Below are 58,488 nucleotides of genomic sequence, written 5' to 3'. Positions count from 1 at the left end.
GTGCATGTGCAGAGTTCTGGAACTGTCAGACACAGGCTTGAATCAGCCCCCCCCCCCCCCCCCCCCCCGAGCTTTTAATGATATTCACGACTTTGACCTCTGCAGTGCACTGAGTGTGGGAGGTTTGAGTCTGAAGTTGCACTAAAAAAATCATCATGGTTTATACCATTTATTCAGCACTTAGAATTTTTTTTAGGGAGAATCATCCCCTTATTTGCTGGACTTTCTGGAGGCTCAAAATTCAGTAAAATAGATCTATCACAAATGTACTTAGAAATGAATGTTGCTGCAAGATCTCAACTGTTACTCATATTGTGATACATAAAGGTCTGTTTCAATATCAGAGACTGCCGTTTGGGATAATATCTGCATTTTCTCTATTCCAGAGATCCCTGGATCAAACTCTACATAGCCTGTATGGGCTAAATGGTCATGATGTGGAGATGCCAGCGTTGGACTGGGGTAAACACGGTGAGAAGTCTGACAAATGGTCTACAGTGTTATCTACATGATATCCTCATCACAGGTTCAAATAAACAAGAGCACTTGCAGAAGTTGGAAGCTGCAATGGAACATCTACAGAAACATAATCTCTGGGGCAAAAAGAGAGTGTAACTTTTTCAATATGTCTGTAAACTACTTGGGTCACATCATTGGTAAAGATGGTTTAGGGTGAGGGGGGAGAGGTATAACACAGATATTAGAGGGAGGTTTTTCACACAGAGGGTAGTGGGGGTATGGAATGCTCTGCCAAGTAAGGTGGTGGAGGCAGGCATGCTGGAGTTGTTTAAGAGTTACTTAGACAGGCACATGAGTGGGATGGAGATGGAAGGATGTAGGAGATTGTTTTAAATAAGGTTCATTAGCACTGGGACATCCCTGGTAATGTATAAGGATGTGGAATGATACTAATGTTTTTCTCTTTTAATTCACAGGTTTTAAGTCGGTCTGCCTTGTTGTCCAACAAGGGGCATACACGAGATGGGTCGTACAAGGGCTGCTCTTGGATGTTCGAGAATAGCCTAGTACTTCACGTCATTAGTTTACACTTAAACTGGACCAGACGCTGGGCAACACAACAGCTCAGTGACTATCACTGTTAGCTATGCAGACACATGGATTTGGGCCGGTGTCTGTGGGAGTTTGCGTATTCTCCCTGCGCTTGCGTGGGTTTTCTCCGGGTGCTCCGGTTTCCTCCCACACCCCAAAGATATGCTATTAGACTGATTGGAGGTAATAAATTGTCCCTAAATTAGTTTTCCCTCAATGTGGAATGCCATAAACAACAGATAAGGGTCATGGGTGGAGGGGGGAGTGGTAATGTTAAAATGGCGGCGTGGGCTCATTGGGCCGAAGGGTCTGTTTCCCGGGCTGTTTTTGTTCTTTGTTCTGTTCTTTGTTCTAAAGATGGCTTGCAAAAGGAACTGAAAAAGGTGACAGCAATTTTAGAAGCACCATGTCCTCAAAATATGATGCAACAGATCATTTCTAGCATTGTTCAAGAATTGCAATAAATTTTTTCCAAGTTTAACAATGCTATTAAAGCCACTGCACATTTCATTCTGTGTCAAACAGCCCTGGCACTGGACTGAAGAATGTGAAAGAGCTTACACAGAGGTAAAAGAAGCCTCAAGGAAGTCAGAGGTATTAGTCCATTTCAATCTCAAACTGAAGTTACAACGTGCTTGCAACACATCACATAAGAACATAAGAACATAAGAAATAGGAGCAGGAGTAGGCCATCTAGCCCTTCGAGCCTGCCCCGCCATTCAATAAGATCATGATTGATCTGAAGTGGCTCAGTTCCACTTTCCCGCTTTCTCCCCATAACCCTTAATCCCCTTGCCTATCAAAAGCCTATCTACCCGTGACTTAAATATATTTAGCGAGGCAGCCTCCACCACTTCAACGGGCAGAGAATTCCAGAGATTCACCACCCTTTGAGTGAAGAAGTTCCTCCTCAACTCCGTTCTAAACTGTCCCTCCCTTATCTTGAGTCTGTGCCCTCTAGTCCTGCTGTCCTTTCTAAGCAGGAAGAATCTCTCTACCTCTACCCTATCTATTCCCTTCATTATCTTATGCATCTCTATAAGATGCCCCCCTCATCCTTCTAAACTCCAACGAGTACAGATCCAGTTTATTTAGTCTCTCTTCATAGGCTAACCCCCTCATCTCCAGTACCAGCCTAGTAAACCTTCTCTGCACTCCCTCCAAGGCCAATATATCCTTCTGTAAGTGCAGCCACCAAAACTGCACACAATACTCCAGCTGCGGCCTCACCAGTACCCTGTACAGTTGCAGCAAGACCTCCCTACTTTTATATTCTATCCCCCTCGCTATAAAGGCCAACATTCCATTCACCTTCTTGATCACCTGCTGCACCTGCAGGCTGGGTTTTTGCGATTCGTGCACAAGGACCCCCAGGTCCCTCTGCACCGTAGCATGCTGCAGCTTTTCGCCTTTTAAATAATAATCCCTCCTGCTATTATTTCTGCCAAAGTGGATAACCTCACACTTGCTAACATTATACTCCATCTGCCAGGTCCTCGCCCACTCGCTCAGCCTATCCAGATCTCTCTGCAGACTTTCCACATCCTCCACGCAATTCGCTTTTCCACTCATCTTCGTGTTATCAGCAAATTTCATCATCCTACACTCAGCCCCCTCCTCCAGATCATCTATGTAAATGGTAAACAGTTGAAGCCCCAGCACCGATCCCTGCGGCACTCCACTGGTAACCAACTGCCAACCAGAATAGCACCCATTGATTCCAATTCTCTGCTTCCTATTAGACAGCCAATCCTCTATCCACGCTAACACCTTACCCCCAACTCCGTGCACCCTAACCTTCTGCAGCAACCTTTTGTGAGGCACCTTATCAAATGCCTTTCAGAAATCTAAAAACACCACATCCACTGGTTAGGTGGATCCTATCCTATCACCCTATAGGGTAGGTGTAGGGTATCACATCACCCTATAGGGTAGGTGTAGGGTATCACATCACCCTATAGGGTAGGTGTAGGGTATCACATCACCCTATAGGGTAGGTGTAGGGTATCACATCACCCTATAGGGTAGGTGTAGACGTCTCACACATAATGCCCTCGGCAGAAGAGCTTCACAAACTCTTAACAGCACAGAAACAAATACTGCTCAGCTGGGAAAAGAAGCTTTGAATATTAGACTAGTGTAAGAAAATGTCATCACTCCCATTACTGGCATCATTTTACACTTTCCACAGACCATAGATACTTGGCAACAATCTTTGGGCTGTATAAAGGTATCCCTTTCTTTGCAGCTAGTAGATTATAGAGATCATCTTTGATATTATTGACTCACTCCAACAATATTAAATATCATCAATCAGAACAACATGCAAATGTTGATTCTTTGTTAAAATTGCCATCACAGATCAAGCAAGAGCCTGAAGAAAATTTTGGCAACATCCTGTATTTCTCACAAGTGGATAATTCACCTGTGACTTCATATCAAGTTCAGAAATATACAAGAACTGATCCAGTGATAGGGAAGGTTATGGATATGGTCCCAAAAGGAATGATGACAAAAATACATCATAAAAACCCAGATCTCAAGCCTTACATCACAAGAAGACTTGCACTGACAGTACAGAGTGGAGTTTTACGATGAGGAATCAGAGTGATTTATTCCCCCGTGTTTGTGTGGAAGAATCCTTGAACAGCTGCACAAGAGCCATCCAGTTGTGCTGAGAATGAAGGAATGGCACATAATTATTTTCGTGGCTAGGATTACATGCACAAATCAAAGAGAAAGTGAAGCAATGTCATTCCTGTGCAAAGCCAATAAACAATCCACCATTATAACTCTTACATCAGTGGGAATGGCTGAAACAGCCAGGTTAAAGTCCAACAGGTTTATTTGGTAGCAAATGTCACAGCTTTTGGAGCGCTGCTCCTTCATCAGGTGAATGGGAGTTCTGTTCATAAACACGGCATAGAAAGACACAAACTCAATTTACAGAATAATGACTGGAATGCGAGTCTTTACAGTTTATCAAGTTTTAAAGGTACAGACAATGTGAGTGGAGAGAGCATTAAGCACAGGTTAAAGAGATGTGTATTGTCTCCAGACAGGAGAGTTAGTGAGATTTTGCAAGTCCAGGCAAGTCATGGGGGTTACAGATAGTGTGACATGAACCCAAGATCCCTGTTGAGGCCGTCCTCTAGACAACGTTGGCCAAGTTGCACGAGTACGTACTGTGTACCTGGTGGATGGTGTTCTCATGTGAGATGATGGCATCTGAGTCGATGATCCGGCATGTCTTGCAGAGGTTGTTGTGGCAGGGTGGTGTGATGTCGTGGTCACTGTTCCCCCGAAGGCTGTGGACAACGGTCTGTTTGAGTTGGTGCGGTTGTTTGAAGGCAAGAAGTGGGGGTGTGGGGATGGCCTTGGTGAGATATTTGTCTTCATCAATGACATGTTGAAGGCTCTGGAGGAGATGTTGTAGCTTCTCCACTCTGGGAAAGTACTGGATGACGAAGGGTACTCTGCTCAGATGAGGAGGATCGCAACAGACACTCCAGATGTTGAAGATGCCCTCATAAGAACAGGATATGGCGCTCGACTCATCGATCGACAGTTCTGATGTGGCACGGTGAAAAACCACACCGAGCTCCTCAGAAGACAAACATGGGACACGGTGGACAGAGTGCCCTTCATCGTCCAGCACTTCCCTGGAGTGGAAAAGCTACGACATCTCCTCCAGTCTTCAACATGTCATTGATGAAGATGAACATCTCACCAGGGCCATCCCCACACCCCCACTTCTTGCCTTCAAACAACCGCACAACCTCAAACAGACCATTGTCCGCAGCAAACTACCCAGCCTTCAGGAGAACAGTGACCACAACACCACACAACCCTGCCACAGCAACCTCTGCAAGACATGCCAGATCATCGACACGGAGGCCATCATCTCACATGAGAACACCATCTACCAGGTACACGGTACATACTCTTGCAACTCGGCCAATGTTGTCTACCTGATACGCTGCAGGAAAGGATGTCCCGAAGCATGGTACATTGGGGAGACCATGCAGAGGCTATGACAATGGATGAATGAACACTGCTTGACGATCACTAGGCAAGACTGTTCTCTTCCTGTTGGTGAACACTTCAGCGGTCACGGGCATTCGGCCTCTGATCTTCGGGTAAGCGTTCTCCAAGGCGGCCTTCACGACACATGACAGCACAGAGTTGCTGAGCAGAGACTGATAGCCAAGTTCCACACACATGAGGACGGCCTCAACTGGGATCTTGGGTTCATGTCACACTATTTGTAACCCCCATGACTTGACTGGACTTGCAAAATCTCACTAACTGTCCTGTCTGGGCATAGATCAGCTAAATAGTCAAAATCTTTTCCCAAAGATAGGGGAGTCTAAAACTACAGGGCATAGGTTTAAGGTGAGAGGGGAGAGATACAACAGTGTCCAGAGGGGCACTTTTTTCACACAGAGGATGGTGAGTGTCTGGAACAAGCTGCCAGAAATAGTAATAGAGGCGCGTTCAAGTTTATCTTTCAAAAAGCGTTTAGATGGTCACATGGGTACGATGGGTAGAGGGTGATATGGGCCAAATGTGGGCAATTGGGATTAGCTTAGGGGTTTAAAAAAAAGAGCGGCATAGACAAGTTGGGCCGAAGGACCTGTTTCCATGTTGTAAACCTCTATGACTCCTCATGTGCCCGATGATTGTAACATTGCCCATGTGCCCAATGATGTTTAATCACTTGCCTACATTTTCCTGCACGTATGGGTTGGGTGTGCATTCAAACTCTGGCTCACGTTTTGGGGGTTATAAATGTGCACAGATTGAGGATTATTTAGCAGAAGGAAACATTGAGGTAATTATAAAGTGCTGCAATGATCAGTGGTTGGTCCTCAGATATTTACAATATATATTAAAGACTTTGCTAAGGGATTGAGTGTAATGCACCCTTGTTTGCTGAACAATGCATAGCTGTGTGGTGGACACAAAGTGACTGCAGAGGGTTATAGACAGGTGAAGTGATTGGACCAAACATTGATAGAGAGAGCACAAAGTGTGAAATTAGAAACTTTGACACGAGGTATAGAAAAGCAGAATATGCCTTGAAATTAGGAGACTAATAAATATTGATAATCAGAAAGATTTGGTTATCCTCGTGTATGAATGACAGAAAGATAACAGTAATTAGGAGGGCAAATGTTTGTCAGTCATTATCCACATTGTCAGAATCAATAAGTCTTATACAATTCTATTGGGCTTTGGTAACATTGACGGAGAAGATCGTTGAGAGACCCCGAGATTGAGTGTGGAGTTGGGTATTTGCTTCAGGTTTTTCTAGTAAATTTTTCTTCAGTTTAAATTTAGATTAAGAATTTGGTTCTTACTTCCAAACATTGCCAGTTGAATAGCCTGGTTAAAGAGTGAGCTGCCTGAAGTGACAGTTATCTGTCATTCAGCTGGAAGTAGTTGCTTCGAATAGGCCATAATTACTGTGGCAGGAAGCTGAGCTAATGGTGAGTCACCAGAGGCTCCATATATAAACAAAGAGGGCAGCATAGGTTCACTAGATTAATCCTTCAGATGGGTTGGTTATCTTCTGAGTAGAGCTTGTGTAGAGTAGGCCAATGCTGCCTGGACTGAGAGGTGACCTCACTGAAACACACAAGATTCTTCAGGGTCTCCATCTGGTTGATGTTGAAAGGCTGATTCTCCCTGGCTGGAAAGTTTAAACTAGGGGTCAGAATAAGGGTTAACCAATTTAAAAAGCATTTGGATGAGCACCTGAAATGCCAAAGCATGCAAGGCTGTGGACCAAGGGCCAGAAAATGGGATTAGAGTAGATAGTACTTGATGGCTGGTACAGACACGATGGGCTGAAAGGCTTCTTTCTGTGCTGTAAAACTCTGTTTGTGACAAAGGATCAGCCAGAAGAAGATTGCAAAAGTCAAATGCAGAGATAACAAAAGCACAGGTGAGTTTTAGTGGCAGTGAGACTGAGACAGTGACTGCCAGTACACCCAAGGTTAAAGTAGTTCCTTATAGCAGTGGATTGGAATTAAGTCAGGAGGTTATCTCAGGATATAAATAATAATTAATAACTATTAATTATTCCAACCACTATTTGCATTATAATTATATTAATAATAATTAGTGGACTCGCCAACTTTAAGGGCGTTCAAATGGTCAGTGGATAGGCATATGAATAACATTGGAATAGTTTAGGTTAGAGGGTCTTTAGATTGGTTCCACTGGGAGGTGCAACATCGAGGGCCGAAGGGCCTGTACTGCGCTGGAATGTTCTATGTTCTGTAAAGGTCACCAAGGTTCAGCCTCACACAATGGCCTTGCAGAGAGATGAAGTTAGCCACTACAGAACAGACTTGTGGTGGGGACTGAAGGTCATGGCTTTGCTCTTCCCAAAAGTTAAACACAGAAAATTTTTATTTGTCTGATACCAAATGTCAGAATTCGGGTTGGTCATTTTTAGACAGTGGGAGGATTGGAGATAGGTGATGGTGAGGGGAGACTGGGTGTTGTTAGTGACATTTTGGATAATGTCTCTGAGAGGCCTTGAATGAATGAGAAATAGAAGGTCATCAAGGATAGAACCTTGGGGACACCAGAAGTAACAGTGTGTGACTGGGAAGAGGAATGGTTCCCTGGCAACAATTAGAGAAGAATGGAACCCAATCCTATCCAGCCGGTTTACAGCAGACAGGTGTTGGAGGGGGATACTTTGTCAAAGTGCCAAAGGCTGCAGGCAGATCAGGAGGTCAAGGAGCAAAGTTCAGCTTGACCACACACATAGGATGTGAGTAAAGGAATGACCAGGACCATTTCAGTACTGTGGTAGGAATGCAAACCTAACTGGAGAGATTCACCTTAATCATGGAAAATGGCTCACCTTCAAGGGTGAAGAACATTCCGGAAGAATTTGTGTTCTTTAAAAGACACTGTCCATTAAAGGGTTAATACAAGAGATGGGATTTTCCAGCCAAGCTCGCCCCAAAGCTGGAAAATCCTGAACAATGTGTCCTGCCTGCTACAAAAATTAGCGGGGGCAGGGGGTGGGGGGGGGGCAGGGGTGCAGAGTCCTGGATGATAGGATCTTGGAGAGGGTGGGGAGAAACTGGAGTGTGATTGTGGCTTGAGCAGGGGGAACCAGAGTGAAGATTTGTCTTGGTGAGGGGGGAATCCAAAGCTATTAACACTGTTCAGTCTCATCCAATATTCCTGAATCAATTAAAACATAATCCCTATCCCTGGAATATTCTTTTACTTCAAATATTCATCCAACTTTCCTATATTAAGAAGCCTCACATCTGTGGTGGGTAAGTTGTTGGAAGGTATTTTGAGACAGAATCTGCAGGCATTTAGAGATACAAGGGCTGATTAGGGACAGTCAGAATGACTTTGTGGGTGGAAAATCATGTCTCTCAAATTTGATTGAATTTTTTGAAGGGGTAACCAAGAAGTTAGATGAGGGCAGTGCAGTTGATGTTGTCGACATGGACTTTAGCAAGGCCTTTGACAAGGTACAGCATGGCAGGTTGTTGCACAAGTTTAAATCTCACAGGATCCAGGGTGAGATATCTAAACGGATACAAAATTAGCTTCTTGACAGAAGCCAGAGGGTGGTTGTAGATAGTTGTTTTTCAAACCGGAGGCCTGTGATCTGCTGTATGCCTCAGGGATCAGTGCTGGGCCCACTGTTATTTGTCATTTATGTTAATGGTTTGGCTGTAGGAGGCATGGTTAGTAAGTTTGCAGATGACAATAAGATTGGTGGCATGGTGGACAGTGAAGGAAGTTATCTCCAATTGCAACAGGATCTTGATCAATTGGGCCAGTGGGCTGATGAATGGCAGATGGAGTTTAATTTAGACAAATGCGAGGTAATACATTTTGGTCGATTGAACCAGGGCAAGACTTACTCAGTTAATGGTAGGGCGTTGGGGAGAATTACAGAACAAAGAGGTCTGGGGTACATGTTCATAGCTTCTTGAAAGTGGAGTCACAGGTGGACAGAGTGGTGAAGAAGGCATTCGGCGTACTTGGTTTCATCGGTCAGAACATTGAATAAGGAGTTGGAATGTCTTGTTGAAGTTGTACAAGACTTTGGTAAGGCCACACTTGGAATACTGTGTACAGTTCTGGTCACCCTATTATAGAAAGGATGTTATTAAACTAGAAAGAGTGCAGAAAAGATTTACTAGGATGCTACCAGGACTTGATGGGTTGAGTTATAAGGAGAGGCTGGATAGACTGCGACTTTTTTCTCTGGAGCGTAGGAGGTTGAGGGGTGACCTTATAGAGGTCTACAAAATAACGAGGGGCACAGGTCAGCTAGATAGTCAATATCTTTTCCCAAAGGTAGGGGAGCCTAAAACTAGAGGGCATAGGTTTAAGGTGAGAGAGGAGAGATACAAAAGTGTCCAGATGGGCAATTTTTTCACACAGAGGGTGGTGTCTGGAACAAGCTGCCAGAGGTAGTAGTAGAGGTGAGTACAATTTTGTCTTTTAAAGAGCATTTAGATAGTTATATGGGTAAGATGGGTATAGAGGGATATGGGCCAAATGCGGGCAATTGGGATTAGCTTAGGAGTTATAAAAAGAAGAGTGGCATGGACAAGTTGGGCCGAAGGGCCTGTTTCAATGCTGTAAACATCTATGACTCTAAGCATAGTCCTGGGAGAAATTCCACTGGATTTTAGAGTGAGATAACTTTGGTTGAGGATGTTCCTGACATTCCTGAAACCCCAGTTCATGTTATAAAATTTCTCCAATAACATAAGGCCTTGCATTGGGGACAAAAGAGTGTGTGATGCATGGGTTTCTCTGTGTGCTGTCTTTTTCTCTTCCTCTGTCTCTGTATTTGCTTATCTCTGACAGCACAGGGACAGATCAAACTCTTTGCTTCCACCATTCATGGATTGGGACATGGTTGATCTGTGACCTAATGCCATTTGTCCCAATCCATTAATACATTTGGATATACTGATATACTAAAAGTCTAATGTTTAGAATTTTGCCTGTTAGCCTAGTCCCCAGCCAAAGGAAATACATTCTCTCCAGGGGCTGCATTCTACCTTTTATGTTCCCTTCAATATCTGAAAACTTCCGACAAATCATCCCCAATCATCTAATTTCTGGGAATCGAAAATAGGAGTTATTCAGCCCTCAGCCTGCTCTGCCATTCATTATGCTCATCTAACTGAATAGCCTGATACTGCCTCCCCCATGTGCTTTGACCCCTTCACCTTAAGTGCTGTATCGAACTTATTTGTGAAAACATAGAATGTTTTGCCCTCAATTGCTTTCTGTGATAATGAATTCCACAGGCTGACCACTCGTTGGGTGAAGAAATTTCTTCTCATCTTTGTCCTAATCAGTCTATCCTGAATCGTCAGACTGTGACCCCTGGTTCTGGGCTCCCCCACCATCTGGAACATCCTTCCTGCATCTACCTTGTCTAGTCCTGTTAGAGTTTTATAGGTTTCTATCAGATCCCCCTGCCCACCACCCCACTCCCCCCGATCATCTAAACTCCAGTGAACATAATCCTAACTTCAATCAAATCATCCCCAATCATCTAATTTCTGGGAATAGAAAATAGGAGGCTGTTCAGCCCTTTCAGCCTGCTCGGCCATTCCAGCACTGAGTCCGTCCCTGTGGCTCAGAAGGGAAGGGGGGGGCGAGCAGGAGAGTAATAGTTACTGGGGACTCGACAGAGGGACAGATAGGAAGTTCTGTGGCAGTGAAAGAGACTCACGGATGCTATGTTGCCTCCCGGGTGCCAGGGTCTATGACATCTCGGACCATGTTTTCAGGATCCTTAAGGGGGAGGGGAAACAGTCACAAGTCGTAGTACACATCGGTACCAACAACATAGGTAAGAGAAGGGACAGGGATTTAAAACAGGAATTTAGGGAGCTAGTGTGGAAGCTGAGAACCAGGACAAAACATGTTGTCATCTCTGGTTTATTGCCGATGCCACGTGGTAGAGAGTTGAGGAACAGAGAGAGAGAGTGCAGATTAACATGTGGCTGTAGGGATGGTGTAGAAGGGAGGGTTTCAGTTACATGGATAATTGGAGCACGTACTGGGGAAGGTGGGACCTGTACAAACAGGATAGTTTGCACCTAAACCAGGGGGGCACTAATATACTGGGAAGGAAATTTGTTAGGCTCTTCGGGGGGCTTTAAACTAATTTGTTGGGGGATGGGAAAAAGACCTGTAGTCCAGAAGCCAGTATTGAGTGTAGTGAGGTACTGAGGAGGGTATCAAGGTCGCAGGAGTGTACCAGCACACAGAAAGGTGGGTTGAAGTATGTCTACTTCAATGCAAGGAGCATCCGGAATAAGGTAGGTGAACTTGGAGCGTGGATTGGTACTTGGGACTATGATGTTGTGGCCATTACGGAGACATGGTTAGAACAGGGACAGGAATGGTTGTTGGCAGTTCCGGGGTATAGATGTTTCAGTAAGAGTAGGGAAGGCGGTAAAAGAGATGGAGGAGTAGCATTGTTAATCAAGGATAGTTTAACGACTGCTGAAAGGCAGTTCAAGGGGGATCTGCCTACTGAGGTAATATGGGGTGAAGTTAGAAATAGGAAAGGAGTGGTCACGTTGTTAGTAGTTTTCTATAGGCCCCCAAATAGTAATAGAGATGTGGAGGAGGAAATGGCAAAGCAGATTATGGATAGGTGTGGAGGTCACAGGGTAGTTATCATGGGTGACTTTCACTTTCCAAATATTGATTGGAACCTTTATAGGTCGAATAGTTTGCATGGGGCAGTTTTTGTACAGTGTGTGCAGGGGGGTTTCCTGACACAATATGTGGATAGGCCGACAAGAGGTGGGGCCACTCTTGGTACTGGATAATGAACTGGGCCAAGTGTTAGATTTGTTTGTGGGAGAGCACTTTGGAGATAGTGACCACAATTTGGTATCTTTCAATATTGCAATGGAGAGGGATAGGGCCATACAGCAGGGCAAGGTTTATAATTGGGGCAGGGGTAATTATGATGTGATTCGGCAAGAATTGGGGAGCATAAGATAGGAACAGAAACTGGCAGGTATGGGCACAAATGAAAAGTGGAGCCTGTTCAAGGAACAGATACTGTGTGTCCTTGGTAAGTATGTCCCTATCAGGCAGGGAGGAAATGGCCAAGTGAGGGAACCATGGTTCACAAAAGAGGTTGAAAAAGAGGGAAAAAGAAGCAAATGTAAGGATGAGAAAACAAAGTTCAGTTGGGTCGCTTGAGGGTTACAAGGTAGCAAGGAATGAGCTAAAAAAAGGGCTTACGAGTGTTAGAAGAGGACATGTGGTGTCCTTGGCGGGTTGGATCAAAGAAAACCCCAAGGCTTTTTACTCTTACATGAGAAATAAAAGAATGACCAGGGTGAGGTTAGGGCCAGTCAAGGATAGTAGTGGGAACTTGTGCATGGAGTCAGAAGAGATAGGACAGGCGATGAATGAATACTTTTCTTTAGTGTTCACCAAGGAGAGGGGCCATGTTTTTGAGGATGAGAGTGTGATACAGGCTGATAGGCTGGAGGAGGTAGATGTTCTGAGGGAAGATGTATTAGCAGTTTTGAAAAACCTGAGGGTCGATAAGTCCCCTGGGCCAAATAGGCTATATCCTAGGATTCTTTAGGAGGCAAGGGATGAGATTGTAGAGCCTTTGACTTTGATCTTTGGATCCTCAATGTGGATAGTGCCAGAGGACTGGAGAGTGGTGAACGTTGTTCCTCTGTTCAAGAAAGTAAATAGGAATGACCCTGGTAATTACAGGCCAGTTAGTCTTACTTCGGTGGTCGGTAAGTTAATGGAAAAGGTCCTGAGGGATGGGATTTATGACCATTTGGAAAGATGCAGCTTAATCCAGGATAGTCAGCATGGATTCGTGAACGTTAAATCTTGCCTCACATTTGATTGAATTTTTTGAGGAGGTAACTAAGTGTGTAGATGAAGGTAGAGCAGTTGATGGTGTATACACGGATTTTAGTAAGGCATTTGATAAGGTTCCCCATGGTAGGCTCATGAAAAAAGTAAGGAGGTGTGGGATAGAGAGAAATTTGGTTGATTGGATAAGTAACTGGCTATCTCATAGAAAAGTCTGACAACACCAGGTTTTAGTCCAACCTATTTATTTGATAATATACTCACAAGCTTTCGGGTTTATCCCTTCGTCAGGTGAATGGAGAGTTCTGGCCTCAGACTGAGCATATAAAGCACAGACAGTTTAGAGATTACTGATTAGAATGCGAATCCTGACACCTAACCAGGTGTAAGATCTCTGAAGGTTGCCACTCAAGTGGATAGAGCCGTGAAGAAGGCCGAAAGCTTTTATTAACAGGGGTTTGAGTTTAAGAGCCGTGGAATTATGCTGTAACTGTACAGGACCTTGGTGAGATCATGTTTGGAATATTATGTTCAGTTCTGGTCACCTCACTAAAAAAAGGATGTGGAAGCATTGGAAAGAATGCAGAGGAGATTTACCAGGATGCTGCCTGGTTTGGAGGGTAGGTCTTATGAGTGAAGGTTGAGGGAGCTGGGGCTTTTCTCTTTAGAGCAGAGGAGGATGAGAGGTGACTTAAAAGAGGTTTATAAGATGATGAGGGGGATAGATAGACGTTCAGAGACTATTTCCTCAGGTGGATTAACTGTTACTAGGGGGCATTACTATAAGGTTCATGGTGGGAGATATAGGAGGGATGTCTGAGGTAGGTTCTTGACTCAGAGATGGTTGGAGTGTGGAATAGACTGCCCGCTGTGATAGTGGAGTCGGACACTTTAGGAACTTTCAAGTGGTTATTGGATAGGCACATGGAGCACTCCAGAATGATAGGGAATGGAATAGCTTGATCTTGATTTTGGACAAAGCTCGGCACAACATCAAGGGCCAAAGAGCCTGTACTGTTCTATGTTCTAACTGACTCAATCCACATGCATCCCACCACCCCAGGAATCAGTTGGTAAATCTTTGTTGCACTCCCTCTATAGCAAGAGCATCCTTCCTCAGATTAGACCAAATTGCACACAATATTCCAGGTGTGGCCTCACCATGGCCCTGTATAATTGCAGCAAGATATCTCTGATCCTGTACTCAAATCCTCTCACTATGAAGGCCAACTTACCATTTACCTTTTTTCACAATCGCCTACTGCACAATCAGTGACTGGTTTACTAGACATTCAGGCCTGATTGCACATTCAATCAAAGTTTGTCTTATTTTTCTGCTAATTTATTCTGTGCTCCCTCCAGAGCCACTCTACCCTTCCTAAGGTTGCAATGTTCACAACAACTCCGAGACAGGCTTTGGAAAGCTGAAATAAAAACAGAAAATGGTGCAAAAACTCAGCATATCGGGCAGCATCTGAGGAGAGAGGAACAAGAGTGAATGTCCAGACAGAGATTTCCATTACGCCTTCCCCACTCTTGTCTGGAACTGCTCAGCCATGACTGATCCAGGTCAATAATTAGGCTTCAGTCAGTTGAATGTCAATGTCAGCTAATAATCTCTTCTGAAGGATTTTATCAAACGCCTTTTCACAATCTTTCCCTTTATTTCATCCTCCTTGATTTCTCTCATCTGTCTTTCTCTGGCCGTCTCTTTCCCCTTGCCTGTGTACAGAACTGTCTCTGTCACTCCTCCTCTCTGTGTCACGGTGTCTATCTCGCTGTCACTCTCGATCTCCTTGTCACTGTGTCTCTCACTGTCTCTCTCTCTCTCTCTGTTTCTGTCTGTCTGTTCTGTGTGTGTGTGTCACCTCCTCTCTGTGTCTGTGTCTCAGCCTGGCTGGTACCGGCAGGGGCAGTGTGATCGGATTGGGAAGCTGCAATCTTCTCAGCAGATGTGGCACTGGCTGTGATTCTCTGACCCAAACCCAGAGAAGGGAAAGGGACCGGCGGATCCGCAGGAGGAGGAGGCGGAGGAGGAGGAGGCAGAGTGAGTGCGGCTAGAGGCAGCAGCAGCAGCAGCAGCAGCGGAGACAGGCACTGGCAAGAGGCAGCACCGGCCGCATTGATGGATAGCGGGACAAATGAAGGAGGCAGCAGGTGAGAGGATGGTTCTGAACCCGGGGAGGGAGACAGTCTGAGAGCCGGGGGGGCGGGGGGAGACAGTCTGAGAGCCGGGGGGGTGGGGGGGGGGAGACAGTCTGAGAGCCGGGGGGAGACAGTCTGAGAGCCGGGGGAGGGGGTGGGGGGACACAGCGGAGACCCCGCCGAGAGCTTCAACCTGTGGAATGGAGAGAAGCAGCTTCACTCAGCCTCCCTCCCTCCCTATCCCTCTGCCCCCCTACATACCCTCACCCTCCTCTCCCATCACCCCTGCTACCCCCCCACCCCCCCACTCGACCATAAGGTACAGGAGCAGAAACAGGCCGTTCGGCCCATCGAGCCTGCTCGGCAATTCAATCATAGCTGCAGATTGCTCAGATTTCTCATTCCAAATCAGCCCCCCTCCCCACACCCTCTCCCTCACCCCTCCACTCCTTCCTCTCCCCTCTCTCTCCCCTCCACCCCATCCCCCTACCTCCTCCCTCCAATCCCCACCCCCTCCCCTCACTTACCCTCATCTCCCCTCTCCCCTCACCTACCCTCTCCTCCCTCTCCCCTACCCCCTCCCCATCCCTCTACTCCCCTTCCCATCCCATCCCTCTACTCCCTCCGCTCTCCCTCATCCCCAGTCCGCTCTCTCATCCCCCCTCCGCTCCCCCTTGTCCCCCTCCGCTCCCCCTCATCCCCCCACCGCTCCCCTCATCCCCCCTCCCCTTCCCCCTCATCTCCCCCTCCCCTTCCCCCTCATCTCCCCCTCCCCTTCCCCCTCATCCCCCTCCCCTTCCCCCTCATCCCCCCTCCCCCTCCCCCCTCCGCTTCCCCTCATCCCCCTCTGCTTCCCCTCATCCCCCCTCCGCTCTCCCTCATCCCCCCTCTGCTCTCCCTCATCCCCCCTCCCCTCTGCTCCCCCTCATCCCCCCTCCCCTCTGCTCCCCCTCATTCCTCCCATCACCCTCCCCCATCCCCTCCCTCCCCCTATCCCCCTCCCCTCCCCCTCCCCCCATCCCCCTCCCCTATCCCCCTCCCCCCATCCCCCTCCCCCCCTCCCCCCATCCCCCTCCCCTATCCCCCTCCCCTCCTCTCTCTCTTCTCCTCCCTCTCCCCCTTCTTTCCCCTCCTTTCCCCCTCCCCTCCCTAAACCCCTCCATCCCTATCTCCTCCCCTCCCTATCCCCCTCCTCCACTATCTCCCTCCCCCTCCCCCACCCCCCGTCACCCTCCCTCTCCCCACCCCCGTCACCCTCCCTCTCCCCACCCCCGTCACCCTCCCTCTCCCATCCCCCTCCCGATCTGCCTCTCCCTCTCCCTTACCCCTCCAACTCCCCGTCCCCCTCCCCATCCCCCTCACCTTCCCCATGCCCCTCCTCCTCCCTTTACCCATCCCCCTCCCCCAACCCATCCCCCTCCCTCTCCCCCATCCTTCTCCCCCTCCCCCTCCCCATCTGCCTCTCCCCCTCCCTTCCCCTCTTACCCCTCCATCTCCCTCCTCCCCCACTCCCCCCTTCACCCCCTCACTTCCCCTCCCCTTCCCTCCACCTCCTCTCCCCTTCCCTCCCACCTCCCTCTCCCCTTCCCTCCACCTCCTCTCCCCCTTCCCTCCCCTTCCTCTCCCCCTTCCTCTCCCCTCCCTTTCCCTCCTCTCCCTCTCTGCTCCCTTTCCCTCCTCTCCCTCTCTGCTCCCTTTCCCTCCTCTCCCTCTCTGCTCCCTTTCCCTCCTCTCCCTCTCTGCTCCCTTTCCCTCCTCTCCCTCTCCCCCTTCCCTCCTCTCACCCTACCCATCCCCTCCCACTCCCCTCCCTGTCCCCTCCCCTCCCCTCCTCCTCCCTGTCCCTCCCCTCCCACTCCCTCCCCTCCCTGTCCCTCCCCCTCCCCCTCCCTATCCCCTCCTCTCCCTTTCCCCGCCCCTCCCCTTTCCCCTCCCCCTCCTCCTCCCTCTCCTTCTCCCACTCTGACTACCCTCCCCCCTCCCTTCTCCCCCTCCCTTCTCCTTCCCTCCCTCCCTCCTCCCCCTCCCTTCCACCTTCCTCCCCTCCCCCCTCCTTCTTCCCCTCCCCCTCCCTCCTTCCTCCCCCTCCCTCCCTCCTTCCTCCCCCTCCCTCCCTCCTTCCTCCCCCTCCCTCCCTCCTTCCTCCCCCTCCCTCCCTCCTTCCTCCCTCCTTCCTCCCCCTCCCTCCCTCCTTCCTCCCCTCTCCCTCCCTCCTTCTTCCCCTCCCCCTCCCTCCCTCCTTCCTCCCCCACCCTCCCTCCGTCCTCCCCCACCCTCCCTCCTTCCTCCCCCTCCCTCCCTCCTTCCTCCCCCTCCCTCCCTCCTTCCTCCCCCTCCCTCCCTCCCTCCCTCCTCCCCCTCCCTCCGTCCCTCCCTCCCTCCTCCCCCTCCCTCCGTCCCTCCCTCCTTCCTCCCCCTCCCTCCCTCCCTCCTCCCCCCCCCTCCCTCCCTCCCTCCTCCCCTCCCTCCCTCCTTCCTCCCCCTCCGTCCCTCCCTCATCCCCCTCCCTCCCTCCCTCATCCCCCTCCCTCCCTCATCCCCTCTTTCTCCCTCCCCCTTGCCCCCTCCCCTCCCCCTTGCCCCCTCCCCCCCACTTCCCCCCGACCCCTCTCCCCTTGCCCCCTTTCCCCCCGACCCTCCCCTCCCCTCTGCCCCCTCTCCCCCCGACCCTCCCCTCCCCTCTGCCCCCTCTCCCATTCCCCCTACCCCCTCTCCCTCCCCCTTCCCCTCTCCATCTCTCCCACCCTCCTCTCTGTCTCTCCCACCCTCCTCTCCATCTCTCCCTCCCCCTCCCTCCTCCCCTCCCCTCCCCGCCTCTCCCACCCCCTTCCCCTCCACCCTTTCCTTCCCCCCCACCCTTTCCTTCCCCCTTCCCCTCCCCCCGACCACTCTCCCCTCCCCTTTGCCCCCTTTCCCCCCATCCCCTCCCCCTCCCCCCGCCACCTCTCCCTCCCTCCCCCACTCTGCCTCCACCCCTCTCACTCCCCCCTCCCTCTGCCCTCTCCCTCGCTCCCTCATTCCCCTCTCCCTCCCTCCCTCACTCCCCCCTCTCCCTTACTCCCCCCTCCTCCCCTCTCCCTCCCCCCTCCTTCCTCCCCTCTCCCTTCCCCTTCCCCCCTCCTCCTCCCTTCCCCCTCCTCCTCACCTTTCTCTCCCTCCTCCTCCCTTCCCCCTCCTCCCCTTTCCCTCCCTCCTGTTCCCCTTTCCCTCCCCCTTCCACCCCCCTCTCACCCCTCCCCTTGCCCCTTTCTTCCCACCCCCTCCCCTTCCCCCCACTCCCTCTCCCATTCCCCCCACCCCCTCCCTCCCTCCTGCCCTCTCCCTGCCTCCCTCACTCCCCCCTCACCCTCCCTCCCTCACCCCTCTCCCTCCCTCCACCCCTTTCCCTCCCCCTCTCCCCCCTTCCCCTCCCCGTCCCCCACTTCCCTCCCCCCCTCCCTCCCCCCTTTCCCCTCCACCTCTGCCCTTCTCCCCTCCCCTTTCCCCTTTGGCGCCTTTCTTCCCACATCCCCCTTCCCCCTCCCCCTCTTGCCCCTTCCCCCCCACCCCCTTTTGCGCCTTCCCCCCTCTTGCCTCAACCCTGGCCCTCCCCTTTTCTCCTACCCCACTTCTCCTCCCCCTTTCTCCTCCCTCTCCCCTCTGTCCCCTCCCCCCCTCCATTTCCTCCCCCTCCATCCACTCCCCCCGCCTCCCCTTGACCCCTTCCCTGCCTCCCCCACCGCCCCACGCCCTCCTCCTCACCCCCTCCCCCCCACCCCCCCCTCCTCCCCGTCCCTTTCTCCTCCCTTCCCCCTTTCTCCCCTCCACTTTCCCCCCACCCTCTTCCCCCCGACCCCCCTCTTCCCCCTACCCCCCTCCCCTCTTCCTCCTCCCGTCTCCCCTCCCCTCTCCCCCCCTCCCCTCCCCACCCCTCTTCCCCCCACCCCCTCCCCTCTCCCCCCACCACCCTCCCCTCTCCCCCCCTCTACCCCTCCCCTCTCCCCCCTCCCCACTACCCCCTCCCCTTTCCCCCCTACCCCCTCCTCTCTCCCCCCAACCCCCCTCCCCCTCCCCTCTCCTCTCCCCCCAATCCCCCCTCCCTCTCCCCCCAATCCCCCTCCCCTCTCCCCCCAATCCCCCTCCCCCCTCCCCCCAATCCCCCTCCCCCCAATCCCCCTCCCCCCTTCCCCTTTCCACCTTACCCCTCCCCTCCACCCTACCCTCTCCCCCCCTTTCCGTCCCCTGTCCCCCCTTTCCCTCCCCTGTCCCCCCCACCTTTCCCTCCCCTGTCCCCCCTCTTTTCCTCCCCGTCCCCCACCCTCCCCCTCCCCTGTCCCCTCCCCCTTTCCCTCCCCCTCTTTCCCTCCCCCTCCCCCTTTCCCTCCCCCGTCCCCTCCCCCTTTCCCTCCCCTGTCCCCTCCCCACTTTCCCCTGTCTCCTCCCCCCTTTCCCCTGTCTCCTCCCCCCTTTCCCCTGTCTCCTCCCCTTTCCCCTCCCCGTTTCTCCTGTCCCCTCCCCCAGTCTGCTCCCCCCTTTCCCCCTTCCTCTTCCCCTTTCCCCTTCCTCTTCCCCCTTTCCCCCTTCCTCTTCCCCCTTTCCCCCTTCCTCTTCCCCCTTTCCCCCTTCCTCTTCCCCCTTTCCCCCTTCCTCTTCCCTGTCCCCTCCCCCCTTCCCCTGTCCCCTCCGCTCCCCCATCTCCTCCCCCCCAACCTGTCCCCTACCCATCTCCAACCCCCTTTCCCTTCCCCTCCCCCTCACCTCCCCCTTTTCCCCTCTCACCTCCCTCCTTTCCCCTCGCCCCTCCCCACCTTCCCCTTTCCCTCCTCCCCTCCCTCCCTCTCTGTCCATGCCACCCTCCCTCTCTCTCCCTCCCTCCCCCCTGCCCTCTCTCTCCCGCCCGCCCTCTCTCTCCCTCCCTCCCTCCCACCCACCTACCCGCCCTCTCTGTTCCTCCCTCCCACCCTCTCTCTCCCTCCCTCCCACCCACACACCCTCCCTCTCTGTCCCTCCGGCCCGCCCGCCCGCCCTCTCCCTCCCTCCCACCCACCCACCCACCCTCTCCCTCCCTCCCACCCACCCACCCACCCGCCCTCTCTGTCCCTCCCTCCCTCCCACCCTCCCACCTGCCCTCTCTCTCCCTCCCACCCACCCACCCGCCCTCTCTCTCCCTCCCACACACCCGCCCTCTCTCTCCCTCCCACCCGCCCTCTCTCTCCCTCCCACCCTCCCACCCGCCCTCTCTATCCCTCCCACACACCCGCCCTCTCTATCCCTCCCACACACCCGCCCTCTCTCTCCCTCCCTCCCTCCCACCCGCCCGCCCTCTCTCTCCCTCCCTCCCACCCACCTGCCCTCTCTCTCCCTCCCACCCTCCCGCCCGCCCTCCCGCCCTCTCTCTCCCTCCCACCCACCCGCCCGCTCGCCCTCTCTCTCCCTCCCACCCTCCCACCCGCCCTCTCTCTCCCTCCCACCCTCCCACCCGCCCTCTCTCTCCCTCCCACCCTCCCACCCGCCCTCTCTCTCCCTCCCTCCCTCCCACCCGCCCGCCCTCTCTCTCCCTCCCTCCCACCCACCCGCCCTCTCTCTCCCTCCCTCCCACCCACCCGCCCTCTCTCTCCCCTTCACCACCCGCCCGCCCTCTCTCTCCCTCCCACCCACCCGCCCGCTCGCCCTCTCTCTCCCTCTCACCCACCCGCCTGCCCTCTCTCCCTCCCTCCCGCCCTCTCTCTCCCCCCTCCCTCCCACCCGCCCTCTCTTTTCCTCCCGCCCTCTCTCTCCCTCCCTCCCTCCTTCCCACCCGCCCTCTCTCTCCCTCCCTCCGTCCCCACTCCCCTCCTCCCCATCCCCCTCCCTCCTCCACATCCGCCTCCCCCCTTCTCCACCCCCTTCTCCCCCCCTCTCCACCCCATCCTCTCCCTCCACCTCCCACCCCCCTCCCCTCCCTCTCCCTCCCTCACCATCCCTCTTTCATCCCCTGTCCTCCCTCTTTCCTCCCCTCTCCTCCCTTCGTTTTCCCTCTCTCTGCCTCCCTCTCGCTCTCTCCTCCTCCCCCTTGTCCCCCTCTCCTTTACTAGGCTGATACCGGAGTTGAGGGGGTTGAGCTATGAGGAGAGGCTGAATAAACTAGGCTTGTACTCGTTAGAGTTTAGAAGAATGAGGGGAGATCTCATTGAGACATATAAGATGATGAATGGGATGGATAGGATAGAGGTGGAGAGACTCTTCCCGCTCAGAAAGGACAGTAGGACTAGGGGGCACAGCCTCAAGATAAAGGGGGGCGGTTTAGAACGGAGTTGAGGAGGAACTTCTTCACTCAAAGGGTGGTGAATCTCTGGATTTCTCGGCCCGATGAAGTGGTGGAGGCTGCCTCGCTAAATATTTTTAAGACGCGGGTTGATGGGTTTTTGATAAGCGAGGGGATTAAGGGTTATGGGGAGAGGGCGGGAAAGTGGAACTGAGCCACGACAGATCAGCCATGATCTTATTGAATGGCGGGGCAGGCTCGAAGGGCTAGACGGCCTACTCCTGCTCCTATTTCTTATGTTCTCCTTCCCTTGTCCCTCTCCCTCCTTCCCCCTCTCCCTCCCTACTCCTCTCCCTCCCTCCTCCCTGTCTCCTTCCCTCCTCCCCATCTCCCACCCTCCTCTCCAGCCCCTTCCCCCTTCCCCTCTCCCTCCACCCTTCTCCCCCTCTTTCCATCCCATCCTCCCCCTCCCACCCTCTTCCCTCCCCCTCCCACCTTCCTTCCTCTCCTTCCCTCCTCCCTTTCCCTCCCTCCCTCCCTCCTCCCTCTCTCCTCCCCTCTCCCTCTGCCTCTCTCTCCCTCTCTCTCTTCCTCCCAGCTCCCCCTCTCACTCCCTCGCCCACCCCTCCATGCCCCTTTCCCCTCCCATTGTTGCCCCCTCACACCATTACCCCCTTCCCTTTGTTGCCCTCTTCCCTGTTTGGCCCCCTCCCGTCGCTGTCCCCTCCCCTCATTGCCCGCTCCTCATTGCCTCCCACCACTTTTTGCCTCCCTCACCCTCCCCTCCTTGCGCCCCCCCCTCACCCTCCCCTCCTTGCGTCCCCCCCCACTTTGCGTCCCCCCTCGCCCTCCCCTTTTTGCGCCCCCCTCGCCCTCCCCTCTTTGCACCCCCCTCCTTGTGCCCCTCCCTCACCATCCCCTCTTTGCGCCCCTCCCTCGCCCTCCCCTCTTTGCGCCCCTCCCTCGCCCTGCCCTCTTTGCGCCCCCCTTGCTCTCCCCTCTTTGAGCCCCCCGTCGCCCTCCCCTCATTCCTTTCAATCTTCCTTTCTCCATCCCGCCCCCTCACTCACTCATTCCACTCCCTCTCACCTTCCCTCACCCCAGTCCCCTCCTTCCTCCCCTTCCCCCTCTCCCGCCCTCCTCCTCCCCCTCCTCCTTCTCTCCCTTTGCCTTCTCACCCACCCGCTGGTTTCCCCTCCCTCCCTCGTCCCTTCCCTCCTTCTTCACTCTCTCTTGCCCCAATCCTTCACATTTTGAAGATTCCTCTATTTTCCCTACTCCTCTTTCCCCTTCTCCCCCTCATTCTCCCTCTCATTCCCCCCTCATTCTCCCTCCCGTCCCCCTCATTCTCCCTTCTGTCCCCCTCATTGGTCGCAAGGAATGAGCTAAAAAAGGGGCATAGGAGAGCTAGGAGGGGGCATGAGAAGTCCTTGGCGGGTCGTACTCTTATGTGAGAAATGAAAGAATGACAGGGTGAGGTGAGGGCTGGTCAAGGATAGTAGTGGAATCAGAAGAGATAGGACAGACAATGAATGAATACTTTTCTTCAGTGTTCACCAAGGAGAGGGGCAATGTTTTTGACTTCTCCCCACTCACCTGACAAAGGAGCAGTGCTCCGAAAGCTAGTGGCGTTTAATACCAAATAAACCTGTTGGACTTTAACCTGGTGTTGTGAGACTTCTTACTGTATTTACCCCAGCCCAACGCCGGCATCTCCACATCATATCTCATAGAAAGCAGAGGGTGGGGGTGGATGGAAAATTTTCAGACTGGAGGCCAGTTACCAGCGGTGTACCACAGGGATCAGTGCTGGGTCCTCTGCTATTTGTGATTTTTATCAATGATTTGGAAGAGGGGGCTGAAGGGTGGGTTAGTAAATTTGCTGATGACACCAAGATTGGAGGAGTAGTGGATGATGTGGAGGGCTCTTGCAGGCTGCAAAGAGACATTGATAGGATGCAGAGCTGGGCCAAGAAGTGACAGATGGAGTTTAACCCTGATACGTGCGATGTAATTCATTTTGGTAGGACAAACATGAATGTGGATTATTGGGTCAATGGCAGGGTTCTGAGGAATGTGGAGGAACAGAGAGATCTTGGGGTTCATATCCACAGGTCTCTGAAGTTTGCCACTCAAGTGGATAAAGCTGCGAAGAAGGCTTATAGTGTGTTCGCGATTATTAAGGATAATCAAGGATTATTAAGGAGAGGACTAGAGGGCACAGCCTCAAGATAAGGGGGGGGCAGTTTAGATCGGAGTTGAGGAGGAACTTCTTCACTCAAAGGGTGGAGAATCTCTGGAACCTGTGGAGGCTACCTCGCTAAATATATTTAAGTCACGGGTAGATAGGTTTTTGACAGACAAGGGGATTAAGGGTTATGGGGAGAGAGCGGGAAAGTGGAACTGATCCACTTCAGATCAGCCACGATCTTATTGAATGGCGGGGCAGGCTCGAAGGGCTAGATGGCCTACTCCTGCTCCTATTTCTTATGTTCTTATTGTTAACAGGGGTTTGAGTTTAAGAGCCATGGGGTTATGCTGCAACTGTACAGGACCTTGGTGAGACCACATTTGGAATATTGTGTGCAGTTCTGGTCACCTCACTATAAGAAGGATGTGGAAGCATTGGAGAGAGTGCAGAGGAGATTTACCAGGATGCTGCCTGGTTTGGAGGGTAGGTCTTATGAGGAAAGATTGAGGGAGCTGTGGCTTTTCTCTTTAGAGCGGAGGAGGATGAGAGGCGACTTAACAGAGGTTTATAAGATAATGAGGGGGATAGATAGAGTGGACGTTCAGAGACTATTTCCTTGGGTGGATGTAGCTGTTACTAGCGGGGCATAACTATAAGGTTCATGGTGGAAGATATAGGAGGGATGTCCGAGGTAGGTTCTTCACTCAGAGAGTGGTTGGGGTGTGGAATAGACTGCCTGCTGTGATAGTGGAGTCGGACACTTTAGGAACTTTCAAGCGGTTATTGGATAGGCACATGGAGCACACCAGAATGATAGGGAGTGGGATAGCTTGATCTTGGTTTCGGACAAAGCTCAGCACAACACCAAGGGCCGAAGGGCCTGTACTGTTCTGTGTTCATTCTCCCACCCGTCCCCTTCATTCTCCCTCCACTCTTCACCCCCTCCTCATTTCTTCCCCCTCTTCGCTTCCTTGCTCCCTCCTTGCTCCCCTCGCCTCCCATCTCTTCCTTCCCCTTAAGAAGGGGAACAGAGACTTCCCCGGGAATTATAGACCGGTGAGTCTCACTTCTGTTGTGGGCAAGGTTTTGGAAAAAATTATTAGGGATAGGATTTATAGTTATTTGGAGAGTAATGAGTTGATTGGAGATAGTCAGCATGGTTTTGTGGCGGGTAGGTCGTGCCTTACTAACCTTATTGAGTTTTTTGAGAAAGTGACCAAAGAGGTGGATGGGGGTAAGGCAGTGGACGTGGTGTATATGGATTTTAGTAAGGCGTTTGATAAGGTTCACCATGGTAGGCTTCTGCACAAAATGCAGATGTATGGGATTGGGGGTGATCTAGGGAACTGGATTAGGAATTGGCTAGCGGATAGGAGACAGAGGGTGGTGGTTGACGGTAAATATTCATCATGGAGTTCGGTTACAAGTGGTGTGCCTCAGGGATCTGTGTTGGGGCCACTGCTGTTTGTGATTTTTATTAATGATCTGGATGAGGGTATAGTTGGGTGGATCAGTAAATTTGCTGATGACACCAAAGTCGGAGGTGTGGTAGATAGTGAGGAAGGGTGTCATAGTTTGCAGGAAGACTTAGACAGGTTGCAGAGCTGGGCCGAGAGGTGGCGGATGGAGTTTAATGCAGAGAAATGTGAGGTAATTCACTTTGGTAGGAATAACAGATGTGTTGAGTATAGGGCTAACGGGAAGACTTTGAATAGTGTGGAGGAGCAGAGGGATCTAGGTGTATGTGTACATAGATCCCTGAAAGTTGGGAATCAAGTAGATAAGGTTGTTAAGAAGGCATACAGTGTCTTGGCGTTTATTGGTAGGGGGATTGAATTTAGGAGTCGTAGCGTTATGTTGCAACTGTACACAACTCTGGTGCGGCCGCACTCGGAGTATTGTGTGCAGTTCTGGTCCCCACATTACAGGAAGGATGTGAAGGCTTTGGAGAGGGTGCAGAGGAGGTTTACCAGGATGTTGCCTGGTATGGAGGGGAGATCCTATGAGGAGAGGCTGAGGGATTTGGGGTTGTTTTCACTGGAAAGAAGGCGGCTAAGAGGGGATCTTATTGAAACATATAAGATGATTAGAGGTTTAGATAGGGTGGATAGTGATAGCCTTTTTCCTCTGATGGAAAAATCTAGCACGAGGGGGCATGGCTTTAAACTAAGGGGGGGTAGTTATAGGACAGATGTCAGGGGTAGGTTCTTTACCCAGAGGGTGGTGAGGGATTGGAATGCCCTGCCTGCTGCAGTTGTAAATGCGCCTAGTTTGGGGGCGTTTAAGAGGTCTGTGGATAGGTTTATGGACGAAAAGGGATTGGTTTAGGTTAGTGGGTCATTGTTTTTTTTTTAACTGGTTGGCGCAACATCGTGGGCCGAAGGGCCTGTTCTGCGCTGTAATGTTCTATGTTCTATGCCTCACTCTACCTCCCTTGCCCCCTCCTTCCCTTCCTTCCTTCTCCCCTCCTTTCCCCCTCACTCCCTCATGTCCCCTCCTTTTCCCTTCCTCCCTCACCCCTTCCCTTCTTTCCTCTCCATCACTCGCTCCTTCCCTCCCACTTTGCGCCCCCTCTTTCCTCTTCCCTCCTTCGCCCTCCCTCCCTCAACCCACTCCTTCACATTTTGAAGACTCCTCTATTTTTCCTCAACCTCCTTTCTCTCCCTCCCCTCCCTCCCTCTCCCCCCTTGCCCTTTCCCTTCTCTTGCCACCCCCTTGTTTCCCTCCCTCCCTCACCCCCCCCACTTCGCATCCTCTCCTTCCCCTCTCTCCCTCGCCCCATTCCTTCACATTTTGAACATTTCTCTATTTTCCCTCCTCCTCCTCTCTTCCCCTTCCCCCTCCCTCGCTTGGCCCCGTCCTTTCCCCCCCTCACCCCCTCCTTTCCTTTCCATCCCTTGCCCCTCTTCTCATTTCCCCTCCCTCCACCCCTCCTTTCCTCTCCCTCCTTGCCTCTTCCGTCATTCCCCCTTCCTCATGCCCCTCCTTTCCTCTTCCTCCCCATCTTCCCCCGCCCTCCCTTGACCCCCCTTCCTTTTCTCCCTCCCGCGTCCCTCATCCCCCTCCCTCCCTCACTCAACTCCTTCAGATTGTGAAGATTCCTCAATTTTCCCTCCTACTTCCCCTTCTCCCTCCTTCTCTGCCCCCCCACTCCCTCTCTCCTCTCCTTTTCAAAATGGAAGGAAAGAGAAAATGGGATATTATTGACTGGTTAACGGCGTTGGGGAAATGCTGGAGTCAAATATTAAAGATGTAATAACTGAGCATTTGGAAAGCGGTGACAGAATTGGTCCAAGTCAGCATGGATTCACTAAAGGGAAATCACAATTGACAAATCTTCTGGAATTTTTTGAGGATGTGACTAGTAGAATGGACAAGGGTGCATCAGTGGATGTTCTGTATCTGGACTTTTAAAAGACTCTTGATAAAGAGATTAGTAAACAAAATTAAAGCTCATGAGGGGGTAATGTTTGAAGTGTATCGAGAACTGGTTGGTAGACAGGAGAGTGGGAATAAATGGGTCCTTTTCAGATTGGCAGGCAGTGACTAGTGGAGTACCGCAGGATTCAGTGCTGGGACCCCAGCTATTCACAATGTACAGTAATGATTTGGATGAAGGAATTGAATGCAATGTCTCCAAATTTGCAGATGACACTAAGCTGGGTGGCAGTGTGTACTGTGAGGAGGATGCTAGGAGGCTGCAGGGTGATTTGGACAGGCTGGCTGAGTGAACATAGAACATAGAACACTACAGCGCGGAACAGGCCCTTCGGCCCACAATGTTGCGCCGACCAGTCTTATTTTTTTAAAAAAAAACATTGACCCACTAATCTAAACCAATCCCTTTTCGTCCATAAACCTATCCACCAATCTCTTAAACGCCCCCAAACTAGGTGCATTTACAACTGCAGCAGGCAGGGCATTCCAGTCCCTCACCACCCTCTGGGTAAAGAACCTGCCCCTGACATCCGTCCTATAACTACCCCCCCTTAATTTAAAGCCATGCCCCCTCATGCTAGATTTCTCCATCTGAGGAAACAGGCTATCACCATCCACCCTATCTAAACCTCTAATCATCTTATATGTTTCTATAAGATCCCCTCTTAGCCGCCTTCTTTCCAGTGAAAACAGCCCCAAATCCCTCAGTCTCTCCTCATAGGACCTCCCCTGCATACCAGGCAACATCCTGGTAAACCTCCTCTGCACCCTCTCCAAAGCCTCCACATCCTTCCTGTAATGTGGGGACCAGAACTGCACACAGTACTCCAAGTGCGGCCGCACCAGAGTTGTGTACAGTTGCAACATGACGCTGCGACTCCTAAATGCTTGTGGGTAAATGCTTGGCAAATGCAATATAATGTGGATAAATGTGAGGTTATCCACTTTGGCAAAAACAGGAGGGAAGATTATTATCTGAATGGTGGCAGTTTAGGAAAAGGGGAAATGCAAGGTGACCTGGGTGTGATGGCAGAAGGTTGGCATGCAGGTACAGCAGGCAACGAGGAAAGCTAATGGCATGCTGGCTTTCACAGCAAGAGGATTTGAGTATAGGAGTAAGGATGTCTTGCTGCAGTTATACATGGCCTTGGTGAGGCCACACTTTGAGTATTATGTGGAGTTTTGGTCTCCTAGTCTGAGAAAGGCCATTCTTGCTGTTGAGGGAGTCCAGTGAAGTTTCACCAGACTGATTCCTGGAATGGCAGCACTGATAGATGAAGAGAAACTGGATTGACTAGGCTGGTACTCACTGGAATTTATAAGGATGAGAGGGGATCTCATGGAAACATATAAAACCCTGATGGGACTGGACAGGCTAGAAGTGGAAAGAATGTTCCTGATGTGGAGAAGTGCAGAAATAGGGGTCACAGCCTAAGAATAAAGGGTAAGCCGTTCAGGATTGAGGTGAGGAAGAACTTGTTCACTCAGAGAGTTGTGAACCTGTGGATTTCTCTCCCACAGAAAGCCAGTTTGTGAGATATGTTGAAGAGGGAGCTGGACATGGCCCTAGTGACTGAAAGGAACAAGGGGTATGGAGAGAAAGTGGGGCTGGGGTACGGAAAATGCATGATCAACCATGGTCATATTGAATGGTGGTGCAGGCTAAAGGGCCGAATGGCCAACTCCTGCACCTATTTTCTATGTTTCTCTCTCATTCCCTCTCCCCACATTCTGCCCCACCTCCCTCCCTCCATTTCTTTCTCTCCCCCTACCTCCCTCATTCTAACCACACTCTTTTGAATGGAGGGCTGTGACTAGTGGCATTCCTCAGGGATCAGTGCTGGGACCTTTGCTGTTTGTAGTATATATAAATGATTTGGAGGAAAATGTAACTGATTTGATTAGTACATTGGCGGCAACATGAAGGTTAGTGGAATTGTGGAAAGCGATGAGGACCATCAGAGAATACAGCAGGATATAGATCAGTTGGACACTTGGGTGGAGAGATGGCAGATGGAGTTTAATCCAGAGGTGTGAGGTAATGCATTTTGAAAGGCCTAATATGGATGGGAAATATACAGTAAATGACAGAACCCTTAAGAGTATTGAGAGGCAGAGGGATCTGGGTGTATAGGCACACAGGTCACTGAAAGTGGCAACACTGATGGAGAAGGCAGTCAAGAAGGCATACGGCATGCTTGCCTTCATTGAGCTGGGCACTGAGTTTAAAAATTGGCAAGTCATGTTGCAGCTTTAGAGAACCTTAGTTAGGCTCCACTTGGAATTGGAACAATGGAGGTTGAGGGGCAATCTGATAGAAGTCTACAAGATTATGAGAGGCATGGACAGAGTGGATAGTCAGAAGTTTTTTTCCCAGACTGGAAGAGACAATTACTCAAAGGCATAGGTTTAAGGTGCAAAGGGCAAGATTTAAAGGCAAGTACGAGGCAAGTTTTTTGCACAGAGTGTGGTAGGTGCCTAGAGCTCGCTGCTGGGTCAGGTAGTGGAAGCGTATATGGTAGTGGCTTTTAAGGGGCGTCTGGACAAATACATGACTAAGATGGGAATAGAGGGATATGGTCCCTGGAAGGGTAGGGGATTTTAGTTAAGTCGGGCAGCACGGTCAGTGCAGGATTGAAGGGGCCGAAGGGCCTGTTCCTGTGCTGTAATTTTCTTTGTTCCTCCTCTCGCATTCCATCCATTGATCCTCATTCTCTCCCCCTCTCCTCCCCACCCTCATTCTTTCCTCCTCGTCCCTCATTCTTTCTCCCTCTCCTCTCCACCTGCATTCTCTCCTCCTCCCCTCCCACCCTCACTCTTTTTCACTCCCCTCCCACCCTCATTCTTTTTCACTCCCCTCCCACCCTCATTCTTTCTCCCTCTCCTCCCACCCTCATTCTCTACCCCTCTTCTCTCTGTCTGCATTCTCTCCCCCTCTCCTCCTGCCCTCATTCTTTCCTCGTCTCTCATTCTTTCCCCCTCTTCTCCTGCCCTCATTCTCTCCCTCTCTTCCCTCATTCTCTCCCCCTCTCCTCTTCACCTGCATTCTCTCCCCCCTCCCTGCCCTCATTCTCTCCCTCTCTTCCCTCATTCTCTCCCCCTCCTCACGCCATCATTCTCTTCCCTCATTCTCTCTCCTTCTCTCCTCCCCGGCTACGTTCTCTCCCTCTCTCCTCCCCGGTCACATTCTCTCCCTCTCTCCTCCCCAGCCGCATTACGTAGAAACATAGAAGATAGGAGCAGGAGGAAGTCATTTGGCCCTTCAAGCCTGCTCAACCATTCATTACGATCATGGTTGATCATCTAACTCAATAGCCTAAGGGGAATTTCACAGTAACTTCATTGTAGTGTTAATGTAAGCCTTATTTGTGACTAATAAGTAAACTCTACTTTTACTTAATCCTGCTTTTTCCCCATTACCTTTGACCCCATTTGCCCAAATGTTATATCCAGCTGCCTCTTGAATACATTCATGTTTTAGCATCCTCCTTTAGTAATGAATTCCACAGGCTCACCACTCTTTGGGTGAAGAAATGTCTCCTCACCTCCATCCTAAATTGTCTATCCTGAATCATCAGATTGACCCCTGGTTCTGGACTCCCCCACCATTGGGAACATCCTCCCTGCATCCACCCTGACTAGGCCTGATAGAATTTTATAAGTCTCTGAGATTCCCCCCTCATTCGTCTGAGCCCCAGCAAAAATAATCCTAACCTAGTCAATCTCTCCTCATACATCAGTCCCGCCATCCCCAGAATCAGCCTGGTAAACCTTCACTGCACCCCCTCGAGAGCAAGAACATCCTTCCTCAGAAAAGGAGACCAAAACTGCACACAGTACTCTAGCTGTGGCCTCACCAAGGCCCCTGTATAATTACAACAACACATCCCTGCTCCTGTACTCAACCTCTCGCAATGAAGGCCAACATACCATTTACCTTCTTTATCGCCTGCTGCACCTGCATGCTTACCTTCAGTGACTGGTGCACAAGGACACCCAGGTCCCTCTGCACACTCCCCTCTCCCAATTTACAGCCATTCAGATAGTAATCTGCCTTCTTGTTTTTGCTTCCAAAGTGAATAACTTCACATTTATCCAAATTATATTGCATCAGCCATTGATTTGCCCACTCACCCAACCTGTCCAGATCATGCTGAAAGATCTCTGCGTCCTCATCACAGTTCACCCTCCCACCCAACTTGGTATCATCTGCAAACTTTGAGATGTTACATTTTGTTCCAAATCGTTAATATATATTGTGAATAGCTGGGGTTCCAGCACCAATCCCTGTGGCACCCCATTAGTTACTGCCTGCCAATTTGAAAAGCACCCATTAATTCCAACTCTTTGATTCCTCTCTGCCAACCAGTTTTCTATCCATCGCAATACACTTCCTCCAATCACACGCGCTTTAATCTTGCATGGTGATCTCTTATGTGGGATGTTGCGCAGCATTCTCTCCCCCTCTCCTCCCTGCCCACATGCTCAGTGTGTGAACTTTAAAATACTGACTGTTCTTTTCCTGTTTCACTGAGGTCAAATATCTTAAATAGGATGACTGAAAGCTAGCGAGAGAGAGAGAGAGGGAGATTGACAGAATGTGGAAAATGTTCCAGCAACGCATCTTTATTTCAATATTCAATCTGGCAGTTCCATAAACCTTTTGCTGTCTCTGTGACATTCTCCTGTCCTACAGACACACACACATCAGACACAAGGATATTTTTACCTGTTGACACTCTAGATTTTGGGTAGGAAGTGAGGTGGGTGTCTGCATGTGCTCAGTCACACTGTGAAACATCTGTGCTGCCACGTGGCCTGTGATGAGTATGTGGAGATCACATGGACTGGACACTCCATGGTCCCCTGCTCACTGTCTCAAGGCTGCTGTGTCTGAAGGAGAGTTTAGCACAGTACAGACCCAAAGGGAATCTCGCCAGTCACAGCTCAGACTGAGGGATGGGGAACCTCCTGCTGCTATCACTCACTGTGTCTGCTGCAGCTTCCCAGAAATGGATAAAAGCAAAAGTGACTGATCAACAAAAACAGTTCACAATAAAACAAAGCACCAACATTAAGTGTGGGATTGTCCAGTATCCTGTCAATTCAATTCTGTCTGAACTCAGTATCTAAAGAGTGTTCATCAGAGCTAACCAGCTTCTAATATAGACCAAGAGTGAGGCCATACTGCACCACCCAGGGATGGGGGGGAGAGGGAGTGAGTGTGAAAGGGGGGAGTGGGAATGAAGGGGAGGAGCAAGGAGGGGGAAGGGAGCGTGAGTGAAGAGAGGGGAGAGGGAGTGAGAGTGAAGGGAGGAGGAGGAAGTGAGAGTGAAGGGGAGGGAGAGGGAGTGATATTGCGGGAATGAGGATGTAGGTTTGAAATATTGGAAGATGATTAGAAACCTGTCTGCAATGTGACAGTACTGTGTTCCTTAATCGACACTGTTATGTAAAAAGCACAAACTGAAGGACGTGTGTGTGGTGGCAAATGATGGCTCAATTTGTTCAGCTCACTGTAAAGTCAGAGCTGTCCATCTGTTCCTATCTGGCCTCCCCTCACCCAGTGAAACCACCAATATCTAGCCCAGAATCACAGGATGGGGGTGTGGATGGAAGAGTGGGGCAGCGAGATTGGCAAAAAGGAGTAGTGATTCTATCATTAAGGAAAGAGACAGACATTCCTGTGTTTCAGAGATGAATCCAGGATGGTGCAGAGACTCGATAGAGTACAGGGTATCACACAGCATTGGGTGGGGGGTGGGGGGGGGTGGAGACTTGCTAGAGTACAGGGTGTCACGGGGAGAGGGAGACTCCCTAGGGTATAGGGTTTCATGGGGGGGAGACTCACTAGTGTCCAGGGTGCCACTCAGCAGTGAGTGGGGTCTCGCTAGGGTACAGGGTGTCAAATAGCAATGGGTGGGGAGCCTCGCTAGGGTACAAGGTGTCACTGGGTAGTGGGTAGGGTCTCGCTAGGATACAGGGTTTCACGGGGCGGGGGGGTAGACTCGCTAGACTATGGGGTGTCACTGGGTAGTGCTGGGGGGAGCGGGGGGAGTGCTGCTCAGGTACAGAAAGCGAAAGAAGTCTCACATGGATCCAAAAGTTCACTGTCTCTCTCTCTCCATGATCACTGCCAGATCTGCTGTTTTTCCAGCACTTTTTTTTATTATAGGCAGGGAGAAGGATGTGGTCCCACAAGAAGCTACAAAAGAGGCTAAGAAGCAGACCTCAGGAAGTACTAATAGCCAGATTACACCCAGTACCACGGACAAGTGAACACAGAAATAGTAGGATGAAGGAGGGAAGGTTTATGGTGCCTGGGCTGCTGGGGAGGATAGAACTTTTTCAGGGCTGGTTACAACAGAACAAGGAGCAATGAACTCACAGATGGTTTGTCCATTGACATGCTGGGGGTGTGCGGTGCGGCTAAACTAACTCAGCAGGGTCTGTGAAGCAGGAATTGGCATTCGAAATGAGGAGGAAGACTTTTGAAGAGACAGAGATAACTAGGCTCAGAAATAATAAGGCTTTCGATGGTATCAGACGATTGGAGGCAGAATCAGATTCAATGGATGTTTACAGATCAGATGTGTTAATGTATGAGGCGTGATAAATCAGGTTAGCAAACTACAGGTGCACTGCTAGTCACATGGGATTATGATGCCATGGTGATAATAAAGATCTGTCCCAGGTCAATTGGAATAAAAGACTAGCAGGAAAACCTGTAACAAAACGGAGATGGTTCAGGAATCATTGAGATACATTCCCATGAGGGGAAAGGTAGGACAAACTAAACCAGAGCTCCCTGGGTGCTGAGAGTGATAGACAGCAAAGTGAAGCAGAAAAATGGATGAATATAACTGATATCAGGTTAGAGGGGAAGTGAAAAAAGAAATATGAGAGATTGAGAAAGAGTAAGAGAAGAGATTGACAGTGGACTTAAAAGTGGATCCAGTAGTCTTCTATTGGCATGGAAATAGTAAAAAGAGTGGCCAGGTTAGGGAGTAAAAGGAAATCTATATGTGGCTGCAGAGGATATGCTTGAGGTACTGAATGAACACTTGGCATTTCTGTTTACCCAGGAAGAAGATGCTGTTTGACTCAGTGCCACAGGATGGGCTAAAATGGATAAGGAGGTAGTATTAGAAAGGCTGGTTGTACTTAAAGTTGATAAGGCACCAGGACTGAATGAGATGCAGAGAACTGGAGAACTGCAGAACTGCAAACCTTACATCCTTATTCAAAGAGGGTTTAAAAATTAGCCCAGCAACTTCAGATCAGTCAGTTTAACCTCGGTGACGGGGAAACTTCGAGACACAATGATTTGGGACAAAATTAAAAGTCCCCTGGATAAGTGTGGGTCAGTTAAAGAAACCCAGCATAGATTTGTTAAAGGTGTATGTTGTTCAACTAACTTGCTGGAGTTTTTGATGAAGTAACGGAGGGGGTCGATGAGGGTAATGCTGTTGATGGGGTGTACATGGACTTCTAAAAGACGTTTGATATCGTGCCACACAACAGACTTGTGAGGAAAGTGACAGCTGATGGAATAAAATGGAAAGTGGATATGAAATTGTCTTAAGGACAAGAAATAGTGAATTGTGATCAGTTAGAGACCAGGGAATAGGATACAGTGGGCTTCTCTAGGGGATTACTGCTTTTCTTAATCTGTATTAATGACCTCGACTTGAGAACAATTTCAACATTTGAGGATGTCACCAAACTTGGAAACATGGTGAACAGTAAGGATGATAAACTTCTAGAGGATGTAGACAAGTTGGTGGAATGGGCAGAAACTTAATGCAGAGAAGTATGAAGTGATTTGCTTTGGTAGGAAGAATATGGAGAGACGGTCTAAAATAAAGAGTACAATTCTAAAAGGGGTGCAGGAGCAAAGGGAGCTGAAGGTGCACAATATGTGGATAAATCACTGAAGATTCGGAAATCAGGTAAAAGTGGCAGATGTGGTGTTTATAATTAAAAGAAAGAATAGGCAGCAAGTTCTGATGAATCTGTAGAAAATACTGGATCAGCCTCAACTGGAATATTATGCCCAACTCTGGGCTCCACAGTTCAGTAAGAAGATAAAGCCTTTACAGAGAGTGCAAACAGAAGTTGTGGAGATGATTCTAGGGGTGAGGAATTTGTTTAAGAGAATAAATTAGAGAAGAGAAGGTTGAGAGGAGATTTGACAGAGGCATTTAAAATCATGAGGGGTTTGCACAGAGCAAATAGAGAGAAATTGTTCCAATTGGTGGAGCAGATTGAGAATTAGAGGGCACAGATTTAAGGAGGAAGCAATGGAGGCACGAGAGAAAACATTGTCACCCAGTGTGGTTTGGATCTGGAATATACCATCTGAGAGTGTGGTGGAGACAGATTCACACAGCGAGTGGTTAGGATCTGGAATGTACTGTCTGAGAGTGTGGTGGAGACAGATTCACACAGCAAGTGGTTAGGATCTGGAATGTACTGTCTGAGAGTGTGGTGGAGACAGATTCAATTGTGACTTCAAAAAAAATTAAATAAGCCCCTAAAAATAAATAAATTGCATGATTCTGGGAAATGTTGACCCAATGGCCTCTTTTTGTGTTGCTACGGTTCTGTTTAAGGCTAGGATTATTAACATACAAAATAGGGAGCAGAAATAGGTCATTCGGTTCCTCAAGTCTGCTCTGCCATTTAATAAGATCATACCTGATCTGTTTATGTTTTTAATTCCATATTTCCATCCACCCCCGAAACCCCACCTTCACCACCATCAGAGGATCCAAAGTTGCACAACCCTTAAAGAGAAAAAAAATCTCCTCATCTCTGTCTGAAGAGGGTGACTCCTAATTTTAAAAGAATGCCCTATAATTCTGGAGTCACCCACAAGAGGATGTAAGCAGATATGGAGTAGTACAAATCCATTGTATTAACCACAAGATGCTCAGAGTACTTATGGGCATGTGGCTTCATAGCACCAGAGAAGGCATTGACAAATAGACCCAGTTCCTGAATGCTTTGTTCCAAGAGCTCGGGAGTTTCCCTGGGTGTCCTGATCAATGTTTATCACTCAAACAACATGACCAAAAACAGAGAAATTGCTCTCTCACCTAATTTACTGTTGGAGAGAGGTGGCATTATGGTATATCACGGGACTAGTCATAAAGAGACCCAGGTAATCCAATCCCACCACACCAGATAGTGAAATTTGAATTCAATTAAAATTCTGGAATTAAAAGTCTAATGAAAATGATCAATCATGGGGCAGCACGGTGGCACAGTGGTTAGCACTGCTGTGTCACAGCGCCAGGGACCCAGGTTCAATTCCCAGCTTGGCTCACTGTCTGTGTGGAGTTTGCACGTTCTCCCTGTGTCTGCATGGGTTTACTCCGGGTGCTGTGGGTTCCTCCCACCGACTGAAGTTAGGTGCATTGGCTATGCTAAATTCTCCCTCAGTGTATCTGAACAGGTGTCGGAGTGTGGCAACTAGGGGGTTTTCACAGTAACTTCCTTTTTGCCTTTGACAAGGTACTGCATGTTAGGTTGTTGAATAAGGTTAAATCACATGGGGTCCAGGGTGAGGTTACTAACTGGATACAAAATTAGCTTGAACATAAGAACATAAGAAATAGGAGCAGGAGTAGGCCATCTAGCCCTTCGAGCCTGCCCCGCCATTCAATAAGATCATGGCTGATCTGTCGCTGCTCAGTTCCACTTTCCCGCCCTCTCCCCATAACCCTTAATCCCCTCTCTTATCAAAAACCCATCAACCCGCGTCTTAAAAATATTTAGCGAGGCAGCCTCCACCACTTCAACGGGCAGAGAATTCCAGAGATTCACCACCCTTTGAGTGAAGAAGTTCCTCCTCAACTCTGTTCTAAACCGCCCCCCTTTTATCTTGAGGCTGTGCCCCCTAGTCCTACTGTCTTTTTTGAGCGGGAAGAGTCTTTCCACCTCTATCCTATCCATCCCATTCATCATCTTATACGTCTCAATGAGATCTCCCCTCATTCTTCTAAACTCTAACGAGTACAAGCCCAGTTTATTCAGCCTCTCCTCATAGCTCAACCCCCTCAACTCCGGTATCAGCCTAGTAAACCTCCTCTGCACTTCCTCCAAGGCCAAAATATCTTTGCGCAGGTGCGGCGCCCAAAACTGCACACAGTACTCCAGCTGCGGCCTCACCAATGCCCTATACAGCTGCAGCAAGACCTCCCTACTTCTATATTCAATCCCCCTCGCTATGAAGGCCAGCATCCCATTCGCCTTCCTGACCACCTGCTGCACCTGCAAGCTGGGTTTTTGCGACTCATGCACAAGGACCCCGAGGTCCCTCTGCACCGTCGCATGCTGATGCTTGATGACAGAAGACAGAGAAGGTGGTTATAGAGGGTTGTTTTTCAAACTGGAAGCCTGTGACTAGCGTTGTGCCTCAGGGATTGGTACTGGGTCCACTGTTTTCTGAAATTTATATCAATGATTTGGATGAAATTTAGGAGGGATGGTTAGTAAGTTTGCAGATGACATCAAGATTGGTGGCATAGTAGACAGTGAAGAAAGTTATCTCCAATTGCAACGGGATCTTGATCAATTGGGCCAGTGGGCTGAAGAATGGCAGATGGAACTTAATTTAAACAAATGTGAGGTGATGTATTTTGGTAGACTGAATTGGTGCAGGACTTACTCAGTTAATGGTAGGGTGTTGGAGAGAGTTATAAAACAAAGTGATCTAGGAATACAAGTTCATAGCTCCTTGGAAGTGGAGTGGAGAGTGGTGAAGAAGGCATACAGCATGCTTGGTTTCATTGGTCAGAACACTGAATACAGGAATTGGGACATCTTGTTGAAGTTATACAGAACATTGGTAAGATGACTATTGGAATACCGTGTACAGTTTTGGTCACCCTGTAATAGGAAGGATATTATTAAACTAGACGGAGTGCAGAAAAGATTTACTGGGATGCTACCGGGACTTGATAGTTTGGTTTATAAGGAGAGGCTGGATAGACTGGGACTTTTTTCCCTGGAGCATAGGAGGCTGAGGGGTGATCTTATAGAGGTCTATAAGATAATGAGGGGCATAGATCAGCTAGCTAGTCAACATCTTTTCCCAAAGGAGGGGGTCTAAAACTAGAGGGCGTAGGTTTAAGGTGAGAGAGAAGAGATACAAAAAGAGCCAGACAGGCATTTATTTCACATAGAGGGTGGTGAATATCGAGAACAAGCTGCCAGAGGTAGTAGCAGAGGCATGTTCAATTTTGTCTTTTAAAAAGCATTTAGACAGTTACATGGGTATAGAAGGATATGAGCCAAATGTGGGCAATTGGGACTAGCTTAGTGGTTTAAAAAAAGGATGGCGTGGACAAGTTGGGCCAAAGGGCCTCTTTCCATGCTGTAAATATAACTCTGAGCCACTCAGTTCAAGGACAATTAGGGATGGGGATCAAATGCCAGCCCAGCTAATGACACGCACATAGAATCCCATTCTCTGAAAGAGCATCTTACCCAGCCCTCCCAGCGTCCTACCCTCATAAATCCACGTATTTACCACCGCAAACCCACCTAACCTAACCACATCCCATGAAGTAATATAAAAAATATCTTGCTGTGTTCAGATTGGCAATGAAATGCTATGGGCCATCAGGAATGTAAAGGGATGCTGTAGAAACACACCATCTTCCATTTCTCTGGGTCATATTTGCTTTCTTGTGGCTTACTGGAAAAGTAGATGGGCGATTTCCCTCTTTGCAGACAGACTGTCAACACAGAAAGATATCAGATATCACAGAGAGAGAAATGTCCACACATGGGGTTAGTACTGGATTAGAGATCCAGAGTCTAGGAGTTCAAATGCCACCAGTGGAAAGTAATAGAAATGATATCAATCTGATAATGTATGGCTTGACTTCAACCCAACCAGCTGCTATGTCTGAAACTGAGGTGAACTGACTGAGCTGCTATAGTACAGTGTAAGATGCGGTAAGGAGCTCCAAGCTGGCACTGCTGTTTATTTGGGAACTCCGGGATTAATCTGTGCAGAATCCCGGACAGTGTATGACATCACTCCCTGAGTGGAGCAGCTGTTGCTATAGCAACCATCAGCCCTCAGCGCCATCATTTTATAAATAACTCTGGGCAGGGAAAAGCTTCATACTAATGTGATTGCAGTGTGAGCAGCTATACTGCAGGCACGCATCCTAATGTTCTCTTGTCTGTCCACTTCATAGAGTGATGACAATCATTGTGATATACTGCCCATCCCACCCTCACCCATACCCTCATCCCATTCTCCCTACCCTCATTTCCCACTCTCACCTCATTCTCCCCATTGTCACCCCATTCTCCCCACCTTCACCCCATTCTCCCCACCTTCACCCCATTCTCCCCACCCTCATTTCCCACTCTCACCCCATTCTCCCCACTCTCACCCCATTCTCCCCACCCTCACTCCTCACTCTCACTTCCACACTTATTCCATTCTCTCCACCCTCACCACAATCTCAACCCACTAACTCCACCCTCACCCCATTATCCCCACCCTTAACCCCAGCCTCATTTAATAAGGTGCCACTAAAGCTAACTGCATTAGAAAAGAGCTCATGCTGTTGGGGTTGATAGAGGATTGGCTAAACAAAAGCAAACAGAGTGACAACAGGTCATTTTTAGTTAACAAACTATAACAAGCTCAGTGCCACAAAGATTGGTGCTGGGCCCCAACTATTTACAATTTATATTGAAGGGATTGAGTGTATTGTAGCAGATTTGCAGATGAACCGGAATTGTGTGGAACCGGAAGAAATGGCTGAGGTGCTTAATGAGTACTTTGCCTCGGTATTCACAGTGGAAAGTGATCTGGGAGGTTTTACTACAGGTTTGCGGCAGACTGAAAAGATGGAGTATGTGGCTATTAAGAATGAGGATGTGTTGGAAATTTTAAATTCTATCAAGATAGATAAGTCGCCGGGACCGGATGGGATGTACCCAGGTTACTGTGGGAGGTGAGGGAAATGATTGCGGAGCCTCTGGCGATGATCTTTGCATCGTCGATGGAGACGGGAGAGGTTCCAGAGGATTGGAGGATTGCAATTGTGGTTCCTATTTTCAAGAAAGGGAACAGGGATAGCCCGGGAAATTACCGACCGGTGAGTCTGACATCAGTGGTTGGTAAGTTGATGGAGAGGATTCTGAGGGACAAGATTTATGAGCATTTAGAGAAGTTTAGAATGATCAGAAATAGCACGGCTTTGTCAAGGGCAGGTCGTGCCTTACGAGCCTAGTTGAGTTCTTTGAAAATGTGATTGAACACGTTGACGAAGGAAGAGCGGTGGACGTAGTTTACATGGACTTTAGCAAGGCATTTGATAAGGTTCCCCATACAAGACTTCTTGAGAAGGTGAGAGGGCATGGGATCCAAGGGGCTTTGGCCTTGTGGATCCAGAACTGGCTTGCCTGCAGAAGGCAGAGAGTGGTTGCGGATGGGTCTTTTTCTGCATGGAGGTCGGTCACCAGTGGAGTGCCCCAGGGATCTGTTCTGGGACCCTTGCTGTTTGTCATTTTCATAAATGACCTGGATGAGGAAGTGGAGGGATGGGTTAGTAAGTTCGCCGACGATATGAAGGTTGGTGGTGTGGTGGATAGTCTGGAGGGATGTCAGAAGTTGCAGCGTGACATAGATAGGATGCTAAACTGGGCGGAGAAGTGGCAGATGGACTTCAACGCGGATAAATGTGTAGTGGTCCATTTTGGCAGGACCAATGGGATGAAGGAGTACAATATCAAGGGTAGGAGTCTTAGCAGTGTTGAAGAGCAGAAGGATCTTGGGGTCTGGGTCCATAGGACTCTTAAATTGGCCTCGCAGGTGGAGGATGTGGTCAAGAAGGCGTATGGTGTACTGGCCTGCATTAATGGAGGGATTGAGTTTAGGAGTCAGGAGGTAATGCTGCAACTTTATAAGACCCTGTCAGACCCCACTTGGAATACTGTGCACAGTTCTGGTCGCCTCACTACAGGATGTGGAAGCTATTGAGAGGGTGCAGAGGAGATTTACAAGGATGTTGCCTGGATTGGGAGGCATGCCTTATGAAGATAGGTTGAGGGAGCTAGGTCTCTTCTCCCTGGAGAGACGAAGGTTGAGAGGCGACCTGATAGAGGTTTATAAAATGTTGAGTGGAATAGATAGGGTGGATTCTCGGAGGCTATTTCCCAGGGCTGAAATGGTCGCTACGAGAGGACACAGGTTTAAGGTGATGGGAAGCAAGTACAGAGGAGATATCAGGGGTAAATTTTTCACTCAGAGGGTGGTGAGTGAGTGGAATCGGCTGCCGTCGGTGGTGGTAGAGGTGAACTTGCTGGAGTCTTTCAAAAGACTTCTGGATGAGGACATGGGATTTAATGGGATTGGGAATTACAGATAGTTCTATGGCTTGGTAGGTATGGATATGATCGGCACAACTTGTGGGCCAAAGGGCCTGTTTGTGCTGTAGTGTTCTATGTTCTATGATACAAAAATAGGTAGAAAGGTAAGCTGTGAGGAGGACACAGAGTCTATAAAGGGATATCGATAGGTTCATTGACTGGGGAGAAAAATTGCCAGATGGCGTATACTTTGGGAAAATGTCAGGTGAGTTTAAATGTGAGTTTGGCAGAAAAAATGGAAAATCTAATTTACACATCTCAGGTCACTAACAGCCAATTCAGCATGGCCAATCCATGGAACCTGCACATCTTTGGACTGTGGGGGGAAACCGGAGCACCCGGAGGAAACCCACGTAGACATGAAGAGAATGTGCAAATACCACACAGACAGTGACCCAAGCCAGGAATTGAACCCGGGCCCTGGTTCTGTGTTTTAATGGAGAGAGATTGCACAGGGGAATCTGGATATTCTTGTATATGATTCACAAAATGTTAGTTTACAAGAACAGCAAATTATTAGGAAGGCAGATGGAGGGAGCACAGTGACACAGCGGTTAACACTGCTGCCTCACAGCACCAGGGATCCAGGTTCAATCCCAGCCTTGGGTAACTGTCTATGTGGAGTTTGCACATTCTCTCTGTTGTCTGCGTTGGTTTCCTCCAGTGGTCTGGTTTCCTCCCACACTCCAAAGATGTGTGGGTTAGGTAGATTGCTAAATTGTCCCTTAGTGTACCAAGATATCTAGGTTAGATGGTTTTGTGATGGTGATAGAATTAGGGGGAAGAATGAACCTGGGTAAGATGTTTGTTCAGGGAGTCAGTGCAGCCTTGATGGACCGAATGGCCTCCTCTTGATTTGTAGGGATTCTATGACGAGACTGATTCCTGGGATAAAGACGTTGTCTTTCAAGGTGAGAGGTGAACTGATGGAAACGTGTAAGACTCTTAGGATGTTTGACAAGGTAGATGCTGAGAGGATGTTCCCCCTCATGGGGGAATATGGAACAGTTTAAAAATAGTAATAAGTAATAAGATAGTAAGATAATAAGATAGTAATTAAGATGAAGTACTTAGAGATCTCTTTTGTGCTTGAAATTCTCTCCCCTGGCAGTAGGGACTGGTGTGGGTATGCCGGCGTTGGACTGGCGTAAACACAGTAAAAAGTCTGACAACACCAGGTTTTAGTCCAACCGATTTATTTGATAATAGACTCACAAGCTTTCGGGGTTAGCCCCTTCGTCAGGTGAATGGAGAGTTCTGGCCTCAGACAGAGCATGTAAAGCACAAACAGTTTAGAGATTACTGATTAGAATGCGAATCCTTACACCTAACCTGCTCTTCAAGACCTGAAGTGGCTGACAATGTGTGTGGAAGGAGCACTGATCACAGGTTACAGAGATGTGTATTGTCTCCAGACAGCACAGTGAGTGAGGTTTTGCAAACCCAGGCAAGTCACGGGGGTTACAGATAGTGCAACATGAACCCAAGATCCCTGTTGAGACCGTCCTCATGTGTGCGGAACTTGGCTATCAGTCTCTGTTCAGCGACTCTGCGCTGTCGTGTGTCGTGAAGGCTGCCTTGGAGAACGCTTACCCGAAGGTCAGAGGCTGAATGCCCGTGACCACTGAAGTGTTCGCCAACAGGAAGGGAACAGTCTTGCCTGGTGATTGTCGAGTGATGTTCATTCATCCGTTGTTGTAGCGTCTGCATGGTCTCCCCAATGTACCATGCCTCGGGACATCCTTTCTTGCAACGTATCAGGTAGACAACGTTGGCCGAGTTGCAAGAGTATTTACCATGTACCTGGTGGATGGTATTCTCACGTGTGATGATGGTATCCATGTCGATGATCCGGCATGTCTTGCAGAGGTTGCTGTGGCAGGGTTGTGTGGTATTGTGGTCACTGTTCTCCTGAAGGCTGGGTAGTTTGCTGCGAACAACGGTCTGTTTGAGGTTGTGTGGTTGTCTGAAGGCAAGAAGTGGGGGTGTGGGGATAGCCCTGGCGAGATGTTCGTCTTCATCAATGATATGTTGAAGACTCCGGAGAAGATGTTGTAGCTTCTCCGCTCCAGGGAAGTACTGGAAGACGAACATCTCGCCAGGGCTATCCCCACACCCCCACTTCTTGCCTTCAGACAACCACACAACCTCAAACAGACCATTGTTCGCAGCAAACTACCCAGCCTTCAGGAGAACAGTGACCACAATACCACACAACCCTGCCACAGCAACCTCTGCAAGACATGCCGGATCATCGACATGGATACCATCATCACACGTGAGAATACCATCCACCAGGTACATGGTAAATACTCTTGCAACTCGGCCAACATTGTCTACCTGATACGTTGCAAGAAAGGATGTCCCGAAGCATGGTACATTGGGGAGACCATGCAGACGCTACGACAACAGATGAATGAACATCGCTTGACAATCACCAGGCAAGACTGTTCCCTTCCCGTTGGCGAACACTTCAGTGGTCACGGGCATTCAGCCTCTGACCTTCGGGTAAGCATTCTCCAAGGCGGCCTTCACGACACACAACAGCGCAGAGTAGCTGAACAGAGACTGATAGCCAAGTTACGCACCCATGAGGACGGTTTCAACAGGGATCTTGGGTTCATGTCGCACTATCTGTAACCCCCGTGACTTGCCTGGGTTTGCAAAACCTCACTTACTGTACTGACTGGAGACAATACACATCTCTGTAACCTGTGATCAGTGCTCCTTCCACACACATTGTCAGCCACTTCAGGTCTTGAAGAGCAGGTTAGGTGTAAGGATTCGCATTCTAATCAGTAATCTCTAAACTGTTTGTGCTTTACATGCTCTGTCTGAGGCCAGAACTCTCCATTCACCTGACGAAGGGGCTAACCCCGAAAGCTTGTGAGTCTATTATCAAATAAATCGGTTGGACTAAAACCTGGTATTGTCAGACTTTTTACTGTGTAGGGACTGGATCACTGAATATATTCAAATCTGAGATAGACCGGTGTTTGATTGACATGGTAAGTAGTCTCACAACACCAGGTTAAAGATCAACAGGTTTATTTGGTAGCACAAGCTTTCAGAGTGCTACCCCTTCATCAGGTGAGCGCACTGAGATTCGTGCTACCAAATAAACCTGTTGGACTTTAACCTGCTGTTGTGAGACTACTTCCGGTGCCTACCCCAGTCCAATGCAACATCTTGATTGATATGGGAGACAGAGGTTATGGAGGTCAGACAGGAAAGAGGAGAAATGTCCACCATCTGATCGACCATGATCTTATTGAATGATGGAACAAACTCAATGGGCTGAATGAGCCAATCCCACCCTCATTTCTAATTTACTCTCACCCAGAACCATTCTCATTCGCACCCCCCATTAACCCCAACCTCTGCTCACCAACCCTGCCCGATCTCCACCTAGCCTCATATGTAATGGAGTTAGTCTAGGATTGATACAGGGCTATGGGGAGAGAGCGGGGCAGTGGGATTAGTTTGGGGATTGATACAGGGCTATGGGGAGAGAGCGGGGCAGTGGGATTAGTTTGGGGATTGATACAGGGCTATGGGGAGAGAGTGGGGCAGTGGGATTAGTTTGGGGATTGATATAGGGCTATGGTGGGAGAGCGGGGCAGTGGGATTAGTTTGGGGATTGATATAGGGCAATGGGGAGAGAGCAGGGCAGTGGGATTAGTTTGGGGATTGATACAGGGCTATGGGGGGAGAGCGGGGCAGTGGGATTAGTTTGGGATTGATACAGGGCTATGGGAAGAGAGTGGGGCAGTGGGATTAGTTTGGGGATTGATACAGGGCTATGGGGAGAGAGCGGGGCAGTGGGATTAGTTTGGGGATTGATACAGGGCTATGGGGAGAGAGTGGGGCAGTGGGATTAGTTTGGGGATTGATATAGGGCTATGGTGGGAGAGCGGGGCAGTGGGATTAGTTTGGGGATTGATATAGGGCAATGGGGAGAGAGCAGGGCAGTGGGATTAGTTTGGGGATTGATATAGGGCTATGGGGAGAGAGCGGGGCAGTGGGATTAGTTTGGGGATTGATACAGGGCAATGGGGAGAGAGCAGGGCAGTGGGATTAGTTTGGGGATTGATACAGGGCAATGGGGAGAGAGCAGGGCAGTGGGATTAGTTTGGGGATTGATATAGGGCTATGGGGAGAGAGCGGGGCAGTGGGATTAGTTTGGGGATTGATACAGGGCTATGGGGGGAGAGCAGGGCAGTGGATTTAGTTTGGGGATTGATACAGGGCTATGGGGGGAGAGCAGGGCAGTGGATTTAGTTTGGGTTTTGGGTGTTTTTGATCTACCTCTTTGCCTTTCCTCAGGCTGGATTGGTTTGCTCTGACAGTGATCATTTGAGTAAGAAGTCTCACAACACCAGGTTAAAGTCCAACAGGTTTATTTGATAGTAAACGCCACAAGCTTTCTGAATGCTGTTCCTTCGTCAGGTGAGTGCAGAGTTTTGATCACAAACAGGGCATATAAAGGCACACACAGTTTACAGAATACTGATTAGAATGTGAGTCTTTACAGCTAATCAAGTCTTAAAGGTGCAGACAATGTGAATGGAGAGAGGGTTAAGCACAGGTTAAAGAGATGTGTATTGTCTCCAGACAGGACAGTTAGTGAGATTTTACAAGCCCAGGCAAGTCGTGGGGATTACAGATAGTGTGACATGAACCCAAGATCCCGGTTGAGGATGTCCTCATGTGTGCGGAACTTGGCTATTAGTCTCCGCTCAGCGACTCTGCACTATCGTGTGTCACGAAGGCCGCCTTGGAGAACGTTTACAGTATTCTGTAAACTGTGTGTGCCTTTAAATGCCCTGTTTCTGATCAGAACTCTGCACTCACCTGACGAAGGAACAGCATTCAGAAAGCTTGTGGCGTTTACTATCAAGTAAACCTGTTGGACTTTAACCTGGTGTTGTGAGACTTGTTACTGTGTTTACCCCAGTCCAACACCAGCATCTCCACATAGTGATCATTTAATGCAGCAGTAAGACTACCAATGGTATAATGGGGATGGGGTCTGAGATTCTTAATCTTAAACCTATTGTCTGGTGATATTAGTTGGTCTTGTTGCTAACGATATCTGTCACTGTTTGCTGTAATTGTGGGTAAGTTGTTGATGGGCATATTTGTTGAATTAGCTCGCTCTCTGTCAATTGGAATAACCGGTCTATCCAGCACTTTTCTCTGTCTCCCTCTCCTGGTGAATATTCTGATTCACAGAAGTAAAATATTGCAGATGCCGAAATTTGAAAGAAAAGAAAATGCTAGAAATATTCAGTGGGTCTGTTAGTGTCGAGAAACAGAATTAGCCTGTCAGGTTTGTGACCTTACACCAGAGCTGTGAAAAGTTTGAGATGAGCCAGGCAGAGGATGGAGGGGGGGGAGGGACAAAAGGGAGGGGTATTGATGAAAAGAGAAACAAGTTGTTGAAATTTGAACATATTCTTCTTGTTTGCAAAATTCCTGTCTACGAATGTACATCGCTTCCAGCAAACCATACATTCCAATAACCGCCTGTTAGCAGCATGTACATGCAGGTGTTCATAACAGGCAGAGTACAGACCGCACATAACCAGCCTGTACTTACAAAACCCAAAACAAAATCTCTTCTGTTAGATGTAATTCTGTAATTGGGCAGCACTTGCTGAACAATCCTGGGTGCACTGATAATTACACTATTTTCGTATCAGACCAGTCATGATCTCATCATACTGCAGATCAGACTCGATGGGCTGAATGGCCTACTTGTGCTCCTATTGTTATCACGTTGGATAAGTCTTGATCTCATTGCACTGCAGATCAGACTCAAAGAGTCTACTTGTGCTCCTATGTCTTATGATCTTATTATCCAGTTTCACATAATCAGCTGAGCTTGTTAAAAGTCATGATGTGGGTATGCCGGCGTTGGACTGGCGTAAACACAGTAAAAAGTCTGACAACACCAGGTTTTAGTCCAACCTATTTATTTGATAATATACTCACTAGCTTTCGGGGTTACCCCCTTCGTCAGGTGAATGGAGAGTTCTGGCCTCAGACAGAGCATATAAAGCACAGACAGTTTAGAGATTACTGATTAAAATGCGAATCCTTACACCTAACCTGCTGTTCAAGACCTGAAGTGGCTGATAATGTGAGTGGAAGGAGCACTGATCACAGTTTAAAGAGATGTGTATTGTCTCCAGACAGTACAGTAAGTGAGGTTTTGCAAACCCAGGCAAGTCATGGGGGTTACAGATAGTGCGACATGAACCCAAGATCCCTGTTGAGACCGTCCTCATGTGTGCGGAACTTGGCTATCAGTCTCTGCTCAGCGACTCTGCGCTGTCGTGTGTCGTGAAGGCCGCCTTGGAGAATGCTTACCCGAAGGTCAGAGGCTGAATGCCCGTGACCACTGAAGTGTTCGCCAACAGGAAGGGAACAGTCTTGCCTGGTGATTGTCGAGCGATGTTCATTCATCCGTTGTCGTAGCGTCTGCATGGTCTCCCCAATGTACCATGCTTCGGGACATCCTTTCTTGCAACGTATCAGGTAGACAATGTTGGCCGAGTTGCAAGAGTATTTACCATGTACCTGGTGGATGGTATTCTCACGTGTGATGATGGTATCCATGTCGATGATCCGGCATGTCTTGCAGAGGTTGCTGTGACAGGGTTGTGTGGTATTGTGGTCACTGTTCTCCTGAAGGCTGGGTAGTTTGCTGCGAACAATGGTCTGTTTGAGGTTGTGTGGCTCAACAGGGATCTTGGGTTCATGTCGCACTATCTGTAACCCCCATGACTTGCCTGGGTTTGCAAAACCTCACTTACTGTACTGTCTGGAGACAATACACATCTCTTTAAACTGTGATCAGTGCTCCTTCCACTCACATTATCAGCCACTTCAGGTCTTGAACAGCAGGTTAGGTGTAAGGATTCGCATTTTAATCAGTAATCTCTAAACTGTCTGTGCTTTATATGCTCTGTCTGAGGCCAGAACTCTCCATTCACCTGACGAAGGGGGTAACCCCGAAAGCTAGTGAGTATATTATCAAATAAATAGGTTGGACTAAAACCTGGTGTTGTCAGACTTTTTACCTTGTTAAAAGTGACATACATTAATTCTGTCTGCATCATTAGGAATACGTTCAAACCTTGCACCTTCTGTGAAATCCTGTGACCTTGTGGAACCTACAGTTCCACATAGCTTCCTCCATGGCAATGTTGCAACCAATTAGAGTCAACTTTCCAACCAGTCAGCATCCTTTTCTCCTGTTGTAAATTGTGATTGTTTCAAATTGGGAATTTTTGTCTTGATGAGTGCAAGATGAAAAGCTTCAGCAACATATCTCTCTTTGTAATACAAAAGGGATGGTCTGTGGAAAGCAGGAGAGGTTAAATGACATAAAAGATGATGGTGAAAAACCCAAAGGGAGTGGCATTGGGACAAGCAAAGAAACAAAAGAAATGTCTGGAGGAGGTGTGAATGGCAGGATAGCTGTTATCAGAATGCAAAGGAATTTAAAAGAGAAACAAGAAAAAACGCAGCAAAATAAAAATAACACAAGGTGGAAGCAGAGATTATGATGTGGAACCGTTGAACTCAATGTTGAGTTCAGAAGCAGTGAAATGCCCAATTGAAAGATGAAGTGCTGCTCCTCGGGTTTGTGTTGAGTTTGATTGGAACAGGCCCTAGACAGAGAGCTCAGAGTGGGAGCAACCTGGAGAATTCAAATAAGGGACAGAAGCTGAGGGTCACACTTACTGACTTAATAGGTGACCCCGTCGGTGTTTAGTCTTCCTGGTGTGGAAGAGAGCCACATTGTGAGCAGCAAATACACGAGATTAGACTGAAAGACACAGGAATAAATCACTGCTTCACCCACAGGGAGTGTTTGGGGTCTTGAGCAATCAGGAGGGTGCAGGTCAAAGGGCGGCTGTTGAACTCCTGTGTGTGCACTGGGGAGATGCCAGAGGGCAGGGAGGGGGTGCTGGGGGTGACTGAGGATCTCACTGAAGGAATGGTCTCTTTGAAGTTCTGAAAGGAGAGGGAAGGGAACGATGTGTTTGGTGGTGGAATCAAACTGGAGGCATCGGGAATGGCAGAAATGGATCCGGAGGCTTGTGGGATGAAAGATGAGAACAAAGGGAATCCTAAAATGCTTCAGGAAAGGGAGGAGAAAAAGTGAAAGCAAGAATTTGGGAAATGGGATGAATTCAGTAAAGGCTTTGTCAACCTTGGGGGGATGGGGATATATCTGAAATGCTGGTATGCCCAGCAGCATCATTAGAAAATGTGCACAGAGAGAATGGAGTAGAATCTTACAGGAAACAGTGTGAGGAGCTGTAGTCAAAGTGGGAAGCAGTAGCCTTAGAGTGAATGTTAGTCAATCTCGTACCCTCAGAAATGAGACAGAGAAGGCGAAGGGGAAAGTCAGAGATGGACCCTGTGAAGGTGAAAGGTGAAAATTGGAAGCAAAGTTGATGAAATGTCCTCGTTCCGGGTGAGAACAGGACACAGCACCATTGTTGTACTGGAAATGGGGGTGGGACTGGAACAAGAAAGGTTCTGCATATCTCACCAAAAATCCAAATTCACCATGTATTCTGCAATCCCAGGGACTCTCTGCTCTTTATTGGAATTAGGGACAGGGTGGGATTGCTGTCAGGGCAGGCTCGATGGGCCGAATGCCACCTGTACTTTAGGAACTCTATGATCGCAGGATCTTTAGGCTAAATCTGGGTCCTGAGGCCCCCAGGCCCCCGTCCCCTACGTCAGCTCCCACTACCCTCGCCCAAATACTGGCAGCAACTAAACCTGTAAATAAATCAGTCGAGAGTTCTGTCTGGTCTGTCTCATCCACTGATTGAAGGTGATAAATGGGTTTAAGCGTCACCAACTCTGATTAAATTCTGCTGATGGTTTACACTGACACTGAATCACAATGTCAGCCTAGGCAAACCACCCAGCACACCTCAATTGTTCCTATAACTAACAAACAAAAGCATTCAATGAAAATAATAAATCTTACAATAGTTTAATATCACTTGGATCTTTCTTCCAGACCCATTGCTGAAGATTAATTTCCCATTTCTGATGATTTCAGTGCATCACCAGATTGAAAATGGGTTTAATCTCAGATTTTAACCTTTGCTAATGCCAAAGCTACGAATGTACACACTGCCAACACATACCCCCCCCACACCCAGCTGCACGTGCACACTGCCAACTGGACTCACCATCCCCTCCTCATGCACACACGCACACTCTGCCAATAAGCCCTCTGCGTGTACACAAGAGCGCATTGCCAACAGGCCCTCTGCACACATACACATATACACACACACACGCTGCCAACAGACCCTCTATGCACACGCATATGCACTGCCAACAGGTCCTCTGCACACGTACACACTGCCAAAAAAGCCTTCTGCACCCACACACACTGGCAACAGATCCTCCGCACATACACACTGCCAACAAGCCTTTTATGTATGCACTGCCAACAGGCCTTCCATGTGTGCATGCACACACACTGCTACCAGACCCTCCGCATGCACAGATGCACACACTGCCAACAGACCCTCTCCAAGTGCGCGCGCGTGCGCGCGCACACACACACAAGAACATAAGAAATAGGAGCAGGAGTAGGCCATCTAGCCCTTCGAGCCTGCCCCGCCATTCAATAAGATCATGGCTGATCTGTCGTGGCTCAGTTCCACTTTCCCGCCCTCTCCCCATAACCCTTCATCCCCTCTCTCATCAAAAACCCATCAACCCGCTTCTTAAAAATATTTAGCGAGGCAGCCTCCACCACTTCAACGGGCAGAGAATTCCAGAGATTCACCACCCTTTGAGTGAAGAAGTTCCTCCTCAACTCCGTTCTAAACCGCCCCCCTTTTATCTTGAGGCTGTGCCCCCTAGTCCTACTGTCTTTTCTGAGTGGGAAGAGTCTCTCCACCTCTATCCTATCTATCCCATTCATCATCTTATACGTCTCAATGAGATCTCCCCTCATTCTTCTAAACTCTAATGAGTACAAGCCCAGTTTATTCAGCCTCTCCTCATAGCTCAACCCCCTCAACTCCGGTATCAGCCGGTATCTCACACACACACACACACACACACACACACACACACACACACACACACACACACACACACACACACACACACACACACACACACACACACACACACACACACACCCCCCCCCCCCCCCCCCCCCAACAGGTCTCTGAACAGCATCATTCCTGATGAAGTCCTAGAGAGCAGTTCACTGAGAGAGGGTATGCTAATAGCTAGTAAATTAAACAAGAAGCAGCAATTTGCTATTGAAAGGGTAATTGTGTTTCTGTTGTTGCAGGATCGATTCATTGTGAAAGGGTCTGAGAGAATTCAGCAAAGATTACAGTTCCTTTAAGATGACACGGACAGACCCACCGGACATACTGGTATCAACCGTGTATCGAGAGATTAAAGTCAGCCCAATGCCAGGCGAGCCCAAAGTTTATCAAACCCAGCACCAGTGTGATGCCTCCAGGTCCAGCACTGAGCAGGACACCCAGCAATACATCAACAAACGACAGTGCAGAAGCTTCGACTACCTGCAGTCACTAGACAGCCAGGCAGACTCCGGAGCCCTGATGGAAGAGTACTCACTCCATCGGGCTGACCGAAGGCCCACCAGCCCCGAGCTTGCCTGGGATTCTCTGGGGAGGCAAGTCTACCTCCGATCATCAGCCCCTGAACTCGTCGCCAGCCGATTGTGTGCTCATACCGGGGAACCCAGAGAGGCCTCCAGACCAGAGACAAAGAAGAAAGGAAGATCTAAGAGTGCCCCCAGGGTGAAGACCACCTACCGCCCCGTCCCTGTGGAGGTTAGCTCGCCTGAGCTGTCCCGTAGGGGTCGTGAAGCCTTACGTACGCAGCGGGACTCTCACAAGCGGACGGAGGCTTCGCCCAGGAGGGACACATCTCACGCAGTGAGGACTAGGATGAACGAGGTGCATCCCATCAAACTGCAACCACAGCGGGGCGATGCCAGTCTGTACTCACCTCTGTTTGTCAGCGATAGCTACGAAAGCTATGATGAGTGCCAAGGTGTCAAGCCTGGCCCAGGAGCACACGTGCGATACCGAGTGGATATGAAGCCCGAGGATCCAGCACTGAAGCCTTCCTCTCGCAACTGGAAGACACCACAGAAGCAGAGCAGTGTGGCAAACTGGCAGTCACAACCAGGACGCAGTTTAACAGTGCCTGCCAACCGGCGAGTGGTGAGGAGCCATTCTCCCAGTGAATCATACAGCGGTGATTACTGGACACTTTCAGCTCACAACAACTGCTCGCCCCATCAATACTACAGGGATGAGAGCAGGAGGGGCCTTCCTCAGCTCATCCAGACAACACCACCCTTCAGTGAACAATCTTACCCCGAAGTCAGAAGACTCGCGCGCCAAGCTGCCCAGTCTAATATCTACTACACAGAGGATCGGGCAAGACCTTCTCCACACCGATACTCTTCGCCAATGCATTACCATGACTGGTGGGGAACCTACCGAGCTGCCCATGGTCACCAGGGTTACATATCTCAATGCCCATCTTACTGGGACGGCAGATTCGGAACCCTCTCACCTCATGGCTCCTATTACGGTATTGACCAGCAGAGGCTGGGCTCAGACTCACGGCACTACTCCAAGTCCTGGGACAATATCTTGTCCCCTAGTGGGCGCAGAGACTTCCCCTCCTCAAACTGCCGCAGCTATGAGACCCTTCCCCTGCAGGAGAGACATGGCCACGCCACAGAGGGGAGGCGCCAGCCCACTGTGGTCAACCTATCACGCTCTCCCCAACGTTATGCTGCTCTTTCCCTCTCTGAGAGCTCCATCACTGACAAGTTGCAGGGGGATGGAGGAAGAGGCACCCAGGGAAGATCATGGTATATCACACCTGAAATCACCATCACCGACAATGACCTCAGGGCCAATGGGCCTGGCAGAACTGGCAGGAGATCTCGGAGTAGGCAGGCTCTCGATGGGGGCAATGGCCTCAGTGCCTCCTTCAATGATTTGCTGTCCTGCAATTTGGACAACGCCAAGGAGACAGGTGTCAGCTCCCTTAGTGGTGGCTCTCTGCACCGGCCTGGTAAGCAGCAGCTGGACGATGCCCTGGCTGACCTGGTCATCGACACGTGTAAAACACCAGCCACTCAGAAACCCAGTGACTCAGAAACTCTAGTGGACCAGCTGAGAAAGCTCATTGCTGGGGAGGACCTTTCTGGAGAACATGGTGTGAGGACAGTGCTAGTACATACCACAGAACCACAGAAGATAAAGATGCACCCTATGTCCGCTGGCCCAGGCTCTGACCCTCACACCTTGGGCATGTCAAGAAGTCCCAGCTACCCGAGTCCTTGCGATGGGCCTCCTCAAGAGCGCAGTTCGGATGATGTGGATACCATGATGTGTTCAAACCTAAAATGTGGCCTCACGGAGACACTTTTCAATGCCCGGCTTTACTTCAAATCCTGTCACAGCTGCTACACTTATTACTGCTCCAGGAACTGCAGGAAAGATGACTGGGAGATGCACAAAGAGGCCTGTGTCTATGGCCGGGTCAGCAGCACCTGTAAGCGTGTGCTGAGGAGCTGCCGGGAAAACCAGGCTGCACATAAGGCCTTCTCCCGCATTGCCAGGATGGGCTACTTATCGAGGGGGAAGGGGGTTCTGTTCCAGGGTTTTCCCAATCCCGGATCTGCTGAGAATTTCCTCCAGTATGGTTTGGAGAGTCTGCTCCTCACTCCCACCTACCTGTCAGTCAGAGAGCTAGAAGGCTATGCTGATCATCTGGGGGAGTACCTGAAGGAGATCCGAGAGGCTGGCAGGCAGTATGACCCCGAGGAATGTTTCCTCTTGAACGTGTCGATAGCTTTGGGGCAGAAAGTGCCCGAGAACCCTTCACCCCGCCTCCAGACACCAACAGTTCGAAGGTTTGCAAAGATTGCCCTGGCTTCGACTAGCCCTGAGAAAAAGATCTTTAAGGGTGACGAAGAGATGGAAACCTTGATATTGACCCCACCTCCGGGGACAACTGACATCGCTAAAGAGGATGAGTCTGGACGGAAAGCCCGCGAGGTGTGCTTCATCAATGTACAGCGAGAGCTTCGCATACGAGGAGTCTTCCTGCGCCACGAGTATCCCAAAATTTACCAAGATCTCTGCGAGTTTGTAGAGAGCAATAAGAGATTTACCCCAACTACCATTTACCCCATTGATAAGAGAACGGGAAAGCAGTTCATGTGTATGATAATGGCTGCCTCTGAGCCATTGACACTCGAGTGGGTTCGCAAACCCAACCTACTGGAGGACATGATGTGATCACACGCGCCTTGTTTTTGTTCTTGCAACTGAATGTTTTAAAGCTTATTTAATATATTTGTAGATAATGTATTTTATATAAGGATATGCGGAATCTATTGAAGTCCATTGCCAGGTGGGTATTATTTGAAATGGAGGAGCAGTTTTACACATTGACCTCCCCCACAACCCCAAATGGGCCTAGCTATTGGAGGGTTGGCAGGAAGCCTGCACTGCTACCATAGCAACAGGGATAGCAGAAGGAGCATAGGGAAATCACCAATATTTTTACAATACAGAATTCTTTAGAAGTAATTCAAAATTATAATTTAGGTGGAAAAGCTTTAAAATAGTTGTTAGGTAAGTGTGAGTTCAGAGGGCCACCCAAACAGACTTTATAGGGGAGCGGACACTGTGTTTTATTCTGATTTTGAATGGTTTTTTGTTTCTGAGGAATGGGACGGGACAGGCAAAGGTTTAGTTAAATTCAAGCCAGATGGAGGTTTGCTTGTGTTAGAAAATTGGCTTCTGAGGCTCAGGGTAAATAGGAAGTTTTGAACTAAGATTGGTCGATTGTTTTATTGGGTAAGAAAACTAAATGATATGGACAATAAGCTGGGTAAAGACATTGCGATATAGACTTGCTGTGATTGCATCTAGGGGCTAAATGGCCTCATCCTGTTCCTCTGTAACAAACGTGTGACCTTGGAGCCATGGTGAGGGCAATGATGGGATTGAGATTGGAGTCCCTATTGGGCCATAAGATCAAAGGTTGCCTGATGCCAGTTCAGATACAATGGCAAAATGACAGTCTCCTGCACCATAACAATTCTGTGGACTTTGATTCTTCCTGCAGTTGTCCCTGCCTCAGTGAAAATATGAAATATTGGAAGGAGTCAGTACAGAGAGCAGCAGGAAGAGCGACCCTAAGACTGACAGAGCAACAACAGAAACAGCCAGTCAGAGAACAAACCACTCAGCATTCAGGGAGAGTCAAGAAACCGAGGGCCTGAGTGGGAGAGTTGATCTACCCGAGTGAGGGGTTGTAGTCTTCATGACCCCTGAGTTCAATGGCATGAAAGGCACGGGTTTTAAATGTAGCCCTGTTCACCTGACTAAGCCTAAGATTTGAACCATTAGGATTAACTTCAACCTTGCAGATTAGGACAGGGAAATTCAGCCAAGATTCTCTGACACAAACATTTGTCAGTATGGCTGGTAAAGTACAGCTTTGTTTGCAATTTGGTAGAAGACAGGATTGAACACGAATGCATGGCGAGACTTGGTCTGGGACACTGTCTCACAGACTGTCCTCCCACACACTGGGACACGGGCTCACACACTGTCCTCCCGCACACACTGTCCTCCCGCACACTGGGACACTGTCTCACACACTGTCCTCCCGCACACACTGTCCTCCCACACACTGGGACACTGTCTCACACACTGTCCTCCCACACACTGGGACACGGGCTCACACACTGTCCTCCCACACACTTGGGACACTGTCTCACACACTGTCCTCCCACACACTGGGACACGGGCTCACACACTGTCCTCCCGCACACTGGGACACGGGCTCACACACTGTCCTCCCACATACTGGGACACTGTCTCACACACTGTCCTCCCACACACACTGTCCTCCCGCACATGGGACACTGTCTCACACACTGTCCTCCCGCACACTGGGACACTGTCTCACACACTGTCCTCCCGCACACTGGGACACTGTCTCACACACTGTCCTCCCGCACACTGGGACACTGTCTCACACACTGTCCTCCCGCACACTGGGACACTGTCTCACACACTGTCCTCCCGCACACTGGGACACTGGGTCACACACTGTCCTCCCACACACTGGGACACTGGGTCACACACTGTCCTCCCGCACACTGGGACACTGTCTCACACACTGTCCTCCCACACACTGGGACACTGTCTCACACACTGTCCTCCAGCACGCTGGGACACTGGGTCACACACTGTCCTCTCACACACTGGGACACGGGCTCACACACTGTCCTCCCACACACTGGGACACGGTCTCACACACTGTCCTCCCACACATTGGGACACTGTCTCACACACTGTCCTCCAGCACACTGGGACACTGTCTCACACACTGTCCTCCCGCACATGGGACACTGTCTCACACACTGTCCTTCCGCACACTGGGACACTGTCTCACACACTGTCCTCCCGCACACTGGGACACTGTCTCACACACTGTCCTCCCGCACACTGGGACACTGTCTCACACACTGTCCTCCCACACACTGGGACGCTGGGTCACACACTGTCCTCCCACATACTGGGACACGGACTCACACACTGTCCTCTCACACGCTGGGACACTGTCTCACACACTGTCCTCCCGCACACTGGGACACTGTCTCACACACTGTCCTCCCGCACACTGGGACAGGGACTCACACACTGTCCTCCCACATACTGGGACACTGTCTCACACACTGTCCTCCCGCACACTGGGACACGGACTCACACACTGTCTTCCCACACAGTGGGACACTGTCCTCCTGCACACTGGGACACGGACTCACACACTGTCCTCCCACATACTGGGACACTGTCTCACACACTGTCCTCCCGCACACTGGGACACGGACTCACACACTGTCTTCCCACACACTGGGACACGGACTCACACACTATCCTCCCACAGACTGGGACACTGTTTCACACACTGTCCTCCCGCACACTGGGACACGGACTCACACACTGTCTTCCCACACACTGGGACACGGACTCACACACTATCCTCCCACAGACTGGGACACTGTTTCACACACTGTCCTCCCACACACGGGGACACTGTCTCACACACTGTCCTCCCACACGCTGGGACACGGACTCACACACTGTCTTCCCACACACTGGGACACGGACTCACACACTATCCTCCCACACACTGGGACACTGTCTCACACACTGTCCTCCCACTCACTGGGACACGGGCTCACACACTGTCCTCCCGCACACTGGGACACTGACTCACACACTGTCTTCCCACACACTGGGACACTGTCTCACACACTGTCCTCCCGCACACTGGGACACTGTCTCACACACTGTCCTCCCACGCACTGGGACACGGGCTCACACACTGTCCTCCCACATACTGGGACACTGTCTCACACACTGTCCTCTCGCACACTGGGACACTGTCTCACACACTGTCCTCCCACACACTGGGTCACACACTGTCCTCCCACACACTGGGACACTGGGTCACACACTGTCCTCCCACACACTGGGACACGGGCTCACACACTGTCCTCCCGCACACTGGGACACTGTCTCACACACTGTCCTCCCACATACTGGGACACTGTCTCACACACTGTCCTCCCACACACTGGGACACTGTCTCACACACTGTCCTCCCACACACTGGGACACTGTCTCACACACTGTCCTCCCACGCACTGGGACACGGGCTCACACACTGTCCTCCCGCACACTGGGACACTGACTCACACACTGTCCTCCTGCACACTGGGACACTGTCTCACACACTGTCCTCCCACATACTGGGACACTGTCTCACACACTGTCCTCCCACATACTGGGACACTGTCTCACACACTGTCCTCCCACACACTGGGACACTGTCTCACACACTGTCCTCCCACACACTGGGACACTGTCTCACACACTGTCCTCCCACGCACTGGGACACGGGCTCACACACTGTCCTCCCGCACACTGGGACACTGACTCACACACTGTCCTCCCGCACACTGGGACACTGTCTCACACACTGTCCTCCCACATAC

General features: G+C 49.8%; 1 protein-coding gene across 1 annotated transcript; it reads left to right on the top strand.

Moving 5' to 3' along the window:
* The first annotated feature begins 15,033 nt into the window (after window positions 1–15,033).
* On the top strand, window positions 15,034–54,706 carry ajm1 (apical junction component 1 homolog). The gene is made up of 2 exons (XM_080212154.1): window positions 15,034–15,093; window positions 51,697–54,706. Exon 2 carries the CDS (start codon window positions 51,755–51,757, stop codon window positions 54,704–54,706), a length of 2,952 nt encoding a protein of 983 aa, XP_080068280.1. The 5' UTR covers window positions 15,034–15,093; window positions 51,697–51,754.
* The last annotated feature ends 3,782 nt before the right edge of the window (window positions 54,707–58,488 follow it).

Source organism: Carcharhinus amblyrhynchos, chromosome 25, assembly GCF_965287045.1.
Source record: "Carcharhinus amblyrhynchos chromosome 25, sCarAmb.v2.hapA, whole genome shotgun sequence".
NCBI classification, from domain to species: Eukaryota; Metazoa; Chordata; class Chondrichthyes; order Carcharhiniformes; family Carcharhinidae; genus Carcharhinus; species Carcharhinus amblyrhynchos.
This window is presented reverse-complemented; position numbering and strand designations above follow the sequence as displayed.

Coding starts and splice junctions, on each gene's coding strand:
- ajm1 (XM_080212154.1), top strand. CDS start 51,755: ATGACACGGACAGACCCACCGGACATACTGGTATCAACCGTGTATCGA.